At 38.7% G+C, this 72,089-nt stretch overlaps 1 long non-coding RNA gene across 1 annotated transcript; it reads right to left on the bottom strand.

The window, feature by feature from the left end:
• Positions 1–17,201: 17,201 nt before the first annotated feature.
• On the bottom strand, positions 17,202–58,482 carry LOC115836354. The gene is made up of 3 exons (XR_004031373.1): positions 58,382–58,482; positions 18,872–19,002; positions 17,202–17,317 (listed from the first exon to the last, which is right to left on the bottom strand). It is a non-coding gene; the product is annotated as an uncharacterized LOC115836354 (long non-coding RNA).
• Positions 58,483–72,089: the final 13,607 nt, after the last annotated feature.

Raw genomic sequence — 72,089 nt, 5'->3', positions numbered from 1 at the left:
AAGGATAAAAAAAAAGGTGTGTAGTGATTTTGTATTGATGTAGGCATGCCTATTTTTGTTTATCACAAAGAAGAAAAGACTGCTCCCTGTACCGTTCTGTATGTATGTATGTATGTATGTATGTATGTATGTATGTATACAATGGAAGCCATATTTCTCATACATCAGTGTGCCAAGAAAGCTAGTCAACAAGCAAGGGCTAAGAACAGAACTGGGTGGTTATCCCGACACTCTTCCTATACTTGGGAGATTCTTGTTGAGTGGATTGGGAATTGTATAGTTATTCCTGCTTTTGCTGATCCATGCAATTTTAGGCAGGTGTTTCTCTGTGGTCCAGTTATTTCAGCTGTGAAGTGAGTGGTAACAACAGGATTATTGGATAGTTTGTTAATGAAATGGAGTCATTGCTAAGAAGATATATGCAGGAAATACCTGCAAGTAAGCTGAAAAGCTGGAAGTGAAGCAAGTCTGTTTTTTTTCTTTAAGGGGAGGTTCATAAATGGCCATCTTCAGGGAGTGTTTTCAAGAAGGGGCTGCAGGCCATCTGAAGCTCTAGGGCATCTGCAAAGTTTTTCTCTCCCTTTCACAAATTCCTTTGAAGAAGCTTTGTGGCAGTGCCAAGGGCATTTACTTTCCTGCAGAAGACAAGAGCACAATGAACTTTCTCATGTTTTCCAGTGAGAGTCAAGTATTTCCATCCTCTTCCTTGCACTTGAAGTCATCATTTCTCGTGAAAGATTTTATAATACCAAAGGTGAGGCACAAAACCAATAATCACGGTGCGTCAAGAATATGTATTACATGACTACTCCCCTAACTATGAGAATCATTAAGGCTTTTCCAATGAGATAATGTGGATAGTCTCCTGTCAGTGTAATGACTTTGCTGCATCTTCTTTATCTAGCCACGTCCCCACTTTCAGAGTTTAGGGAAACCGACCTTCTATTCTCAGCTCCACTATCCAGAGTGATCACCTGGATAGGTGATCATGTCTAACACCTTCTTACATTCTAACATGGACCATACTCTCATCATCAAATACTTGGCACTCAATCCTGTGCTGATTTGTGTTAAATTTGCTAGTTTTCTTACCATTTTACATTGTATTGAATATGCACTGTACCTTTATGACACTTCTACAGAGATTTATTCTTCTGGTTAAACTGAAAGTCTGATAACTATGGTGATTTAGTCCTCTACTTGACTCTAAACCTTGGACCAGTCACACATACCATGGAAGTTCTTGAGTTGTTTCTTTAGCATCCCCTGACAATCGTTATCATTTATGTTAAAAAGCAAAACATGATTGCTGAAAAGGAGGACCTGGGATGCACTAAGCATACCAGTGCTGAAGATGCATTTACTGGAACCCCATTTGAACATGGGTCATGAATGGACTGCAATATGGCCCCTTGATAGCCATGGTTTGATGACTTGACATAACTACAAACAGCAACATTAAAAAGGAAGCCTGGAGTACACTTTAAAATAACAAAATATAAAACTGTTGAATGCTCAAAATGAACAAAGACATTCTTGTGAAATATCCAATTAGAAACAGTGAAGATATGTCTAAAAACTAGGTCAGTGGGGCATGGTGGCTCATGCCTGTAATCTCAGCACTTCAGGAGGGTGAGGTGGGAGGATTGTATGAAGTCAAGAGTTGGAGATCAGCCTGGGCAACAGTGAGACCCAATCTCTACAAAAATAAAAATAAAAATAAATTAACTGAGCATGGTGGCATGCACTTGCAGTCTCAGCTACTTGGGAGGCTAAAGGAAGAGGATCAGTTGAGCCCAGGAATTCAAGGTTTCAATAAGCTATGATCACCCCACTGCACTTCAGCCTGGGTGACAGAGTGAGACCCTGTCTTTAAAAAAATAAAAGAAATCCAAAAAAATTCCAGAATAAACCACTTCTACTTGTTCAAATTCAATCAAATTTATTTGTGCACAATGTGTAAATAAAAGCCAGTTATACATTATCACTTAATGCCACATATATATGCAAAGTCATTAGTATAATAAAAAAAATTGTGTGCTTATATAGCACCTATTATCCATTGTCCTCTGAGGATAAGTCATTAGTGTAATAAAAAAAAATGTGTGCTTATATAGCACCTATTATCCATTGCCCTCTGAGGATAAAAACTCTGTTTTGGCCTCTATTCATTCTCAATTTGGCATTTGGTTCACTTAAATATCTTCATAAGAGATTTTTATAATATCAAAAACAAGGCAGAAAATGAATATTCATTATGCATCAAGATTGTGTTAGGCACTATGCTATATAATTTCAATTTTCATGTTATCATCACGACAGTGGTCTAAGATTAGATATAATTACCTCCATTTACTTTCAGAAGAGAAAAGCAAAGCTCTGTGGGGTTAAATAAATTGTCTATGGCTACCCTTGGGGAATAATGGAACCAGGGTGCAATACCAGGTGTGTAAACCCCAAGATCCATTAAATCCCATTACACCAACAAAAACACGTTGAGGAAATCACAAGTTCTCATGATGCCATACTTAATAAAGACATTTTTTTGGCCGGGTGCGGTGGCTCACATCTGTAATCCCAGCTCTTTGGAAGGCTAAGGCAGGCAGTAGATCACCTGAGGTCAGGAGTTTGAGGCCAGCCTGGCCAACATGGTGAAACCCCGTCTCTACCAAACATACAAAAGTTAACTGGACGTGGTGGCACGTGCCTGTAATCCCAGCTACTAGGGAGGCTGAGGCAGGAGAATCCCTCAAACCTGGGAGGCAGAGGTTGCAGTGAGCCAAGATCGAGCCACTGCACTCCACCGTGGGTGATAGAGCAAGACCCTATCTCAAAAAAAAAGGCTTTAAAAAAATTTTTTTTAATACTTTAAGTTCTAGGGTACATGTGCACAACGTTCAGGTTTGTTACATAGGTATACATGTGCCATGTTGATTTGCTGCACCCATTAACTCGTCATTCACATTAGGTATTTTTCTTAATGCTATCCCTCCCCACTCCCCCCACTCCATGACAGGCCCCGGTGTGTGATGTTCCCTGCCCTGTGTCCAAGTGTTCTCATTGGTCAGTTCCCACCTATGCATGAGAACATGCGGTGTTTGGTTTTCTGTCATTGTGATAGTTTGCTCAGAATGATGATTTCCAGCTTCATCCATGTCCCTACAAAGGACATGAGCTCATCATTTTTTATGGCTTCATAGTATTCCATGGTGTATATGTGCCACATTTTCTTAATCCAGTCTATCATTGATGGACATTTGGGTTGGTTCCAAGTCTTTGCTATTGTGAATAGTGCTGCAATAAACATACATGTGCATGTGTCTTTATAGTAGCATGATTTATAATCCTTTGGGTATATACCCAGTAATGGGATGGCTGGGTCAAATGGTATTTCTAGTTTTGGATCCTTAAGGAATCACCACACTGTCTTCCACAATGGTTGAACTAGTTTACACTGCCACCAACAGTGTAAAAGCATTCCTGTTTGTCCACATCCTGTCCAGCATCTGTTGTTCCCTCATTTTTTAATGATCACCATTCTAACTGGTGTGAGATGGTATCTCATTGTGGTTTTGATTTGCATTTCTCTGATGACCAGTGATGATGAGCATTTTTTCATGTGTCTGTTGGCTGCATAAATGTCTTCTTTTGAGAGGTGTCTGTTCATATCCTTTGCCTACTTTTTGATGGGGTTGTTTTTTTCTTGTAAATTTGTTTAAATTCTTTGTAGATTCTGGATATTAGCCCTTTGTCAGATGAGTAGATTGCAAAAATTTTCTCCCATTCTGTAGGTTGCCTGTTCACTCTGATGGTAGTTTCTTTTGCTGTGCAGAAGCTCTTTAGTTTAATTAGATCCCATTTGTCTATTTTGGCTTTTGTTGCCATTGCTTTTGGTGTTTTAGTCATGAAGTCCTTGCCCATGCCTATGTCCTGAATGGTATTGCCTAGGTTTTCTTCTAAGGTTTTTATGGTTTTAGGTCTAACATTTAAGTCTTTAATCCATCTTGAATTAATTTTTATATAAGGTGTGAGGAAGGGATCCAGTTTCAGCTTTCTACATATGGCTAGCCAGTTTTCCCAGCACCATTTATTAAATAGGGAATCCTTTCCCCATTGCTTGTTTTTCTCAGGTTTGTCAAAGATCAGATGGTTGTAGATGTGTGGTGTTATTTCTGAGGGCTCTGTTCTGTTCCATTGGTCTATCTCTCTGTTTTGGTAGCAGTACCATGCCATTTTGGTTACTGTAGACTTGTAGTATAGTTTGAAGTCAGGTAGCGTGATGCCTCCAGCTTCGTTCTTTTGGCTTAGGATTGTCTTGGCAATGCGGGCTCTTTTTTGGTTCCATATGAACTTTAAAGTAGTTTTTTCCAATTCTGTGAAGAAAGTCATTGGTAGCTTGATGAGGATGGCATTGAATCTGTAAATTACCTTGGGCAGTATGGCCATTTTCATGATACTGATACTTCTTATCCATGAGCATGGAATGTTCTTCCGTTTGTTTGTGTCCTCTTTTATTTTGTTGAGCAGTTGTTTATAGTTCTCCTTGAAGAGGTCCTTCACATCCCTTGTAAGTTGGATTCCTAGGTATTTTATTCTCTTTGAAGCAATTGTGAATGGGAGTTCACTCATAATTTGGCTCTCTGTCTGTTATTGGTGTCTAGGAATGCTTCTGATTTTTGTACATTGATTTTGTATCCTGAGACTTTGCTGAAGTTGCTTATCAGCTTAAGGAGATTTTGGGCTGAGACAATGGGGTTTTCTAGATATACAATCATGTCATCTGCAAACAGGGACAGTTTGACTTCCTCTTTTCCTAATTGAATACCCTTTATTTCTTTCTCTTGCCTGATTGCCCTGGCCAGAACTTCCAACACTATGTTGAATAGGAGTGGTGAGAGAGGGCATTCCTGTCTTGTGCCCGTTTTCAAAGGGAATGCTTCCAGTTTTTGCCCATTCAGTATGATATTGGCTGTGGGTTTGTCATAAATAGCTCTTATTATTTTGAGATATGTTCCATCAATACGTAATTTATTCAGCGTTTTTAGCATGAAAGGTTGAATTTTGTCAGAGGCCTAAAAAAGGCATTTTTAATGTGCAACATGTTCTTTAATAGAAACAATAAACTTCAGTTAAAGAAATTAATGTGTCAATAACAGATTAATTTTTCATGCCCAGATTGACACTGGTCTGATATTTCATACCCTGCCTACCCACTTTTCTTTGCCCTGCCCAGGCTCCAGGGACCTACCTGACTTCCTATTCATGCTGATCCCACTGAGACCCTTATCAACCTTGACCTGTTCCCCATGTGCCTCTTGGATCTGCCTTATGTTCCAGGTATAGTTCCTTTTTTTTTTTTTTTTTGAGATGGAGCCTCACACTGTCACCTGGGCTGGAGTGCAATGGTGCGATCTCGGCTCACATCAACCTCCGCCTCCCAGGTTCAAGCGATTATCCTGCCTTAGCCTCCCGAGTAGCTGGGATTACAAGTGCACACCACCTTACCCGGCTAATTTTTTTGTATTTTTAATAGAGACAGGGTTTCACTATGTTGGCCAGACTGGTCTCGAACTTCTGACCTCGTGTGCCTGCCTCAGCCTCCCAAAGTGCTAGGATTACAGATGTGAGTCACCGTGCCAAGCCTCAAGGTATAGTTCTTTAACACAGAATAGATGCATTCTCTGTAGCCAGACGTGGTGGCCAGCACCTGTAGTCTCAGCTATTCAGGAGGCTGAAACATGAGAATCCCTTGAACCCAGGAGGTGGAGGTTGTAGTGAGCTGAGATCGCACCACTGCACTCCAACCTGGGGGACAGCGAGACTCCGTCTCAAATAAATAAAAATAAAAAATGAAAAAAAAGAGAGATTTATTCTCTGAAGAAACTGAACAGGAGAGGAGGTTACAGACTCAGAAACCAGGCGCCACTGTAGGTGAGGGTGAGGCGGTTGTGTTGAAAAGGGACTTGAATGAAAGTCTGCATAATGATGAATAGGAAACAAGGCACAGGGCACAGTACTCAGATCGGCTCTGTGCTTGAGTTAATGCTCTCCTCTGCCATCTTGAAATTCTGAATAATTTTATCTTTGAACTTGTGTTTTATAAGTGAAGTTTGATGGGATGATGAAGCATGAATGTGAGCAGAGGAAATATGCATAATATGTGTGTCCACTGTTCCTTGCTGCCATATTTAAATATAGTGTTTCTGATGTCCCATGAGCACAGAACTTCAGTGGACCCAAGGTGTATGGTAGGTTAGCAAGCCTCAAAGTGAGTGCAAAGCAAGATGTTGAGTCTCTGAGTATGCTGCTGCTGACAGGCCTGAGAAGCCACACTGCCTGTTCCAATAATGACTTTCGAAGGCAGGAACAAGGCAATGCATTCTAAGAACGATGACCACCGAGGAACCCCATCATGTCTTTTCTACTCCTGTTACTTTCTTGTATTAGCCAAACTACCTACAATAAAAATCATGACATAGAAGGAATGGGACAGGTAGTAAAACTCAGAGTTTCTTTTCTGTCCTAATTTATTCTTCAGTAAGGAATCTAGAGTGTTAGTAGAATATGTGTCTATTAAGAAGCAAGATAGCTTGGCTTCCCAGCCTGGCCACGTGGCTCACTCCTGTAATCCCAGCATTTTGGGAGGCCAAGGTGGGTGGATCACATGAGGCTGGGAGTTCAAGACTAGCCTGGTCAACATGGCGAAACCCTGTCTACTAAAAATTACAAAAATTAGCCAGGCATGATGGCACACACCTGTGATCCCAGCTAGTTGGGAGGCTGAGGCATGAGAATCGCTTGAACCCAGGAGGTGAAGGTTGCAGTGAGCCGAGATCGTTACATTTCACTCCAGCCTGAGCCACAGAGTGAGATTCTATCTTTTAAAAAAGGAAAAGAAAGTAAGATAAAAATGATTGAGTCTTTACTTATTTATTTTTTGTGCAGCATTTCCATTTTTCTGGTAAGAATGAAACTTATATTCAAGTACACACTATGAAATACAAATTGTGTAATTTCAGTCATCCTGTTTAAGCATTAAATGTGCTTATATTTGCATTTAAAGCTGACATTACACAACATAAAGATGAACACTGAAAAATTCATGCTAATTATTTAAATTTTTAATCTTTTTAAACTTAGAATAACTTTAAATAGCAAAAACAAAACACTATGACAATTCAAGAAAGAGACTGCAGAAGAAAAGAAAAAGTTTCATATTTTAGTAACATTGGTGCCATTTCCCCTGCTTTTGGAACAAGGGGTCCACATTTCCGTTTTGTACTGGGCCTTGCAATTTACGTAGCTGACCCTGGTAGGATGCCTTGCTTCTCTCTCCTGAGAAGGTCAGGGGCTAGGCTTACACCCCAATGAGAAAGAGTGGTGGATTCTATTCTGGAGACATTAAACAGTCCCAGAAAACAAAAACAAAAACAAAACAAAAAAAAACTTCCATGAACTTAGGAGTTCACCAAGAAGCAGTAGACTTTCCCCATTCACTCTAGAGAGAATCCAGGGCATGTGCCCGCCCATATGCATGGGATTTCCCATTGGTTTTAGGACATCACTATGGATGTCTTATAGTTCTCAGATGACAAATGACTTGCAAATATCAGAGAAAATCTTTCAAATGGAAAGAGAGCCACCAGATAAACATCACATCCCCAAGGAAAAAAGGGGGCATGAAGAGATTATCTGATGTGATAGAGCATCTGGAAAAAGACACAGAAATTATTGTACAATCAAACATTTGGGAAAATATCAACGACTGGTATACAGAAAACTACCTGCAACTCTAAAAAGGTGAGACAAAAATTGATGGCACAAAAGATAATCAGAATGCACTACATGCCTTTATATAAACCTTATAATGTGGACACAATATGTTGGTTTAAATAAAGTGGTTATGTAACTGTATTTGGAGGATTGGGTGAAGGAAAGTAGAGAAGGGATAGAGAGGCTAAATCCTCATCTAACCTTTAGAGGAAGTCAATTATTAATGTCTAATATTGGTGAATCAAAGACTAGTAGTGTAAGCATGTTATTTTGGAACATGGAGATAAATTCCAGGAGAAATAGATAAAGAAGTTAAAAGTGCCTAGGGAGCATGGTTGGAGGATGAGAGGAACTAACAGCAGAAGCAGGGGATAGTTGCTTTTCCTCCTAACTCTTTTACTTCTACTTGATTTTTCAACTCCATACATGTGTTGTACTGATAAACATTTATAGTAAAAGAAAATAAAAAGAAAAACTACTGATTATCTCACAGAATTTCCAGGAAGTCTGGATAACCATGCTTGGTAGTTGGGCAGGAGCAAATGAAGTGTCCTGATGAGGACAATACTGCTACCCTAGCTGGCACTGCCTTTACCACTGCAGTGGTCACTGGATGTTAATGGTGGCACACGTTTTCCACCATCTCTGTGTCTTTTCATCATGGACACCAGGTTAAATGTCTTGGGTGGTAGCATCTGATTGGCTGAGGTTAGGTCATATGTCCATGAACGAACCTTGGCCAGTTTGGCAGAAGTCACAGAAAAATGGTCTTTTAGGCTTCTAAAGGGGAGATGAGCTCTGCCTTCTGTAAAGATTCATATAATAGAAGCTGCCTTGATTTTAGGAAGGGGATTCAGACACTGGGCAGCTGAAAATAACATCAAATGCACACTAGGGTCACTTTCTGGTGAAAGTGCACATCACTTGCAAAAATTTGATTTTTTTTCTCTTCTGTCAGGCACTTTTTGGGGGAATTTAAAGCTTTTGAGGACTGGAATATAGCAGAGGGTACATGATTATCTCTCTCTCTCTCTCTCTCTCTCTCTCCATCTATCACCTTTCTATCCAACAATCTATTAACATTAAGTCCAAGGAGTGTAATTAATAAAACAATGATATGATACAGCAGATACTCTGGAAAAGTGTGTGTGTGTGTCCAATGTAGTGATTAGAAACACAACTTCCCAAGGAAACCAGAAACTCTCTACAAAGCAAAAATTCACCAGCAAGCAAGCAAGCAGATCACAATACCCACAGGAGAAAAAGATGTAATTCTCCCCTCCCAGAAAAATGCCCTGTTCTGTTTTCCCCTTCATTAAGACTCTGATGAGTGAACAGCACCTTTCTGAATAATTTCAGGAACTAATGTTCACTACAGAGAACTTCAGGTTGCATCAAGGAACATATATACACAGAAGTCAACTCAAGAAGATCTGTCATTTCTTCAACCAGCACACAGTTGGGGGTTTCATGAAAAAGGACAATTTTAACTTTTATATGCTTTTCATTGATTTGGTGTATTAAACATAATTTCCTATTAACTTTTATTCTGGTGATTTGGGGCTTTCAATTAGAAACTAGGCAAGCTGACAGACACATTTGTTGCATATTTTATGTATTCCCAAAAGGTTTGCCATTGTGAAGAGCCAGGTTTTGGGGAGCAAAGATGTAAATTTGCTAGCGAAGTCAGCTTTCCACAAAAACAACCTGAGGGACGTGCTTCGGGGGCTAGCCCTGACTGTTCGAGACAATGAATGTGTATTACATATTCCTATGTATTTACAGAATATATGTATATATGCAAATGCACACAGGCAATATTTTGAATTTGAGCAGGTAAAAAATTTTCATCTCTCTAGCTCTTACTGATTTTCTAAGCTGCTACATTTGTTTTGCTGTAGAATTTTCAATAAACACATCCGAGAATACTCTTCCACCTGGATTCAAAGTAATTTGCATTTCCTCTAGTGTGAAACCAATTCACTGCAGGTATAGGCCTAAGAAATTACAAATATCAGATATAATTTTTGTAATTGCATTTCTTGTCTGAAAGTGGTATTCACAGAAAATGTAACTTTAGGTGAGCATAGCAAGAGTGTGTGTTTGCCAGCAAAAGAAACTATCATCAGAGTGAACAGGCAACCTACAGAATAGGAGAAAATTTCTGCAATCTATCCATCTGACAAAGGGCTAATATCCAGAATCGACAAAGAACTTAAACAAATTTACAAGAAGAAAACAACCCCATCAAAAAGTGGGCAAAGATATGAACTTTTCAAAAGAAAACATTTATGCGGCCAATAAACATATAAAAAAAGCTCATCATCACTGGTCATTAGAGAAATGCAAATCAAAACCACAATGAGATACCATCTCATGCCAGTTAGAATGACGATCATTGAAAAGTCAGGAAACCACAGATACTGGAGAGGAAGTGTAGAAATAGGAATGCCTTTACACTGTTGGTGGGAGTGTAAATTAGTTCAACCATTGTGGAAGACAGTGTGGCGATTCCTCAAGGATCTAGAACTAGAAATACCATTTGATTCAGTAATCCCATTACTGAGTATATACCCAAAGGATTATAAATCATTCTACTATAAAGACACATGCACACGTATGTTTATTGCAGCGCTATTCACAATAGCAAAGACTTGGAACCAACCGAAATGCCCATCAATGTTTTAGACTGGATAAAGAAAATATGGCACATATACACCATGGAATACTATGCAGCCATAAAAAAGAATGAGTTCATGTCCTTTGCAGGGACATGGATGAAGCTGGAAACCATCATTCTCAGCAAACTAACCAGGAACAGAAAACCAAACGCCGCATGTTCTCACTCGTAAGTGGGAGTTGAACAATGAGAACATATGGGCACAGGGAGGGGAACAGCACACCCTGGGGCCTGTCATGGGTTGGGGGCAAGGGGAGGGATAGCATTAGGAGAAATACCTAATGTAGATGATGAGTTGATGGGTGCAGCAAAACATGATGGCACATGAATACCTATGTAACAAACCTGCACATTCTGCACATGTATCCCAGAACTTAAAGTATAATAATAATAATAATAAAAAAGTGTGTGTTTGCATGAGGAGCAACACCCTTGCAGTATTTGTAGATGGTGAACTCTGATCAGGTTAAAAAATCAGCCTAATCTCTACATTTAATGAAGTTGATGAAGAGAAAAAGTCATTAATTCAATTTTATGAAGAAATATTTTCATGCTGGTCAGAGAGGAAAAGAAGACATAAACAGGTGGCCATGATATTTGGGAAGAAGAAGGACTGATTTTAAACTGCAATTTGGAATGAAGAGCAGAATGTTGATACTAGCAGTGTCTGGCAGGCAGCTTAGTGGCATATTTAGCCTTTCTAGAATCAGGCTTCATACCAACCTGCTGAGGTTTATTTCCATAATTGAAATTCTGATGGAGATGTGGGAAGTAGTATGTACACAGTTATAACTCTAAGCTGGCCCCAGACAGTTCTTGACCATCCACTGTATTAGAGTCCTGTACTGTCTTCGGGTGGTTTGGGGCTGAAGTAGAGGTTCATGTATGGGAAGAAAGACAGGAAGATGCATTATTAATTTGAAAGAAGTAAGAGGTACCTCTTACCTATAAACAATTTAAATAGAAGCTTACTGGGAAGGAAAGCTCCTAATAAATCAAGTAATCCTATTGGCTCTACTGCTACTCGAATCTTAATCTGCTTACGTTATGTACTTTGGTCTAAATTCTATTCCATGGGTCTATACAGAAAAATCTAATCTTTCCTTCCCATGACAGACCTATACACTTTTTTTTTTTTTTTTTTTTTTTAGAGACAGGGTCTTGCTCTGTCCCTCAAGCTGGAGTGCAGCCCATACACTTTTGAAGGCAGACAACTATGGTGTGTTCTGCAATCATTTGTTTTGAAGAGTAGGCTGGGCACGGTGGTTGACACCTGTAATCCCAGCACTTTGGGAGACCAAGGCCAGTGGATCACCTGAGGTCAGGAGTTCGAGACCAGCCTGGCCAACATGGCTAAACCCCATCTCTACTAAAAATACAAAAATTAGCTGGGCATGGTAGCGGGTGCCTGTAATCCCAGCTACTCAGGAGGCTGAGGCAGGAGAATCACTTGAACCCAGGAGGCAGAGGTTGCAGTGAGCCAAGATCGCACCATTGCACTCCAGCCTGGGCAGCAAGAGTGAAACTGTGTCTTAAAAATTAAAAAAAAAAAAAAAAAAAAAAAGAGTAGATATCCTCATTTCCTTCCTCATCATGAAATTTTCATGTTTCATCAGCCTGTTAGTCTTCTCTGAATGTATTCATTTATCAAATATTTATTATATATTAACTGTATCCCAGGCATGCCTAGAGCTACAGTACAGAAATAAGTAAGATATATTCCCTTCTATAAAAGAATTTTGGAGCTAGTAAGTGAGAAAAATAAAAAAAGTATATACCCCGATGAAGTGCTATAATAGAGCTATGCCTAGAGTATTATGAGAGGGTCACTTGTCTTTGTTGGGCAGAAATAAGCAAAAGTTTCAGGTAGGGTTTGACTGGCACAGAGCACAGAGGATCTCCTATACTGTAGAATTTAAAAAATCTCATCTGTAACTATACCTATGTGCCCCTTTTTATACCTGATGTTATTTATTTATGACTTTGATGACTTTTTTATATCATACTTCTCAAAAACTGCCTATTTTATTGCTTTTTAATTAATATCCATTTTTATTATAGTTTCCTTCTCCTTTTAAAAAATTACTCTTTTTTTCTAGATTTTTGAGTTTATTAATCTTCATTCTTTTTGATCTCTAGTAGATTCTTTTGAGTCTATATATTTCCTCTGGGTACTGCTGTGGCCACACTCCAGAGGATTGGGTGTATGACGTTGCGTGGCTGCTTAATTATAAGGAATTTGTAAAGTTAGGTTTGAGTAGCTCCAAGATTCTCCGAATGACTCTCCTTGGATCCTGTGATGCAATATGCCCTTCACCAGATCCCAATGTTCCTGCTAAGAGGACACATGGGGTAATCACCACTGCAGAGGGTTTTCCTTTCAGCATCCCCTGGACCTCAACAGCCATTTTCAAAGGAGCAGCACAACCCTCTTTAATTAGGGCCGGCAATGAGGGGAGCTGGCAAATGGGTATGTTTTTCTTAGCTATGTTGCCAACATGAGAAATTTCAGTTCTGGAGAAAGACCCCCTTGCCAGCACAACTAGTTAAGACAAGAGTATGATTGCATCTAGATTTCATCAGAATACGATGAGGTTCATCATTAAGCCAGGCAGAGGAAGGCGGACTTGCGTAAATCTATTCTCCTACTCATTCAAAGCAGTAAATTGCAGAGTGTGCACAGGTGATCCCCATAAAGCTGTGTTTCAGGCGGATGCCTGCTGGGCTGGCACTTAAGCAAATGCCATTAGCCATTTGTTACTCTGTCTCTGTTCCCTTTCCTTCTTAAAAGCACTTTTCTTTTATCAACCTTCCTTCAGGAGATAGTGGTTTCAGGCTCTCCTTATCCTCTCCACTGTGAAAATTTACCCTTAAGAAAAGATCTAGAGACTTCAACATATATAAATGACTGATACTTAACATAGTGCCTCACCCAGGCCAACACTCATTTTAAAGGGAACACAAAGCCTGCATTGAAGGAAATCAGTGTGTATGTCTACAATTTTCATCAGTAGTAGTATGAAGGGCTATTTGGGGGCAGTAGGAGATGCGGACTCCAGTACTGATTGATGTGGGCTTGGCTAGTACCTGAAATGATTGACGAGGGCTGCATGTATGCAGAGCTGGAGTTCTCGACCCGGGGAAATTTGTCTCCAACTCCCAAAAAGCGAACATTTGGCAATGCCTGGAGATATTTTGGAACAACTAGAGGTGGGGGGTGCTACTGGTATCTAGTGGGCAGAGACCAGGAATGCTGCTTAACATCCTGCAATGTACAGGACAGTCCCCCACAGCAAAGAATAGGCCGGCCCCAAATGCCAACAGTGCTGAGGCTGAGAGACCCTGGTGTAGAATGATAGATATTTGACAGACAACACTGACCCCCATGTTGGAAAGACAGCAGGGAGAGCTTTTGTGGGCCAGCTGGAGACCACCTTCCCTGATTCGAGGCACTCCCACTGCCCAGGACATAGAGGGATTATCCCACGGTGTAGTACAGCCAGATCTTCTGACTTCTTTGGAGAATTCAAAAATCCAGATTTTTATGTGACATCTCTAGATGTTAAAACACCAGCAGTGAATCCAAATGAACAAAGTTGAGAGAGCCACAGACACTTGGCCAAGGGCTGGACTTAGCTTGCTGGCGGCTGACATGACAAGTTGTGACCAGATCGTCCTGGCCCATCAAGGTGACTGTGGGTTATAAATCCAGGGCTACAAGCTACCAGGGCAAGGTTCTGGCGGTCAGTCTTTCTGTCTGCAAAGACCAGGACTGTCCCACTGAGGCACAAGCCAAGGAGAAGTCTGTTTTAGCTGCGTGGAAAATAAAAAGTATAGATTGCTCTGAAAACTGTTCCAGCACTATTTAACAGAGTTTACCAAAGCAATTTTAGCTTTTCCTCTTGTAAAAATTTCTTTCTTGGGCTCAATAGGCACATTTCAGATTCTGGAGTTTTCTCTTACTAATTCCAGTATCTACCAGACAGGGTTGGTTGTTGAACAGATCAAATAAGATAATTTATGTGAAAGTTCATAGTGTAGAGTTGTCTGCTGTGAAAAGAAGTGTTAGTTGACTCTAAATACAAAGATAAAACTCTACTCTCTGAATGGGACCGTAGGCATTTTTGTGAACTGGATAGACTCGGTGGCCGGCTCCTGGGATAATGAGCTGAGTTCACTTGCTTGAATTTGGAGGGTAAACACATGTTCTTTGTGTCTGGGAGGTATGCTTGGGATTTCCTTTGTCTCTCTCTGCTTTGGGGAAAAGCAAATTTGGCATGGCCTTTGAACGCTTGCCTCCCCCACACTTCTTTTTTTTTTCAGTATGGAAGCTTTGTAAATTTTCCTTGTTAAAAACAAGCACCATCTTCATACCTGCTGAAACCTAATTCTCATCCAGAGGGATGTGAGGAATAAAGGGGGTAGTGATACCAACAGCGAGCGTAGACAGCCCATCCATCCCACGCAGGTACCCTGGCGTGGCTACATCAACCCGGGAGGGAGGCCGTTTGTAAAGAACCCTTTTTATTGGGACTCTCACCTCCCTCAGCTCATCCTGAGCCATGAGAAGAGCGTTGTCAATGAGACAGGCCAATTTTACCCATCTTACACAATAGCGCATTACAGACTTTCCAAGAAGACACCATTCAGGGTGAATCACCAAATTCAGGATGAAAAGGTTTTGATTTGCAAAAGCGCTCAAGCATTTCTCTTTAGAGCTGGAGATGGCAGGGAAGGAACCGACGTGCATGCAGCTGCATCACCTTTGGGCCAGGTGTGCTGGCAAGCTCTCCACGCTAGAGCAGGGCAAAGGCACCTAGCATTCACAGGCGCCTTTGTCCCATCGTGGGTGCTGGGACTCGTGAATGCCCTATTTAAGGCAGAAAAGAATAAGAAGGTGCCAGTGATGGTGGGGTATTGAAGTGAGAGGAATCTAGTCAAAGCATGAACTGCATGCAGGTTAACAGCAACTGAAATTAATGTTAAAATTTTTAGGTCCTTAAATAGATTCATCAACACAGGTAAGAGATGATGAGAGAAAATACTAGATTGAGAGTTGTGTCATTTAGGATGATTTCAGCTACTAGTCACTGAATATCTATCTAAAGTGAATTAAACTCTTCTTACTCAGAGTTCGGGCTCAGAACTGGCAGTGTCACCTTCACCTGGGAGCTTGTCAGAACTGCAGAATCCCCAGACCCAGCCCAGGGCCTCCTATAATACATCAGAATCTGCATTTTAATCAGACACACAGGTTATTTGAAGTCACATTACAGTTTGAGAAACAACCATGAAAAAGGACTATTTTAAATCTCAGATAACAAGTAGACAAGTTAACTAATCAGAGTCAGTTAACTCAGCAACTCAATAATGTCAAGAAGGGCCTGGGTGTTTTCCAGTTTTCTGCTTTGCTGTGTTTGATGTCTTTACTTTCATATTCAGGTTTATGGTCCTGTGATCACAAGATGGCTGCAGAAGCTCTGAGCATCACCTCATGTAGCTCAACAAAGGGGTAGGAAAAAGGAGCTTCCTCTCAAATATGCCTTTTTCACAGCAAACCAATCCTAAACCAGCCATTGGCAAGGGGATTAAAATAATGCTGACTTGCTAAGGCCAACAAACGTTTAACCCCTGGGACCAGGTGGGGCTTGGCCTCCTTTGAAGCTCGTGGCAATTAAATATATGAACAAAATGGGCTTCTGTAACTTGAAAGAAATAGGAATGAGGAGGGAAGATAGCTGGTAGGAAAAGCAGCACTGTATGCTGCAGGAATTTTTTTGAGGCTGGTTTCGTATATTTTGGGACATCAGGAATTTCCTCTAGAATATTTGTTAGAGAGTTAACAAAGAAATCAGCTTTTGATTTAATTCTATGATGACTAACCCAAGGGCTATTATCCTAGGACATACATAGATGGGTAGTTTGTGTTACAGGAAATTCTTTTTTTTTTTTTTGTAGACGGAGTTTCACTCTTGCAGGCTGGAGTGCAGTGGCGTGATCTCGGCTGATTGCAACCTCCGCCTCCCGGGTTCAAGTGATTCTCTTGCCTCAGCTTCCTGAGTAGCTGGGATTATAGGCACCTGCCCCCACACCCAGCTAATTTTTGTCTTTTTAGTAGAGATGGGGTTTCACCATGTTGGCCAGGCTGGTCTCAAACTCCTGACCTCAGGTGATCCACCTGCCTTGGCCTCCCAAAGTGCTGGGGTTACAGGCTGGATGGAGCCACTGCACCCAGCCTGGAAATTCTTAATGATAGAATAATGCAGTTATACAATGTTCGAATGAGAAGGCTAGAAGGGACTTTTTACACTACTTAGAATGGTGCCCTTATTCTATAGATGAGGGAAAAGTCCAGGTGATTTATGCACTGGTTAGCTGTGTTGGGATTGGAATATATTGCCCTTTCACATGCTACCATCTTGATGGGAGGTAGTTCAACCTTTTCAATTTGAAATCTGTATTTCGAAGACCTACATAATGTTACCTCTCTGGGAAACATGAATAATTTTGTAGAGGAAATCACACAACGGTCATTTTAAGGCCATCTAAGAGAAATAGGATTCTGTTAAACAGGTCATAGGATCCCAGATGCCCCTGAATCATGAGACCTAGAAAGCTAGAGAGTAAGGCTATGCTTGATGCAGTCTGTAGGCACTTGGCAAGTGTTTGTACAGTAATTACTGGACTGGATAAATAAGTATAAATACGTCTTTTTCAAAAGAGAATTCTCATGTGACTCACTTTCACTGTTGACATTCCTATATGGTGTATGTTGTTTTTAATTGAATTATTCTGAATAAGTGGGGTAGGACCAATGGATTCCAGAGTATGTATTTTCTCTTTCATACTCTTATTTCTAAGGGTCTGAAAGAAGAAAAACAAATACAATGTTAGACTGCATTAAAGAATGTACAATAGTCCCCCCACCCCTTATCCACAGGGGATATACTTCAAGACCCTCAGTGGATGCCTGAAACTGCAGATGGCACCGAACCCGATTGCCATCAATCGGAACATGTTTCTGTTCACGTCTTCCACCTACACATTTAATGCCTTTTCATCTTAATTAAGCACTTATGCACTGTGGCCATAACTTTTGCAGTTTGAGGTGCAACCACAGAACTAGTATAAAGTTCTTTTTCCTTCTTCACAATTTCATGGATAAACGATTTTCATCATAAACTTTAGCAACATCAGTATATATATTTTTTCTTTCCTTATTAAGTTGAGAACTTTCATCTTTTCACTTAAAGGATGCACTTTACTTTTCTTTGGCGTAGCCAGATTGCTAGCATCACTACTCTCATGCTTTGGGGACATTACTAAGTAAAATGTGGGTTAGTTGAACACAGCACTGTGAAATGGCGACAGCCGATCCTGCTCATCGAGATGCTCTCTATGTGATTCATGGGCAAGGAGTGCATACAGTGTGGATATGCTGGACAAAGAGATGATTCACGTCCCAGGCAGGATGGAGCGGGATGGTGTAAGATTTCATCACACTACTCAGAATGGTGTGCAATTTAAAACTTATGAATTGTTTATTTCTGGAATTTTCCATTTAATATTTCCAGATGACAGTTGGGCCAGGGTAACTGAAACTGCAGAAGGCAAAACCATGGATGGTGCAGGGGGCTGTGGGGCTGGTGGGGGACTGTGGGGGGAGTGGCAGGACTACTGTATCATGTTTAGGGTCAAGGGAGACAGTCTTCACGCTACCCTTTGGGCTGATTCTGACTACTTTGGAATTGTTTTTATCAGTTGCCAGCAATATAATTTAAGGAGGACATTGATTAAGTGTTCATTGGTGACAATGGACGATAAAAATATTAGAGCCAAATATCAGCCACTGTAAATTTTTTTCATTAAATCTTACAAAACCCTTGTGAGATAGACATCTCAAAGATAAAAAAAAAAAAGAAGCTCAGATAAATTTATTAATCTAAGGACAGCTACTAAACAGTGGAGCTGGGATTTGAACTCAGGGCTGTCTGACACCTAAACACCATCAAAACAGCTAATGTAGTTAAGCATTAGTTAAATTCTAGGCATTGTTCTAAGTGCATTATTTCATTAACCCTAACAAAAAATCCTTTTTCTGAGGATTGGAAATACCTATTATTTCCTTTTACAGGTAATGAAGCTGACACTTAGAGAGATTGAGTAATCTACCCATGTCTCTCTGACCCAGGTCTGACCACCATACTATTGCCTGCAGATGAAGAGGAGCAACATATTGTATCCTGTGTTGCTCTAGAGAGCAGAATTAGGACTTAGAAGAGCATTCTAAGAATTGCTCTGTGCCACCAAATGGGTGGCAGACTTCTAGACAAGTCTTCTGGACTTGTCAGCATCAACTACAAGTGAGCTGGTGAGAGAAAACAAACATCACTATCCAGGGGCTTTTGCTGGACTTACTGAATGTAATAGAGATGGGATTGGATTGTCTCTAATGTCTGTTTCACGAATAGAGTTCTGTAAATAGTCTGTCTTTTCTGAGGCCATTGTATTTTCAGTATTAGGTCATTTAGTTGACTAAACTGTGTATTCTGTAAAGAGAGAAAGGGATAGGGAGAGAAAGGAGACTGTTACTTTTATCTTCATGTCCTTTGCTCTCCCACATGCATACCCCACCTCTAGCTCTTACACTCAAACATCTACACTTGCAGCTTACTGTAGATGCCACTGTCCTTTTCCACATTTGGATGAGTAGATTTCTCACTCCCAACCCTGATTTTGAAAATAAGGTGTTTCTACATCTTTCATTTTATTTTTAAAAATAAAAGTTGGACCACTGTTTAGATATATTAATCATTTTTCCCAAAACTCATGTTTGGTCATCTAAAAGCCTGTGTCTAGAAGTTGTGAGGAATAGTTGAAGCTTTCATCAATGTAAAGCTTGGGTAATACTCTACTGCCAAAAGTAGTTAATTAATTTCTGCAAAGTTAAGGTAGTAGAAATGGGAGCTCTGATCTGTTTTGAGAAACGCGTACAAAATTAATGTTTTCCCAGAGAAGCATTTTCCAATGTCTCCATCTAATTTGGTTCCATTCTGAAGAGAAGCACAATGATGCTTCAGCAACTTGAAATTTTACTAAGTGAACTAACTAATCCTGCCTTTGAAACAGTGGACTGGGGCTCAAAAGACAAGCTTCTTAGACTAATACTGGGCACTTTCTCTTTTCTCACTCTCTCTTTAGTCCCTTTTCTTTCTCCTTCTCTTATCTTTTCACTTTGGTAACTATTAGGTTTCAAAAATGCATCTGTAGCTGTTTATTTTACATGTGTCTGATTTTATGAGTTTATGGGCTCCTGAAAATTAAATTAATTTTAAATGAGCTTTAATTACTAATGCTTTGGGCCATTGCCTTTAACAAAGTCAACATAACAGTCAGGGTTACCTTAGTTTGTCTCTTTGAAGAATGTAGTCATTCATTTGGGCTCTTATTTAACAGAGCAGCTTTCTAACTGGAAAAACAAATAAATAAAACCACTGCTATATTTGAATGCCTGAATTTATTTCTTTTCCAGAAATAGCCACCTTTGATTTAAGAAACAGGATTTTAAGTGTGCATTAAAGGATTCTTTTTGTTAATAATATCTTGTTATTTTTCAGAAGAGGAGAGGATCCTATTCATAATATTATGCTATGTAAATGCAGAGGCCGAGGTTGAATCATGACCTGAAGGTCTGAATTCTGTTCCTAGCTTGGTGCAGAGTGCTTTGTATGTAACATTAGCAAAATCGGCTTACTTCTTATTACAGTGCCCCCTTGCAAATTAAGGGTAATCAACTCCTAGTTCAAAAGTGAAGGGATAATGAGATAATGTTCAAAATGGCTTTTAAGTTTCTACCTATAGAGGTTGAAGGTGAAAAAAAGAACATTGCAATGTCTGTGGATATCCCCCCTCCCAGGAGGGAAGGCTACTCATGTTGTTCCCCATGGAATGTTCTCTTCAATCAGGGGCCATCACTTGAGTGGTTTGATAATAATAAGCTTAGATTGACTGCAGATAAAAATGGGAAAGGTTGATTAAGTCATTTAGTCCCTTGACAATTTTGCAAACCAAGCGATTCTTATAAGCATCAGTTTTAAACTGTGCAATACAGGGACCCGACAAATAACCAACATCCTTGATTCCACATATTGCAGGATTTCAGCTATTTCTCCCCAAAATTAATATCAAATTTCCATTATCTAAATATACCCTATTATTATCCGTGATTCCCAAGTGGTTTCTACCTCTTTTATCTCTCTCAGTTGAAAATGTGCTAAAATACACAAGTAATGAAAACACCCATGGTTGCCAGTAGGTTAATTCTTTAATCAGTTAAACTGATGGTATAGTATCACAGAAATACAATTCTTTCTAAGCAGAATATTACATCTACACTCCCGTCTTCACTTCATGTCCAGGCATATGAGACTAGAAGATAATTAGAATAGAAGACATATTAGTATAGAAAAGAAACACAGTGATTTAAAATAAAAAAACTTCAACTATAAACATTCTAAGACAAGTTCAGAAAGAAAAAAATAATTCTTCTAGATTCTCTCTCAAATTTACTTCACACTTATATTTAAAGCGGCTCCCAGGCCGGGCACGGTGGCTCAAGCCTGTAATCCCAGCACTTTGGGAGGCCGAGGCGGGCGGATCACGAGGTCAGGAGATCGAGACCATCCTGGCTAACAGGGTGAAACCCCGTCTCTACTAAAAATACAAAAAATTAGCCGGGCGTGTTGGCGGGCGCCTGTAGTCCCAGCTACTCGGGAGGCTGAGGCAGGAGAATGGCGTGAACCCGGGAGGCGGAGCTTGCAGTGAGCCGAGATAGCGCCACTGCACTCCAGCCTGGGGGACAGAGCAAGACTCCGTCTCAAAAAAATAAATAAAGCGGCTCCCAATAATAATGTTTCAGTCACACAGTATATCTAAATGTGCAAAGCCAAGTAATGTACAAGTCATTATTTATTAATAAGAGTAACATATTGCATGTGTCTAATACCTTACAGTTTCCAAAATGCTTAAACTTACTCTTTATAATATCTGCTTATTTTTTCTCAAAACATTTTTAAAATAAGTTATCTATGTAATTGCCTCACCTATAGTGGAAGTCATCTTTATTTATTCATTACTTGTTGGGTTCATGACTATTTGAAAATTTTAAAAGTAGGCGATGTCTAAGAATACCTCAGAAGCCGATTCCATGTTATGTATAAATACTGTCATAAGCAGACACATGTATACATGCACACACACTTACATACACTCAGCTTCTTCTTTGTCGTGGCTGGTATTCCTAGAAAGAAATTACTTTTCTTTCAAATCCCCCTTGATAACTCACATTATATGTGATTTCTTTCAGCAGTTACTCACCATTGAGGACTTTTCTATAAAGGCAAAGAACCTGGATAGAAGAAAATTGAGTCATAGGAAGGAAAAAAATACTGTGAAGAAGAAAATTTAGTTGGGTACAAGAGGGAAAAGCTAACGACATCTTTTTTTTTTTTTTTCTTGAGATGCAGTCTTGCTTTGTCACCAGGCTGGAGTGCTGTGGTGTGATCTCAGCTCACTGCAACCTCCGCTTCCTGGGTTCAAGCGATTCTCCTGGCTCAGCCTCCAGAGTATCTGGGATTACAGGTGCCTGCCACCACAACTGGCTAATTTTTGTATTTTTATAGTGGAGGTGGGGTTTCACTATGTTGGCCAGGCTGGTCTCGAACTCCTGACCTCAGGTGATCCACCCGCCTCGGCCTCCCTAAGTGCTGGGGGATTACAGGCTTGAGCCACTGTGCCCGGCCCATCTTTTTAAAGTTATATGGCCACTTCCAAAAACTGTGCTTTCCTCTGTTATATATAATTTAAGTTCCATGTGGATTCTTAACACTTTAAAATAAAACTGTATTTTCTTGTTCTGAATAATGTTATATAGAGATCACCATTTTAAAAAATAAACAATGCCTGATAATTGGTTTTGTGAAGTAAGCAGGAGCAGTGAAATTGACCATAGGGGAACCTCAGAAAGGATGCAATGGTTGGGGCGGGGGGGGCACTTTACACAGTAAAATAAAGGTGTTTGGGACACAGACATGAGCACCATTTAGACAGTATGCTTGTGATACTAAATCACAGAACTTTATTGATGAAGGGGCATCAAGTTCATCTTTAATTTTTTGCCCACACATCTTAGATAATTGTATACACATAAGGGGTGTCCAGTAAAGATTTCTTCACCAGCATATTTTATCATTGTTGCACCCCTCACTCCTCATCCCAGCCACACTGGACTTTCACCACTTCCCTAAACGTTCAAGGCTTCTTCCTGCATCAACGCCTTTGCAAATGTTGAAACAGTCACCAGCAACAGCACTGACCTAGACGTGGTAGGTCTGCCACAAGGATGAATAATACAGTTGGTTCTGCAGATGAGAGGTGTGACGTACTGAATTTTGTGCTATTGGGGCCACAGAAGTGGGACACTAAAACATGCTGTCAAAGAGAGCACAGAGCAATGGGATGGCATAGCATCAAGGGGGGAATCTTGGAAGTAGCCAGGCAGTAAGAGGAAGAAGAGGAGGCATCAAAGGAGACAGAGAAGTGGTCACGGAAATAGGAGTATCAGCTTGGAGCAGCATCTTGGGAGACAAAGAGTTGTAAGAAAGCATATACTACCAGTACTGGAAAGATACTGTGCTAACTAAGCACAGTGCCTGCTACTAGAAAGCACTTCATAGGCCCCGTTTCCCTTCATTTATTCACTTATCCTTTTATTCATTCAACAAATATGCCTGTGTAGCTACTGAGTACTAGGTACTAATAAGATGGAAGTGAACAAGACAGAAATTGTTCCTATTCTATCATAATGCTTACAATCTGGAGGAAAGGGAATGGGGCGAGAAGAGACAATGAAAAAATTAAAATTAACGTAAATAATATTGGGTGTCAAAAAATGCTATAAAGAGAAACAAGAGGATAGAAAGATCAGATGGTGTTACATTGGGTAGGGTAGCCAGGAGAAACCTCTCTGATAGGGGGATTTATTTATTTATTTACTTACGTATGTATTTATGGTTTTGTTATTTTTTTAAATATATTTCCATAAGTTATTGGGGTACAGGTGCAATTTGGTTAGAGTTCTTCAGTGGTGATTTGTGAGATTTTGGTGCACCCATCACCTGAGCAGTACACATTGCACCCACCATATGTATAGTCTTTTATCTCTCCCCCCTCCCACTTTCCCCCCAAGTCCCCAAAGTCCATTGTGTCATTTGTATGCCTCTGTGTCCTCATAGCTTAGCTCTCACATATCAGTGAGAACATACGATGTTTGGTTTTCCATTCCTGGGTTACCTCACTTAGAATAATAGTCTCCAGTCTCATCCAGGTCACTGCAAATGCTGTTAATTCAATCCTTTTTATGGCTGTGTAGTACTCCATTGTACATATACACCACAGTTTCTTTATCCACTCATTGATTGATGGGCATTTGGGTTGGTTCCAGGATTTTGCAACTGTGACTTGTGCTGCTATAAACATGCATGTGCAAGTGTCTTCCTCAAATAATGACTTATTTCCCTCTGGGTAGATACCCAGTAATGGGATTGCTGGATCAAATGGTAGTTCTATTTTTAGTTCTTTAAGGAACCTCCACACTGTTTTCCATAGTGGCTGTACTAGTTTACATTCCCATCAGCAGTGTAGAAGTGCTCCTGATAGGGGGATTTAAATGGAGAACAGAATGAAGTGACGCATGTGATGTTAGGAGTTGTGATGATGGACTGATGATGATGATGATTATGACGACAAGGATGAAGACTTGAAGAGGATTGTGTCAAGGTGCAAAGAGAAAGAGACAAGAGTATTATAAGAAGGAGAAAAAGACCAACAGTTTGAATGCAATAGAGATGTCAAAATAAGATAAGGATGGGAAAAATGTTTATTGGATTGTTTGATTTGACAATTAAGGAGGTTGGTGACCCTAAAGAGAGCAGTTGCAGTGACTTGCTTGGAAGGAAAATCAGCTGCAGAAGATTAAGGGCATAATAGAATGTGGATGCAGGGGAGATGTCTTATAAAAGTTTAGCAATGGGCTGGGTGCACTGGCTCACGCCTGTAATCCCAGCACTTTGGGAGGCCGAGGTGGATGGATCATTTGAGCTCAGGAGTTTGAGACCAGCCTGAGCAAAAATGCAAAACTCCATCTCTACAAAAAAAAAAAAAAAAAAAAAGCAAAAAACGGCCGGGCGTGGTGGCTCATGCCTGTAATCCCAGCACTTTGGGAGGCTGAGGCAGGCAGATCACGAGGTCAGGAGATCAAGACCATCCTGGCTAACACGGTGAAACCCCATCTTTACTAAAAATACAAAAAATTAGCCGGGCGTGGTGGTGGGTGCCTGTAGTCCCAGCTACTCGGGAGGCTGAGGCAGGAGAATGGCGTGAACCTGGGAGGCGGAATTTGCATTGAGCCGAGATCAATGCAAACTGCACTCGAGCCTGGGCGACAGAGCGAGACTTCGTCTCAAAAAAAAAGCAAAAAAAGGAGAAAAGTTTAGCAATGAAATAAAGGATGTGTAGGGAGTAGCTAGATGCAAAAATTATATAAAACTAGTTTTTAAAAACATTTGTTTTCCCCTCTAGACGAGGGCTTCTCCACTTTGAAACAATTCATATTTTGAGCCGGATGATTCTTTGTTGTGGGGGCAGGCAATGGGGCTACCCTGTGCATTGTAGGAAATTCTGCAACAGCTCTGACCTCTATCCACCAGATGCCAGTATCACCCCTCCACCCAACTTGACAACCAAAATGATTCCAGACATTGCTAAATGTCCCCTATAGGTAAAATTGTCCCCAGTTTAGAACAACTGCTCTAGACTGAGGATATCTATGTATGTTTGAAACGATGAAGAAGGAGCCCATGGAGAAGAAGAGAAAAAAGATATTGAAAAGGGAAAATCTTAAATGTGAAGATCTACAGTCAGTTAGTTCAACGTGTTTCCCTGCGAGTGACAAAAAGCAGAATTATAGGGACTGTTAATAAATACTTTGTTTTATGAGTTAAGGAACAAATGTTGTCATTCTAAATTAAGAAGGGGCATTCAAGCTGAAAATTAAAAGAAAAAAATATATTTGTTGTAACAATTTGGAAATCAGCATGCAAACTCTCAAGGAAATGCAGTATTATTAAGAAATGGAAACCATTAGCTATTTTTTATATATTCATAGAATTAAGACAAATAAGCAAATAGTTCAAGTTGGAGAGCAGATCATGTGATCCACAAGTTGTCCCTTATTCTGGGAAGTCCTTAATTTGGGATTGAAGACAGATGTTTCTAATGTGACTCATGTATTTTTACCACTTTCTCATGGGCATGGACTGAGATTCTTCCTCTGTCTCCTGGTGATGTCAGCATCATGTTTACATAGAATGGGCCTGCCTAAGTCAAAGCTAGCCCTAAGTCACATGTCACATGGTAAAAATACATAAGCAGGCTTCTCTTTAGATGGATGATAGTTGTGACCTCTAGGAGAATAAACTTATTTTCTGGGTTGAGTATATAAAGTTTAGAAATTGGGGAATGTTCTAGAATAACAGCATTTCAAAGTTGGGAGGAATCATTGTGATTACTTCACAATCATAAGTTCTCAGGTTGTCAAGTATGGTGCATTAAAGATAAAAAATTATGTCTCCTGTAAGAGAACGAATGTGAACATGCTACTTGGCAATTAAGTTCTTTTCTTCCTAAATTAAAATCAAATGTTAATCTGCATCTGAAAAGGCAACTGGCACTTATTGTGAACCTACTATATACGGGAAATTATTGGAGTTATTTTATACATATAATGTTTTTGAAGCTTAATGACAACTCGCTGAGCCAAGTATTATTCCCATGCAAGGGAGGAAAACTAGCAATCACACAGGCATACTGCAAAACCCGGCAATATAGAAACAGCTGTTTTATGTCCACAGTTTATCTTTGGACATTCTCTCCCCAGTGATTTTTACTAGTCTCTGATGAGATCTCAGCTTCTTTTTAAGGGTGAACACATGAACTGAACTACTTTGGGACTGATAATCAGGTGGTTTATTTTGTTCAGCCAGTCCCTATCCAGTACAGTTAATTCTACAGATCTGACTTCTTCCGCTCACTTTGTGCCTGTCAGAGCACCCTTCTACATCTCCTGGCACACCTTTCCAGCAACACACTATGGCAATGATCCATTGAGAGTCAAACGAAGTGTCACAAAGAAGCAATTTTCTTTGAGATTTGAAATAAGGACTTGAGTTTGCCCATTGGCCTTCCTGTAGATAGTCATGATATTTTAATTTGGTACAGGTTTTGTAAGCAAGTTCATTGGGTGAAAGATTTGTTGGAATTTGTTAAATCCAAAAGAATAAAAAACCTTTAGGCCATCATTAATTTCTTATAAGTGACCGATTTCCATTACAAGGACCCTTTCATTGGATGAGTAGTTCTGGTCTAATGTATACATTTTCTTAACTTTCATAGGAAGCATGACTATGTGCTATAGCTATATATTTACATTTTTATCTATATCTGCTGCTCCAAATATTTTCTTGGTTTTCTTCCTTGCTTGCTTTTCACTTGGCTCTTAGGAGCCCAAACAACCCACAATAACTTGCTGACTATATTTAACCCAGAAAAAAAGAATGTCTGGGATAAGCTTCACTTCTCATAAAAAAGTAAAAAGTGACATACCGAACTGATTTTAAAAATATATGTATCTGTGGATGTAAGCGTCAGGACATTCAGTGTAAAAGCATCCCATGAGTCTCTAATCCAACATCTCACTCAATGGAGCAAGGGATCCATCCCCAGTGGGCTTGCAGATGAAGTAATTTCCAAGGCATAGTTGGGTGGGCAAGTGGAGAAAGATAGAAGAATGGCCGCCGTGGCTATGAGGTGGTCAGTGAGAGAGACAAATCCCTTCCCCCACTCCCATGGCCGGGTGTGCCACTCTTCCTCTATACAAAGACAATTTGCTTTTCATGTAGTAATGAAGAACAATGTTTAACAGACAAAGGAGCTTCTAGTTTATTATTGTGCTGTCTTTGACTAGAGCTAGATGCTGGGAAAAATGGTAATTCACAGTGTGAATGCTTCTTTTCCAGCCGTACGGGTTATGGCTGAGCATGTACATTGTATATTGCAGATGGTACAATAGTGAACACTGTGAGAACGAGGAAAGAATGAATTACGACCTTTTTTTTCTTGCTAGCCAAGAAACCAGGAATTTCTTCACAGTGATTTTTATTTATATCTGTGTGTGTGTGTGTCTGTGTCTGTGTGTGCGCGCGCAGTCAATCATGGGTTATTCCTTAGCAATATGCGCTGCTGGATTCTGATAAATGATTTTAGGTTTCAGAATTTTTAAATTAATGTATAAAATCTACCATGATGCTCTTAGAACACCTGTGTTCTCCTGCTTTTTTTCCCCCTAGTTGACTGATACAAGGCACAGGTGGTGCCTAATTAACTTATTTCATGCAAATAAAAACATACTGCATGATTTCTTCTCCTTAACTATATAACCACTGACACACGATGGTGCTGATTAAAGCAACAAACTTTGGGAGGGGAGAATTTAGCATCTTTAGTCAGTTCTCCTATGCTGAAGGGATTTATGATCCATGTAAATCTGATTTAAATGGAAAAGTGATGGGAATGTGTATTTCCTATGCAAGAAAATGATTTTCCTCTATTTAGTCTTTTCTCTATGTCATAGGACACTCAGTGATACAGAATTGAAAAAGAGAAAGACCAGATTTCCCATGGAGATGGAGAAATTGGAAGCTCAGATGAGGAACCATCTCATATAAGCAAGCTTATGTGTTTTGATTTCATGTTCAGATATTCTTATCAATGATTTCCAGAAAGTGACATTGATTTGCTTTGGAAACAATGATAGAAAAACAGCGAATGTGTACCGGAATGCTTTTAGAGTTCTAAAATCATACTGGAAAATGTCCGAGCATTCCAACACAGCTATAAACAGTACCATGCTGTATTTATGGGGGGTGGCAAGTCTGTTTTTAAAAGTCTTTGCGATATTATTTCTATGTTTTTAATTTATTGAATTAAAGCCAGATTTATTCAATTAAGATAATACACTTCAAGGTTAACTGCCATTTGCTGTTCATTTAGGCAAGCTATTGTACAGTTATGTAAATTTCATGAACAGAGACACTACTTGAGCGTCTTAATTACAAGCAAAAAGTGTCATTTAAATATGAATTAAGTGAATAGTTGCCTGTATTTCCTGTTTCTGTATTTTCTGTCTTCTACCCAATGATCCATACTGTGTTATAAGATTTTTCTTTTTCCTGTGAAAGAAAAACACCTTCACTATGAAATATTAAAAAAAAGAAGTAGGGAAACATGTAAAAACGCCATTGTTATTGCATTGATTAGTACTCAGAGCCATTTCTGAATAATAGGGTACCCGGTTTTTTCAGTTGGCCACTGATAGTCATTCTCATATTGTTACTGAGATCTAAAAATTATTTCAGCTTATGCTGGGGGAAATAATTTGCTACATGTGTCATTTGCTCCAATTCATTATATATGTGAGTTCATTTTTTTAAAAAAATCCTCTTTTAAAAGTACTAATTTATAACACATCCAAACATTTAGTCTTCCTTACTCCAATGCCGGGCTGTGCATATTTTTATCATTCTTTTATCTTTGTCAAAAGCAACATTTATTTTCAATTTAGAACTGTCACACCCATATTTGTGTTTAGCAAATGTGACCCATGACCTGATACTTTGCTGATTTCTGTGAAACAATTCCCATGCATCTTGGACTTACTGACCAACATTGTTTTTGTTTGTTTCTGTGTTTTGGATGATTCTTGTGTATATATAAAAATGACCTAGAGACAAATCTGGCATTAATCATGAAGAAAGGCAAGGATTCACAATTAGTTAATGAAAACCACACCTCTGTTCTGTGGAGTCAGTTCCCAGCTCCTGTCTCCAGCCTGGGACGTAGATGCAGCCTGGGAAGATATTCCCAGCACCCCCCAAGGTAGATCCTGCATGCTCCCCCAGGAGTGAGAAGTTCACTATTCACTCAGTGCTTGCATCATCTTTTCCAACATGTTCCCACTGATACATTAAAGGAATTAATTGCTCATAATGATCTCACCATCTGTTAACAGAGGTTCATACCTACAGGCTGGTGGCATGCGGTGGTTCTATTCAGGGATCAATAGGCAATGCCGGGCGAACGCTTTCCCACATTGCCTGCCTTTGCACGCTGAAAGGGGGAGGAGGGCTCGGTGCCGGCCATCTGCTCCTTGTCTTTCTGTGCGAGACCTTGATGCGGTCCAGCACAGCTCTGATCTGACTCCAGTCCGATTGGAATGTGGCTGATCTGAGAGCCTCTCAAAGCTCTGAAAGTGAGTCAAAAGGAGATGCCCATTGTCCGGCATGGCTGAAAGAAAATGATCACTTTAAAATTCATAACTCCCAGGTGCCTGCCATCTATTCATGGGAAAAACCCTCTGAACTTCTCTTCATTAAAGAGAGGGGAGTCTTGCTAAAAAGAGAGAAAAGGAAGTAGTTTGTGGGAATGTGCAGGGGATTTTCAAGCTAAACAAATGAGGAATTTGGAATTTTTCACTTGTATTAAAAGAACTGTGTAGGAAGGAGAAGCCCTTATTTAAAAAAAAAAAAAAGGCGGGGAGAGAGGAGGCTTTCCTCGGACACTATAGCAACTAATAAAGAACATTTTAGTTTTTCTCCAGAGGAATTCAAAGATCACCCTGTCTTTTTACTTTTATTACCTGGAGCTGTGGAAACTTTCCCATTTGATTCTAAATAACATTCTTAGTCAATTTTCACTTCTATTCCACAGGGGTGCAGTTTGGGTGGGAATTTGGGGAAGAATGAGAGTCTGGGAAATTCCTAAATATGGTGTAGGACATCTATGGACACAGGGAAACTCAAATCCATCAGCTGTTGCATAGGAGAAGTTTATGCAGCAGGGCTACTTGCACCCAGTGGAAGCATCTGTCAGGAGAATTCTTTCTGTCCCTTGAAAACCAAAAGAGCCATTAGGAAATAGTAAAGAAATAATAAGAGAATCTCCGTGCCTTGGCAACTTAAGATTCAGAGCTGAGTCTCAGAGCTGTGGGAATCACAGGCCTGGTAGATCTTGGCTATTGGTCATTGTAGACAATCAATGTTGCATCAGAGTCACACAGGAGCTCAAAGAGGATTTATGGATTAATGGATTGAGAGCCAAACAAAAGTAGAAATAGAGAGACCTATGTTCTGTCTCTTGAAAATTTTTTAACATACAGATGATGACACTTAAGGCCCAAAGAGGTTAAGTGACACATGCTCAAAGTCACCCAGAGTTCGTTACAGGACCTGGGTTATAACCTCCACTTACAAGCAATTTAATTTCTAACACTTCATGCTGCCTCCGTTAATGGTGTGGGGTTTAAAAAATTATTTTTCCCCAGCTTTCCATCATTAAAACATAGATCAGTATCGCCAACCTAAATATTTAATAGTTCCCTTTAAAATAAATTATGAGCTTTAAAGAAGATTAAAAACACTAATATTCATTACTAACACAAAATAGAAAATCCGTCAAGTCAGGTACTAATATCTGACAGGAAATATTGAAATAAATGATAGAATCTATTGGCAAAACAGGATGGCAAAGTTTAGCTCTCTTGGACAACAATGGCCAAATAAAACAAGAAAGAAGAAAAGTAAAAATTGGCAATGATCAACGCAAAGCCAGAAAAGCACTCATTTGATAAGCAGGGAACCAAAAGGAGTAGGTGATGAGAAAGAGGTAGAAGAATCTAGAAATAATTCAAACTTCTGGAAGTGAGAGAAGGTATGTCTGACAGAATCAGTGTTACTGGCCCTTCTTAACGGATAAGAAGTTACCATCTGAACCATATTTTTTCTTTTCTTTTCTTTTTTTTTTTTTTGAGACAGAGTCTCGCTCTATTGCCCAGGCTGGAGTGCAGTGGTGCAATCTCGGCTCACTGCAAGCTCTGCCTCCCAGGTTCACGCCATTCTCCTGCCTCAGCCTCTCTGAGTAGCTGGGACTACAGGCGCCCGCCACCACGCCCGGCAAATTTTTTGTATTTTTTTTAGTAGAGACGGGGTTTCACCATGGTCTCGATCTCCTGCCCTCGTGATCTGCCCGCCTCGGCCTCCCAAAGTGCTGGGATTACAAGCGTGAGCCACCGTGCCCGGCCACCTGAACCATATTTTTTCTAGAAATTTCCATTCAGTCTGTTGAGAGTCTTTGTTTTGCATGGCTTTTCCTCTGTGAGAGCCTATCTCTAATTTTCAGTGCAGTGGACAGGAACATAAAATTCTTTGGACAGAATTGTGACATATTTATAGGAGGTTTAGGTAGAAAAAAAGAAATCCAAGTTAATTGTAGATTTGTTTCCTAATCCAATGTGATTTTTTTTTCTTTTTTTTCTTTATTTTTTGAGACAGAGTCTTGCTCTGTTGCCTAGGCTGGAGTGCAGGGTTGCGATCTCGGCTCACTGCAAGCTCCGCCTCCAGGGTTCACGCCATTCTCCTGCCTCAGCCGCTCAAGTAGCTGGGACTACAGTCGCCCGCCACCACGCCCGGCTAATTTTTTGTATTTTTTTAGTAGAGACGGGGTTTCACCGTGTTAGCCAGGATGGTCTCGATCTCCTGACCTTGTGATCCGTCTACCTCGGCCTCCCAAAGTGCTGGGATTACAGGCGTGAGCCACCGCGCCTGGCCCCAGTGTGATTTTTAAGTTATCAGATTGTTTGACTCATTGTAGTGTCAAACCCTGCAGGTTATGTATTAATAGTTGGAATTGCTGAAATATGGGTAGGGAAAAAACTCAACAACCCTGAAGAGTACAAGTAGGCTGAGAACAGAGATGAAGATTGACAGCAGCCACAAGGAAATGACTAATATTTTCTCAAATGTTTTAGCTAGCTTCGGACTGGAGCTTGAGGGTAAACCCAGAGATTTATTCCTGAAGAAGTAAAAAATATAGGTAAGCCAAAAGAGGAAATGAATTAAAAGTGACCCATAATCCCATCCCAAGGATAACTGCTGCTATTTTCAGAGTATATATTAAAAAACAACAAAATCAGATCATAATATTCATATTGTCTTGCATAATATTTAAGTTAAAATAGGAAATTGCAAATATTTGAACATTTTTGACCCACCAAACAATGACAACTTTCAAGTGGGTCCGTTTAAAAGCTTTTTCCTCAGTGATGGATTGTGAATCTCTTTCCTTTTCAATAAATACACATCCAAATTTATTTTTTAGGGACTTATATATGGTTTAGGAACTATTTCAATAAGTGTTGAAGGTTCTGGGCACCGCAGCTCTTTTCATGATTGGATTTAGACCTATATATAGATTTCACAGTAGAATTAAAACTATTTGAACCAGCACCATGGTTCACACCTGTTATCCCAGAACTTTAGGAGGCTGAGGTGGGCATATCACTTGAGGTCAGGAGTTCGAGACCAGCCTGGCCAACATGGTGAAACCCCATCTCTCGCTACTAAAAATACAAAAATTAGCCGAGTGTGGTAGGAGGTGCCTGTAATCCAAGCTACTTGGGAGGCTAAGGCAGGAGAACTGCTGTACCCGGGAGGCGGAGGTTGCAGTGAGTAGATTGTGCCACTGCATTCCAGCCTGGGCTACAGAGCGAGATTCTGTCTCAAAAATAAATAAATAAATAAAATAAAATAAAATAAAAACAATTTTTTGCTCTGGGAATAGAGCTTATTAAACAATTACTTAAAAATTTACTTTTTTCTCTTGCAATGAAATGATAGCCTCTTCCTACTGATCAATACTCCCTCCTCATAGTAAAAAGCTGAGACTATCTTCTCAATTATTAGACAAGCAGGAAAATAGTTAATGAGAATGTATCTTAAGAATGAGACATACAAAAGTACCTAGCTCAAACAATGACAATAATACAAGCAATACACTTAAAAACAACAACAACAAATCCCCAAACCGACAAAGAAACAAAAAAATAACCAATGAAGCACAGTACAGAATTCAAAGGCAGTTTGTTTCTTTAGGGGATTTCGGTGAAGAATGCAGTTGGTGGGACTACAGGGAACAGTTGATAACTGGCTGTGTTATGACTTGTGGGTCTCAAAGTTTTGACTTCAAGACTCACACCCTTAGGGTGTTCTGACTCCCAGAGCAATATGTAATCGTGACTGTGTTTATATCAAATGTCATCTGACACATAATCCTGTCCTTGTTTTTCAGGGTATTCCCCCCCACACACACACTGTTATTAGGGCTGGAGTTGCCCATCTTTTCTATTGATGAATGCATTTTTTTTTTCCTTTGAAGGATTCTGTAGGGAAATTGCCTCTTCTTTTAATTACTCAGGTTTTGAAAATACAATTTTCTTTTAAACTTTCCATTGCCATTGTAATCACTTTACATTTGCACAATCATCTGACTCAGTTTTGTTCCCAATTCTTGTGTTCAAGATTAATACATAGGAAAGATTTTAAAAGCACACAGCGAAAGCAAACACACTTTAATGCTACCCCCATCCTTCAATTCCCACAAACACAGGGCTTGTAGGGTTAGCTGATCTCTGGGTTTTATTATTTTCCCCTCTCCTTTCTTTCTTTTTTAAAAAACTGTGCATGGAAAGCAAAAGTTTATTGGGGGCAAGGGTTCAATGACTATTTTTCCCTCGAACAAATTAATCTTGTATAACCTGCATTATAAAGGCTATTTTTAAAAAGAGGAGGAAATAATCATTGGGGCCTTATTTGGAACTCTTGTGGGTTTGAGCTCACATTTGCACCAGCCAGAGATTTTCAATTAGCAGTGCCTTAGAAAACAGGGACCCCTGCCTTTGTCAGTGTCCTGTGGAAGAAGAAGAGCAAATAGATTGGAAATGGTCTTATGGCTCAAGCTCCTGGGAAAATGTAACAGGTGTTACAGCTCAGCTGGGTGTGAGATTTATGAAAAAAGCCCACTCAGACTTTGCCCATAGAATTCTGCTTTCTAGCCAGGGCTTCAAGTAGGAAGAAACTAATGACTTCATTACCATCTCAATTCTGGGAAATGCCTGGTCCAGACCTGACTCATTAAAGGAAAGGTATAGCACTCTGGGTGACCTTACAAGATCAAAATGTTATTTAGAGCAATTCCATTAGTCAGGGCCATAAACCTGAAAGAACACACCCTTTAGGAATAACACTTTGGCCATAAAATGAGAAAACAAAAACAAAAACAAAAACAAAGCTCATACAAAAAAGGAGGGAGAAAGAAGGAAAAGAAAAAACATATTCTGTAATCATCATGCTTCACTATTTCCTCCACTCTTTGAAAAGCCTCCACTTCCAGCACTTCTTCCCCTCACTCTGTGTTGTGACACATTAAATGGCTCTTGTCGCTGTCCCATTTCCAATGGATTATAATTGGGGGGGCGGGGTGAGGTGAAAGCCAGGGATGATGTCAAATTTCCAAACAGCAGAAGATGAAATAAATCTCTTCTGTACTAATAGTACTTAATAGTACTAACAGTAGTAGTACTTAACTGATATCAATTAACAGTACATTTTTATTAGATAATTGGTTTTTAAATTAATCTGCAATGGGAAAAACATAGCACATGAGAGTCTGTCTCCAGTCCTATTTATCCTTACAAACAATCCTTCGGAGCCATTGTATTGCGTTTTATTTCACATTGCTACTCCAGTGAAAGAGAACTTAGCCAGTCAAATGCAATTTCAGTAACCTTCTCACAATCTATTTATCTCCAAATGCCAGGCCCCTAGTGGGGGGTCCTCCACCCCCATATGACTCATGTTTATTATGTTCCCACATTCTCTGCTTTCCAGAACACCTTTGAGAAAAAAAAAAAGTCAAAAGATAGATTGTTCATAAGACTGAAGCTATAGGGCTTGTGAACTTGCTTTGGAAAACCTAGCTATCCTGTACTACAACCCCATTCCTGAGAAAATAAACTTGACATTAAAGCCTCTAGTCATCATTCTCTTATTCCTAGTAGAGTATGTGATGATGTCTTTCTGGTAGATCTGAGACTTCCTATGTCCTAGGGGACATGCTGCCTCTTGAACTAGAGCTAGTCACCAAGAAAGCATTAGGCTGGGTTGGTCTGACGCCATAGGAGTTAAAGCCAAATGGGGTGACCCTTGTTTGAGCAAAGTAATTTGGATAACAAAAGCTGCTGAGTATGGCAAAATTACCTAATAAGGATTTGTAACTCTTGGTCATTACATATCAAATTAGTGCCTGCCCATCATCATGAGTATTAATTAGGGTTATAATATGATTTTTGGCTTATTGTAGGAACAACGAAGTGGCCTATTTAGTGGTCAAAACAAATTGGTTATGATATTTGGGATTTATTTCAGGATGAGAGCTTTAGGGTAGAGATTAGAGAGTCCCTTAAAGAAATGTTTGTTTGACAGTAGACCATATTGCTACAGAAGGATGTCAAAGGAAATCTTGCAGAGAATTATTGGTACATCTATGACATTTCTCTCCTTCCCTTTTATTTTACTTCTACTCATTTCTCTCTTTTCCCAAGGTAAATATGTATGAATGAAAAGGTATAAAAAGCTTACGTGAGTAAATTTTACCACTTATCAATTAATTTCACCTGCAGCTCTTCACAACAGTTCCTGGAGGTAGATAGATGAGGAAACTAGGCTTAGATAATTTGTTATTTAGGCTTAAAACTCACATTTCCTGGTGATTCATCCAATGCTCTTGCATTGTCCTGAACTTCTGAGGACAGTGGGGTATTAGGTCATGTTAACCATCTGTGGTTTTGATATAATTTAAAAAATACTTCTAAGCACAGTTCCATACAGCAGTCCTTTTTTGTTTGTTTTTTGACAAAGAATCTTACTCTGTTGCCCAGGCTGTAGTGCAGTGGCGTGATCATGGCTCACTGTATATATATATTATATATATATATTTATATATATATTATATAAATATATAAATATATTATATATATATTTACATATATATATAAATATTATATATATAATATATATATTAAATATATATATATTTAATATAATATAAAATATATATATATTATATAAATATAATATATATAAATATTATATTTATATATATTATATATATATTATATATATATATTATATATAAATATTATATTTATATATATATAAATATATATAATATATTTATATATTTATATAATATATATATAATATATATATTATATATATAAATATATATAATATATATATAAAATATATATTATATATATAAAATATATATATTATATATATAATATGTTATATATATCATACATATATAATATATATTATATATTATATATATAATATATATATTTTATATATATAATATATATATAAAAAATAGAGGGATCTCACTATGTTGTCCAGGCTGGTCTCCAACGTCTGGACTAAATTGATCCTCCTGCCTCAGCTTCCCAAAGTGCTGGAATTACAGGCATGAGCCATCACGCCTGGTCAGCATTTAATAAATTCTTGATGATGACAGTAGATAAACTCTTTAAAAAATTGTTTTACTTACTGTTTCTTCCTTAGGCTGTGTAGCAGGGTTTTGAGCTGAAAAAGAGTGATTTTAAGGGCATCTGAGGGTTAATGATTCATAAAATCCTTAAACGTCCAGTGGAACACATGAAGAGTAGGATCTCTGGCTTCAAAGGATAAGCAAGTAAGGGATGGAGTGCTTAGGTGGAGGAAAATGCTTTGATTATAATGGGAACATCCTGAAGATGTCTTACTGGGAAATGCGTCCTTTAAATGAGTGGCCCCCAACCTTTTTGGCACCAGGGATTGGTTTTGTGGAAGACAGTTTTTCCACAGATCAGTGGAGGGGGGATTGTTTCAGGATGATTCAAGAGCATTACATTTATTGTGCACTTTATTTCTATTATTAATACATTGTAATATATAACGAAATAATTGTACAACTCACCATAATGTAGAATGAGTAGGAGACCTAAGCTTGTTTTCCTGAAACTAGCTGGTCCCATCTGGAGGTGATGGGAGACAGTGACAGCTTATCAGGCATTAGATTCTTCTAAGAAGCATGCAACCTAGATCCCTTGCATGTGTAGTTCACAATAGGGTTCACGCTCCTCTGAGAATTTAATGCCACCACTGATCTGACAGGGGGCAGTGCTCAGGCGGTAATGCAAGCAATGGGGAGCGGCTGTAAATACAGATGAAGCTTCATATGTGAGTTGCTTGCCTGCCACTCACCTCCTGCTGTGTGGCCCAGTTCCCAGTTCCTGACAGGCCACAGACTGGTACCATCTGTGGCCTGGGGATTGGGGACCCCTAGGGTAAATAACCATTAACACTCAGCTTTCCCTACTTCTGACTGTGAAAATTAAAAAAAAAAAAAAGCAAAAACAAAAAAACCCATCCTGGGTGGTGAGTGAGTGATCAGGAGCACTGGCAATATAACTAAGGTCTTTGCCGAGCAAGCAGAAAGCAGACACAGGGCTCAGCATCCTGGCTTGGGTTGTCACTTTCCCAGTGGAGAAAAAAGCCACAGGGCTTTGGACAACTTTTGAAGCTGATAAGAGAGTGATAGAAGTATGGATAAGCTAGAGCTGGAATAAAAGCCCAAGGGAGGTGGGAGAGAGAGAGAGAGAGAGAGAGACAAAATAAAAAGAAAATAAATGACAAATAGAGCTAGAAAAGTTGTTTGTTATTCAAACCTGAGGCAAACCTGGTTTATTAATAAATTAAGGACCTGATTAAGGACCTATTGTTATTAACTAAATAATAACACTCACCGTGTTTTGAAAGTTTGCACCAGCCCAAAGAAAATAGAGATAAGTAAGATACTCCTTTGGCTTAGAGGAGGCAAATGAGAGTTTGTAAAGCATTAACCATTGCACAGTGCTATACCTGAAGGGTTAGCTTATTGTTGTGTATTGGGATGAGCTTCAGATTGGATTTTGCAGATTGGCTCACAAAAGCTCAGATACATGGGCTAAGAGACTTAAGGCTTGTTCAAAATAAGTGTGCAAAAAATGAAACATTAAGTGGAGGGTAGTAATATGTGGGCCCCATTCTCCTTCTGCTCAGTGTTTTGTACTGGCCACAGAACCTTTCTGGTTCTTTGTAAAAACTGTGCCTCTGAGTCATAGAGTAAGCTATGCCTGCATAAGAATCACTTGACCATTTCCCAACAATGGAAACAATATCAATATGAGCTTCTTGGCATTTTTACTCTTGCTAATGATGTGCAATTAAGTAGCTCAAAATGATGCTATTGGTCAATTATCAGAATGGTATTATGATTTTTAGAAGCAGGTTAGAGAATTTTTAAAAATGTATTATTTTAATTTCCACTGATATACTGAAGCTGAGTTGGTTTTTATTTTAGAAGTTGGCAGAAACAGAAACTGTGCTGTTATTTTAGATATTATTTCTACATTGGAATTTTGGTGACATGATCTAATCAAAGTGTTTGCTATATTTCCTTCATGCTTTTTTTTATCCTCACTTGTCAATGTAAATGGTAAAACAACACATTGAAACTGCAGTTTTATTCTAGTGTCCATTTAATGTTATTTGACCTAACTTTTCTACAGTTATCATTAGCTCAGATAATGAGGCACAAAGACAACAATATTTACATAGTGCCTTTTTCTCTGTGGTTTACAAAGCAGAGATTTGAAAGGCTTATTGCATTTATATTCCTCTGTAAGTTTAGGACAACATTGTCAATCCTATTTTATAGATAAATAAACAGATACAGAAGTCAGACAGTTACATCCAATATTTTGATTCTTCTTGATTACTTTTAGTTCGTTTCTTAAAATAATCAAAAAGACTTAAAAAACTATTTTCCATGAATTAAAGCATAAAGTAACCTATTTATATACATTTGGTTTTAGATTTTCCATTTATTTCATAATAACAAGATGGCAATGAGAATGTCAAATCACAAACTCTTAGAGTAAATGATTCAGATTATGAATGATTAAAAGCTGTGAAATGTTGAGGGGGGTGTTGAACAACCCAATAAATTCATATTATATTTTGTATTTCCTAGATACTAGATATCTCATCAAAGCTCACTTTTGTGGAAAGCACTGATGAACTGTATTCAGGGGGAATTATGTCTATACCCCATTTTCCATGAAACATCATTGCATCCCAGTCATGCTCCCTCTCAAACTGGGTTTTGTGTTGTTTGCTACATGCCAGGTTGTATGTAGGTGAAGAGATTACCCAGTCCCTGAATCTTAGGAAGTGCTGAATGTGGTGTTCAAATCTTATTATTATAATCTAAGGTTCTCGCTCCACTGTGGATCTGCGAAGGCCCAGGGTTAGATAGCTGGGAGCAAGATTCTAGCAGCACTTACAAAAAGAATCCTGACGCAAAAGGAAGAGGGACTAAAATGATTAGGTTTTTGGTGGGTTGGTTTTTTTTTTTTTTTCTTTGAGACGGAGTCTTGCTCTGTTGCCCAGGCTGGAGTGCAGTGGCACGATCTCAGCTCACTGCAAACTCTACCTCCCGGGTTCAAGCAATTCTCTGCCTCAGCCTCCCGAGTAGCTAAGATTACAGGTGCCCGCCACCATGCCTGGCTAATTTTTTTTTTGTATTTTTTGTAGAGATGAGGTTTCACCATGTTGGCCAGGTTGGTCTTGAACTCCTGACCTCGTGATCCGCCCACCTCGGCCTCCCAAAGTGCTGGGATTACAGGTGTGAGCCACCGCGCCCAGCCAGTTATTTTCTTTTTTTTCAATTTGGTCTTTCGTTTCTGCAGCTTTGCATAAACTGCCATTTTGACTGCCTCTCTAGACTATCTCCAATTGATAAGGTTATGACTTGGTAACACATTATTAAACCCAACACATATCATCAGGTTAAGTGAAGTGTGCATACCCAATATCTTGAAAATATATTATAAATGTTTTCCCAAAATGTAATGGGGCAAGAGTGAGGTGGAGTGGAAATGACTCTTTGTAAACTGTCCATGCTCACAGCATCAATGTGTTCACATGGAAAAATGTCTATGTTTTTAATAATATTAAATCTTCATAATTATTTTTCATTGTATAATTTTCATGTTCCTGAAATATGGTCAGTGGTTTTGTTGTATTTGAGTTCTGTAAATAAGAAAATAAAAAATTTAAAAACTGATTATATAAAGAACATTTTTTAAAACTGAGATTTTCTGTATCCAGTTGTCATTATTTGCAGCAGCAAATGTATATACACAGGTTCTTTACCTGCCTATTTGCTTCTCCTGGGAACTGTGGAGATGCCGATTATTTCAGATGCCTGTTTGGAAAACTTATTGTTTAATTTGTGTTTTACTCAAATGAACTAAGCTTTACTTAAATGATTTTTTTTGGATCAGCTTTGTAACTAAGCTTATTACTGAAATCATAACCCATTCCTGTGTCTAGATGTGCGTGGAATTGTTCCATTCATTTGTGTCATTTCCTACATATGGTTATCTAGGGTAGACAGAGCGAAAAAGATTTAAAGTCTTCTGCAATGCTAGAAAGTAACACGAAGCTATATTAGAATTTCAGCAATATAGATGTAGCTTTGTGTAAAGTACGGGGCTTTCATCCTGAACGTAAAAATGCTGAGATATATGTGAATTAATGTGACTTTTGCTTAGGGGAAGGTTGGTAAAAGCAATCTCTTTCTTTCTTTTTTCTTTTTTTTTTTTTTTTTTGAGATGGAGTTTCGCTCTTGTTGCCCAGGCTGGAGTGCAATGGCGCGATCTCGGTTTACTGCAACCTCCGCCTCCCAGGTTCAAGCGATTCTCCTACCTCAGCTTCCCGAGTAGCTGGGATTACAGGCATGCACCACCACGTCCAGCTGATTTTGTATTTTTAATAGAGACAGGGTTTCTCCATGTTTGTCAGGCTGGTCTTGAACTCCCGACCTCAGGTGATCCGCCAGCCTCAGCCTCCCAAAGTGCTGGGATTACAGGTGTGAGCCACCACACCTGGCCAAGCAATCACTTTCTTGAAGTGTCACCGTTGATGATGAAGAGTAGAGAGTAAATTCCATATGTATTGTGAGACCACATCATGTCTAGAAAGGAGCATCCTGGATGATCTGGGCCACAGGTCTAGCTTTGCACTTACTGGCTCTGTAATCCTAGAAAGACACTTTTCCTGAACCTTGGAATCATAAGCTCTTTGAACTATTTTTCTCATCTCTAATATGGGGAGATGAATTCCTTTTATCTCAGAGGAATTGTGGGGAACAAATGTACTCTATTGTACTGTGATGTACTATATAAAATGTGTTTTTATTACTGTATTATTTTGAGCTCAGACATGAGAAATGGAGTACAAGAAATGTAAAGTAATTCAAGTTTGCTACCAAATGTGGAAAAAGGGATTTCATTTCATTATATTCTTATAGTTTGCCTATTTTTTTTCACAGATCCAGCAGATAAGCCAGTACTTAATGCCAATAATTGCTCCAACTGGGTTGGAAAATGGATATTTATACTTCAAATTTGGGGATATCAGTTTTCCAGAAGGGGAAGACAGGATTGGCTCCTACTCCAGAAAATGATCTAGGGGTGAAGAGGTCCTTACTGGCCTTTTCCCCACTGAGTCCCAGCTGGTCTCCTGACAGGGAATTTTGGGGACCGATTCACTGATGTGTGACAGTATCCATGCATAAAGATGTGAACTATCTTATCCCCAAACTTTTAATCTATGTAAATGCAACACTACATTCCAATGTATTTCTAAGACAGTTTTGCTTTATGCCAATCAGCAGATGAGCTGGGGCGCAGTTTTTGTGGGATCTGGTTCTTACCTGTTTCCTCTGAAATCCTATAACATTTTATTTTTTCTTCTCTTGGACACATCACATATTTCCTTGATTTCTACTTATTGCAGTAACTGTCTTTTCATTCACATTAAGATAACTTTATACTGTGGAGTCAGACAGTTCTCTCTGTGCTACTTACTGTCGGATCTTGTTTGAGCAAACTAATTACATTCTTTGAGCCTCAGTTTCTTTATCTATCAAACGGGGATAATTATTTCCAAGCACAAAATGCTGTTGTAAGTATGAATTGGAATAATGAGTATAAAATATAGTACATGCTAGTCATTCATAAGTTTTTTCTTAAAAGTAGACTGTTCAAGAGCAGCCTGGCCAACAAGGCAAAACCCCATCTCTACTAAAAATATAAAAATTAGCCGGGCATGGTGGCAGGTGCCTGTAATCCCAGATACAGGAGAATTGCTTGATCCCAGGAGGTGGATGTTGCAGTGAGCTGAGATCACGCCACTGTACACAGCCTGGGTGACAAAGTGAGACTCCGTCTCAAACAAACAAATAAAAATTAATTCAAAATGGATTAAAGACTTAAATGTTAGACCTAAAACCATTAAAATCCTACAAGAAAACCTATGCAATACCATTCAGGACATAGGCGTGGGCAAGGACTTCATGTCTAAAACACCAAAAGCAATGGCAGCAAAAGCCAAAATTGACAAATGGGATCTAATTAAACTAAAGAGCTTCTGCACAGCAAAAGAAACTACCATCAGAGTGAACAGGCAACCTACAGAATGGGAGAAAATTTTTGCAACCTACTCACCTGACAAAGGGCTAATATCCAGAACCTACAATGAACTCCAACAAATTTACAAGAAAAAAACAAACAACCCCATCAAAAGGTGGGCAAAGGACATGAACAGACACTTCTCAAAAGAAGACATTTATGCAGCCAAAAAACACATGAAGAAATGCTCATCATCACTGGTCATCAGAGAAATGCAAATCAAAACCACAGTGAGATACCATCTCACACCAGTTAGAATGGCCATCATTAAAAAAACAGGAAACAACAGGTGCTAGAGAGGATGTGGAGAAATAGGAACACTTTTACACTGTTGGTGGGACTGTAAACTAGTTCAACCATTGTGGAAGTCAGTGTGGCGATTCCTCAGGGATCTAGAACTAGAAATACCATTTGACCCAGCCATCCCATTACTGGGTATATACCCAAAGGACTATAAATCATGCTGCTATAAAGACACATGCACACGTATGTTTATTGCGGCACTATTCACAATAGCAAAGAGTTGGAACCAACCCAAATGTCCAACAACGATAGACTGGATTAAGAAAATGTGGCACATATACACCATGGAATACTATGCAGCCATAAAAAATGATGAGTTCATGTCCTTTGTAGGGACATGGATTAAACTGGAAAACATCATTCTCAGTAAACTATCGCAAGGACAAAAAACCAAACACCGCATGTTCTCACTCATAGGTGGGAATTGAACAATGAGAACTCATGGACACAGGAAGGGGAACATCACACTCCAGGGACTGTTGTGGGGTGGGGGGAGGGGGGAGGGACAGCATTAGGAGATACACCTAATGCTAAATGACGAGTTAATGGGTGCAGGAAATCAACATGGCACATGGATACATATGTAACAAACCTGCACATTGTGCACATGTACCCTAAAACCTAAAGTATAATAAAAAAAAAATAAAAAAGATAAATGTCTGTTGAATGAAAGAATGATGATGACTTCTGGTAACCCCCATCTATGCAGTGATAGTCTTCCTTTCTTAGTTATGAGTAGATCATTGCTATGGGGATCTGTTTGACTGTACCATGGCTTCCACCCTTTCAGATTCCGTGGACATCAAAATATTGTGCCCTAGTTTTTACTTAAGACTTTGACACACCTGGGGCCAGTGAAATAAGATATGGAAGAAAAATGCTGTGTCCCTTGGGACTAGAAAAAACAGCCACAGCCATCAGAAATTTCTGAAAATGCCAAGTAAATGTTGGTAATGAGGAGAACCTAACACACTCACTCAATGGCAGTGGGTACAGCATTGTCTAAAAAAGAAAGACGTGAGATGTGCTAGGATCAAATTTATTTACGTGGGTCTACCTCTGGACTCATAATTCACCAATCAATACACTCCAAACGCTTTCTGGAGGAACAGTTCTTTAACAGCATTCAAGGAAATTGATAAGCATTTGGAGACTTCATATATTTGCTACGACTGAAATAGTCTCACAGCTGGTGTCATGAAACAGGAAAGCCCCCTTTAGGGGTTAGAGAGGTTCACTCTTCAAACTCATGGGATCCAGTGGAAGTAAATCTGCTAAAGGCTTTTACAGAGTAACCAACATGTTTCCCCAAATTTTCACATGTAGCACAAAGAGACAAGAATGGAGTCACAACACTAGAACTTACTTTGTGATTGAAAAGTGGGGGATAGGGAATGAGGTGGTGAAAGTTACATGCTAGCATGCATGCTAAGCTGTCCACTATTAGTCCACCAATTTCATGAAGGCTTCTCTGACCTTTGACTTCTGTTTTTCTTTCTCCAAACAAAAGAACTGTAAAATCTTGGGAATCCCTTGAATAGAGAGCCACAGTTGTTCTTAATAAAAATTACAGTAGAAGGATCATGGCAACATATAGAGTCTGCTGATACTCATACTGTGGACATGAGTTTGATTTTTAAATGTGTAAGGTAATTCTGAATGATGACGAACAGGAGAACTCCCAACAGATGACACAAAGGCCTACTGGCATTCTCTTCAGGTAAGGAAGGAAAAGTCTGTTTGGCATTGGTAGAGCGTTTGATGCCAAACAGGATGTCTCAGCATTATGATTCAGTAATTACTCTCACCATCTTTAAATAGAACCAAAACTTATTCTCAGTTACTGGTTAAGAATCTTCTAAGAATGAAGTTATATGACTAAAATGGTTGTCTATGCAATTGTTTCCAGACTCATCTAGGAAAGAACAGAACATCTAATATGCGAGTCAGAGAATCTGCATGACAAGGTGCCCCAAATTTGGGGCCAAGACCTAACTGTCTCTACTCAGTCTTTTTTTTTTTTTTTTGAGACAGAGTCTCGCTCTGTTGCCCAGGCTGGAGGGCCGTGGGCTGATCTCAGCTCACTGCTGCCTCTGCCTCCCAGGTTCCAACTATTCTCCTGCCTCAGCCGAATAGCTGGGATTATAGGTGCCCACCACCAAGCCCAGCTAATGTTTTGTATTTTTAGTAGAGACGTGTTTCGGCATGTTGGCCAGGCTGGTCTTGAACTCCTGGCCTCAGGTGATCCACCCACCTTGGCCTCCCCAAAGTGCTAGGATTACAGTTATGAGCCACCGCACCCGGCCTCAGTCACATTTTAAAACTAGCTTAGCTGTGCAACGAATACTCCTATATGTCCATTTTTTTTTTTTTTAAATCAGAGCCTGTGTCTACTGTAGAATCTATTCAACTGAAGGGTCTAACCTCTAATAACATCATCCTTTTTTGCCTCCTCTAAGTTCTATATAAAATTTCCTCCAGTTTCTCTCCCCAACTATGGCCCCATCTCTCAAGGAGAGACCTGCTGAAAGCCTTGGACTCTACGACACTTTCCCATATGTTCAGCATCCTCACTCTACCACCAGCTTGTCCCCTCCAGGTCCATCCACAGTCTTGCTGCAGTCCGTGTTCTTCCTGCTACATTTGGGACCATCTCTCTGTGGAAGTAGAGAAATACACTTCTCGGTTTCAAAAAGCAAAAGCTAGTATTTCTTCTGTCTCAGAAGCCTGTGCTTACTTTGAACCACAGTGATTAAAGATCCTAGGTGACCAGGGATACTTTGGGTCTAGACATGATAAAGGTTCATTGACAAGATTTTCACAGTGGAGCAGAGACAGGAGAAACGATGGGAAATCATTGCAGCCATATGTGACTCCATGAAGTTGTATGGCATCCATAGGCTTATGTCTGGAAGTTATTCATCTTTTTGTTTCCTTTTTTTCGAGATGGAGTTTCGCTCTTGTTGTTCAGGCTGGAGTGTAGTGGCGCAATCTTGGCTCACTGCAACTTCCACCTCCCGGGTTCAAGTGATTCTCCTGCCTCAGGCTCTCAAGTAACTGGGGTTACAGGTGTCCGCCACCACGCCTGGCTAATTTTTTGTCTTTTTAGTAGAGATTGGGTTTCACTATGTTGGCCAGGCTGGTCTCGAACTCCTGACCTCAGGTGATCCACCCGCCTCGGCCTCCCAAAGTGCTAGGATTACAGGCGTGAGCCACCTTGCCCGGCCCGTTGTTTCCTTAGAATGATTATACAAAATATATTCTTTGTGATAGCTGAAATAACACAAAGACTGCTACATATTTTAGCAATAATACTAAAATTTAAGCAAAATATATTTGACCATATAAAGAATAAATAATAACATTTATTCTTAATATTAGTTCTGAATGAACAATAGTGATCATTATTACCAGCAATACATTATTTAAGTCATAAAAATCAACATTTACTACTTCATGCCCTGCGCTGTACCAAGCACATCACACATATTATCTCATTTAATATTCATAATTCCATATGGCTATTATTATTACTACTACTACCCCTCATTTCCAGATGAGGAGGTTAAAGTATACAGAGTTTAAATTAAATGCCAAGGTCTGGCTCCTTTAAAATGCATGAGCCAGGGATCAGACAGAAACCTTATGGTAGCAAAGCCTTTACTCTGAATCTCTGGGCCATTGATAGCCAGGCAGAGCATTTTCAGAGTGATTTCTGTGCTTAAGGATTTTTTGATGCACAAAATACAAAATACAAAAAGACAAATGAAGTCTTTGTCTTTGTGACTTGTCCTCCTGTAACCTTAACTGAATGGCACTAATACAAGACTTTTTAAATTCTGGGCTTGAGATATAAAAAGCCAGTATTATTATTATCATTATTTATTTATTTATTTTTCTTTGAGACAGAGTCTCTCTCTGTCATCCGGGCTGGAGTGCAGTGGCGCAATCTCGGCTCACTGCAAGCTCTGCCGCCCGGGTTCACGCCATTCTCCTGCCTCAGCCTCTCCGAGTAGCTGGGACTACAGGCGCCCGCCACCACGCCTGGCTAATTTTTTGTATTTTTAGTAGAGACGGGGTTTCACCGTGTTAGCCAGGGTTGTCTTGATCTCCTAACCTCATGATCCACCCACCTCGGCCTCCCAAAGTGCTGGGATTACAGGCGTGAGCCACCGTGCCCGGCCAAAGCCAGTATTGTTAAGGGGGTGATGATTCATTACAAATCTGTACCTCATCAAATCAGGATATTTAAGCGTAATGTAACTTGAATGAGTTTCCATGTGACTCCTCTGCTCCACATTTATTGTGTGGCCTCCCCGACATGGGGGTCCTCTACCAAGATGTGGCTTGTAGGGGCTACAGTGCTCTGAGAAACAGTATCATCAATTGCATAAAGGAAGGCAGGGAGTCCAAATCTGGACAGAAATGCGTTGAAATGACCAAGGCAATGGTAACTAGTGGCAAAAGAGAAGAAGCTGGGCAGTCAGGAACTGTTGGAGACATTGGAGATGTTTACGGAATCTTGATTACTTCCCATCTACGAGGATAAAGGAATTGTTCTGAAGGATAGAAAACTGGTTTTCTATCTTGATTCTGCATATACAAAGACACTTCCTGCGGTGTTTGTTTATTCCTTTGGCTTTGTTCTCAAACTACAGACCAAGATGATTTTTTTCCTTGATACATAATTTTGAATTAATACCACCTGTCACCATCCTATAACCCCACCCGTCCCCATCCTACATTGGCTCTTATTTCTCCCTATGATCTCCAAACACCCCCACCAATCTCCAAGTTGCCCTGTGGAATGACACAGTAAAGTTGTTTGGAATAGCATGATTTTTAAAACTATAAACCAATGTACCTGGTTTTATTGTTACCAAATCTCATTCTGCTTTTGTGCTGCATTTACATGTTGGAGGGGAGAACAGCTGCGCCATCAGTGGAAGGGTGGCTGCTGGGCTGGTTCACATGACTGCAGCCCCCGCAAGCTCAAATCAGATACTAAGACTGAAAAGCAGAGATGTTCTGGTTGGAAACAAGACAGGATAGGAAACAAAATAGCCAAAAGGCCCAAGTGGTGGAAATGAGTATTTCCAGTCTATCCCAAGTGCCTTCACATGGCTTCAGTTGTTGAAACCTATGTTCCCATAGGTTGGAAATTCAGGTCAGAAGAGGTCTACACCTCAGTAGAGTAGGCTACTGAAGAGATCATTTAAACAAACTTCTGTCCTTCAAAGTTCCCAGTGTGGGAGACTGCCACTTACTCACTATGCACATAATATTATCTAATATATACATATTGTATATTATGTAGTATATATACCATATTTATAATACACACTAATATATCACCTTTAATATGTCAACTATAATGACACATTTATAATCAATAATTATAATAATTATTAATATAAAATTATAATTAACATATGTATTACTAGTATATAAAATATATTCTATTTATGTATATATTAATATTTATATGTGATATTAATATATACATAATATCTTTGTATATATTGTATTAATATGTATCCATCTATACAGCTATTACATATATATACCATCTATCAACATGTATATACATACGCACATACATAGAGATAGCATAGGAAATATGTCTTTGGACTGAATTTCTGCCCTGTCCCTTGATTTAGTCTCTCTTTCCCTAATCCTGGACTAGTGGAGAATTTTTTTGAAAATGTAAAATAAACTCTTTGTACTTCCTTTAAATTCCAGCAAGAGTTTATTATGAAGCAGAAAAGTCATTTAATTTTTTATTTGAATTTGATACTATGGCTATCATGAAACAACTGTTTAGCAAAGGCAAAAATCGCAACTACATAGATTTTGTATATTTGTTTATGGTTTTGGATGTAAATCAAAGTTAATTTTTGGGTAGAATTTGAGCACTGGCTAAATGTCGTGCTATGTATCATCTTGCTTATCTGTTTGTGCACACGAGTAGGAAGCTTGTCACTTTTCACAATACATAGGGTACTGATATTTTGTTATGTGGATTATACTTACAGAAGCTGTTTGGAAACCTTCTTAGCAGTTTGAAAGTATGAGTCCATATTTTTAAAAATTGAATGACTTTTTACCTTAATCACTGATAACTTTTGTATTCTTCTGATATTCAAAAAAAATTCACAAAAAGCATTCAAGTAAAAACAAAACAAAACAAGAAATCATTGCATAAGGAGAAAACATATGCTGAGCACTTTTTACAAAAGTAATAAGCAGGTCTCTCTTAAGAGTTTCATTACAGTAAAATAGATTTTTTTCCCCTATACCTACTGAGACACTAGCAGTTTGAGACTCCTGAATTATATTATGTTTGATAATTTCCTGTTGCATTAGTGAGTTTCCATTTGGTTATACAAATTTCCTGATAAAGCACCATTATTCCTATGGCTATGAGGAAAGTATAATCTGATTATATAGCCACTTTTATTATAACTGTAGCTAATGTGATAATATACACCATGTTATTACAGAAATGTTTTGTGGTGTTTTCACTTTTGAAAAAGGGCTGACAGGCTCAGAGAATGAACAGGAGAGACAAGGAAGATTGGAACAGATCAACAAAGTATGCCCTTGAAAAAGCATGTCGACCCCACAGTTGTGTAATGCAATTTATTCTCCTGGGAAGAATGAAGAAAACGGGGGGCTGTTCCTCTTGTCACAAATCAGGAAGACACACTGTGTCTGAAGGCAGAAATCACCTGTCTCTTGTGTCTGGAAGGAAACCTGTCAACAGGGTAGGCAATGAAGATTAGCTCATTAGACCAGATGGGTTCTCTCACTGAGACAGAGTACACCACTAAGGCATTCAAGTCCAACACATCTTACACCAACCAAGTATGATGCTATACGGTGTAAATACAACAGTGAGAAAAACATGCCCCCTGTTTTTTAAGCAGCTTATGTCATTTAATAATGACAAGACAATGTCGTGAGAGACATGCAAACTAATAATTATAATGCATTGTAATGAATGCTATAAAAGAGGTTTTGACCAGATGTCTGGAAGGTGGAGTATGAGCTCCAGGTCGGGGAGATAGCCAGGGGTGTGTCGGGCAGGGGGAGTGAGCATTGTGGTAGGAGCATGTGCGGAGGCATTGGGGTTGTCAGGCTAAGGCGAGATGTGAGGACATGACGTGCTCTGACAAATATTCTGAACGTTATGCCATGGTGGGGTGGGGAAGGTGGCCCACAAAGGTTTTCAGGAAGAGCGATAATAGTTCAAATTTGTGTTCTGGAGTTTTGGAAAGATGAGCCTGGCAACAATATGCAGGATGGGAAAGGAGGAGCAACTCCCCACTGAACAACTGGAAAGAGGAAAACCAGAGGAAAAGGGTGACCATCTAAACGAACGCCACATACCAGATTTGAGGAAAAGTGTATTTTTACAAATATATACATGTATAAAAACATAAATCTGCAGATTGTTATAAGTACTTAAGGTAAAATCAGCTGAGTGTAGGAGTTGAAGGGAAAGGGGGATTCAAAGGAACTATGAGATTTCTGGCTTGGGTGACTAGGTAACTGGTTGGTTCCAATAATTCATAAGGAAACAGCTTGGTCACTGGGTTTGATTTGAGATGTAGTAATTTTGAGGTAACTTCCAGGACATCCAGGTAGAGATGCCCAGAGGTTACTAAATATATGCACGTGGAGCTCAAGAAACTTCTGGGTTCAGGGTATTGGTGGTAATTAGGGCTTGGGAAATGGATGAAATAACTCACAGAGAGTAGAAGAAGCGGAGGAGAGGCCTGAGGATGAAACTCTGGGAAGACAGATCTTCAGGCAGCACACCAGGAAGAACTAGTGAGGGAGACCAAGAAGTGGGCAGAGGGGAAGGAGGAGAAAAGAAAGGAAAAGGTTCGCCATGTGCAGTGGCTCATGCCTGTAATCCCAGCACTTTGGGAGGCCGAGGAGGGCGGATCACCTGAGGTCGGGAGTTTGAGACTAGCCTGACCAACATGGAGAAACCCCGTCTCTACTAAAAATACAAAATTAGCCAGGCTTGGTGGCACATGCCTGTAATCCCAGCTACTAGGCAGGCTGAGGCAAGAGGATCGCTTGAACCCGGGAGGTGGAAGTTGCAATGAGCTGAGATCGCGCCACTGCACTCCAGCCTGGTGACAGAGCAAGACTGTCTCAAAAAAAAAAAAAAAAAAAAAAAAAAAAAAAAAAAAAAAAAGAGACAGAGAGGAAAGGAAAAGATAAAATGGTGCTTTAGAGAAGAGAGTTAGAGAGTTAGTTTCCAGATGAAAGATTCAACTATGTCAGAGACCCCTGGGAAATTAAGAAAAATAAAGACTGAGAAGGGTCTCTACATGGAAAATTAGAAGGAATCAGAGACAGTGGATGCAAAGTACTTTTTTCCAGAGGTGTGGTAGCAAAAGGAAGATATGAGGTAAGGAAGGGGTGAGGAAAGTTTATAGCTGGTGAGACCTGAGCTAGTGTGTACTGTGAGAAAACAAATAAGGTGTGATATAAGGATCAGCCTTGGACTGGGGAACGTGCTGATGTGGAACTAGAGTGGAAAAAAGGTATGTGGTCACGTTCACATATATCTTTCTTCTGTGATACCAAGTAATTCATCTGAGTCCACTTGTATGTGAAAGCATGCCTCTTTGTGGCCACAGAATGACTCAACTCAGTGTAGTCATCTTGTGAAGATGTATTACTGTTCATAACAATTTCTAAGTGAGGGATGTGGAAAAATCACCACAAACACATCAGCAGTATAACAACAACAAAAACAAAACCGCAAACCCAAACCCCTTAACATATGTTGTATTTTTGATGAGTTAGCAGTATTGTATCATTTTAGTGTTCAAGAGATAGAAAAAAGGTGATAAGACTTGAATTCACAGGTAACCTCCTTATCTGACACTGTATTCTACCTTACCTTTTTGAGATTAAAAAAAGCAAATAAAATAAGTATGGTATTATACTATGAAGTTTATAGAAATAAACAACGTAAAATATCCCTCCCTATATTCACTATATATCTAGCACTTAGGTGCTAGATATATAGTGAGATTTTATTGAACATGATGCTCTGAAAAATATTGAATCATTAAAAATATCAAATTATGTTCAATTTCCTACATGGTAAGGAAAGGAAAACAAGACATTTAAAGATTTTCAATAGGGTTGGGATAAAAAAACATGTTTTTTTGGCCTCAGGATAAGCAGAAAACCAAATTTACTACATCTAACATAGGAATTATCCAGACTATAAGAAAATGGGCAAATGACTTGATGAGACATCTCTCAAAAGAAGACATACAAATGGCCAAAAGGGCCAGGCATGGTGGCTCTCGCCTGTAATCCCAGCATTTTGGGAGGCCAAGGCAGGTGGATCACCTGAGGTCAGGAGTTCAAGACCAGCCTGACTAATATGGTGAAACCCTGTCTCTACTAAAAATACAAAAATTAGCCAGGTGTGGTGGCATGCACCTGTAGTCCCAGCTACTCGGGAGGCTGAACTGCTTGAACTCGGGAGGTGGAGGTTGCAGTGAGCCAAGATTGCGTGACTGTACTCCAGCCTGGGTGACAGAGGGAGACTCTGCCTCAAAAAAACAAAAAACAAAGAAACAAACAAAAAACCAAATGGCCAACAGGTATATGAAAAAGTCCTCAACATTCCTAATCATCAGGAAAATGCAAATCAGAACCACAATGAAATATCATTTCATCCTACTTAGAATGGCTATTACCAAAAAGAAAAAAAAAACAAAGAATGCAGAGAAGGGAAAACTCTCATACACTGTTGGTGGAGATGTAAATTAATACAATCATTATGGAAAACAGTATGAAGTTTCCTCAAAAATTTCAAATAGAACTGTCACATGATCCAGCAATCCAACTACTGGGTATGTATCCAAAGTAAAGGAAATCAATATATCAAAGAGATATATACACTTCCATGCTTATTGTAGCACTATTCATAATAGCCAAGACATGAAATCAACCTGTGTGCATCAATGGATGGATGGATAAAGAAAATGTGGTATGTAAATGTACACAATGGAATACTATTCAGTCATAAATAAGAACAAAATCTTGTCATTCAGTGCAACATGGATGAGCTTGGAGGACATTACGTTAAGTGAAATAAGCCAGGCACAGAACAACAAATACTGCATGTTTTTAATCTTATACAGAAGCTACAAAAGTTTATTTTATAGAAGTAGAGAGTAGAATAGTGCTTACTAGAGGCTGGGAAGTGAGGGATAGCCAGAAGTTGGTTGATAAATACAAAATTACAGCTAGATAAAAGGAATAAGTTCTAGTGTTCTATAGTACTATAGGGTGACAGTAATTAACAATTTATTGTATATTTTCAAATAGCTAGAAAAGCAGATTTTGAATGTTTTCAACACAAAGAAATGATAAATGTTTGAAATGATGTATATGCTAATTACTCTGATTTGATTATTACACATTGTATACTTATATTGAAATAACACTCTGTATCCCATAATTGTATACAATTATTATTTATCAATTAAAAATAATTGACACATAAGTCCGGTGACTCATGCCTGTAATCCCAGCACTTTGGGAGGCCAAGGTGGGTGGATTGCTTGAGGCCAGGAGTTGGAGACCAGCCTGGCCAACATAGTGAAACCCTGTCTCTACTAAAAATACAAAAATTAGCTGAGCATGGGGACGTGTGCCTGTAATCCCAGCTACCTGGGAGGCTGAGGCAGGAGAATAACTTCAACCCAGGACGCAGAGGTTGCAGTGAGCCGAGATTGCACCACCGCACTTAATGTTAGCTCTTAATAAACCACTAGAAATCATGGAAATATCCTGCTTTATGAGGCAAAAAGTGTTTGGGTCAAATATATTAGAATTTGAAAATGTTTGTCTCTGCAGAAATGAACTCAATTCAAGTAAGTGTTCATTTGTAGGTGTTGTTTCTGATTCGGTTTCAGCTGTGATGTATGACATTGATCATTCACCTGTATGAACCTCAAAATTCTTAGTTGTAATGCAAAATGTTTGTCGAAGATGATCTTCAAGGGCCTGCTCAGTTTTAAAATGCCGTGTTTCTATATTACATGCAGTTAGCCAAGATTTTCCAGTTCAGGGTTATCTCTCCTGGATCATTTCCTTCAGTTGTCAAATATTCTTACAAAATATCTCCCATTAAATTTTTTTCCTCTGTTTACCTCCAGCAACCACAACATCTCAGAGCAAAACATTTTTGATTGGGTTGTCTATGCTGGTTGTCTCTACGTCTTCACTTTTCATACTGACTTCAAACCCTCTCCAGTAGGGCTCCCATCCACACAATTTCGCTGAAACCACTCTTGTCAAGACTAAGAGTAATCTTCATTTTGGCAAATCCCTTGGTCAGTTCTCCATCTGTATTTCATTCATTCAATCTGGTTAGCTGTTCTCTCCTATATGAAACTATTATTTCTGTAATCTTTTATGCACTACGCTTGCCTCCTGTTTTCTCCTATCTCACTGGACAGAAGCCCCTGCTGGCTATTCTTCCCATTCTCTAAACCAGTGTGTCCAATAGAAATATGACACGAGCCACATATGTGATTTTCAATATCCTAGTATTTAATTTACATGTTAAAAATGTAAAAAGAAATCAATAAAATTGATTTTAATATTATATGTAATTAATTCAATATATACAAATACTGTAATTTCAATAAGTAATTGATATAATTGAGATACTTTGCATTCTTCTTTTAAAAATAAATACTTAAGTTTTCAAAATCCCGTGACTTAACCGTACATCTCAGTTGAGATGAGCATATTTCAAAAGTTCTAAAATAGCCACATATGGCTGCCATATTGGACAGTGAGGTTCTGAATGTTGGATGGCCCAGGGCTGCCATATTGGACAGTGAGGTTCTGAATGTTGGATGGCCCAGGGCTCAATCCTGGAGCCTCTCCTATTTTCTGTCTACAGCCTTTCTCTGTGGTTAACCTGGCTGAGTATCTATTATCTATATGCTGCTTCAGTCATTCAATAAGTGTGTATTGAGTGCCTAATATGTATTAACCTGGCTGAGTATCTATTATCTATATGCTGCTTCAGTCATTCAATAAGTGTGTATTGAGTGCCTAATATGTATTAACCTGGCTGAGTATCTATTATCTATATGCTGCTTCAGTCATTCAATAAGTGTGTATTGAGTGCCTAATATGTATTAACCTGGCTGAGTATCTATTATCTATATGCTGCTTCAGTCATTCAGTAAGTAGAGTGCCTAATATGTATCAGGGTACTGTGTTTTTGGTACTAGAGGATACAATAGTAAGCAAAATAGTCATAAATCCCCACCCTAAGGGAGACTATTTTCTACTAAGAGAGAGATAGACAATAAATAAAATAACTGAGTTAATTATACGGTACAGTAGAAGGTGAAAAGTGCTACGGTAGGAACAGAAAAGTGTGAAGCCATGTCAGAGAGGCAAAGAGGGGGCTTTTTGGGGACTATTGGAAGGACTTTGGGTTTTACTGTGTCAAGATGGGGAGTCATTATATGGCTTTAAGTAGAGGAAATACCTGGTATGATTTTCATGATAAATGAACATCAAGTTGTGAAGATCATTTTGGCTGCTGTTTTGAGAATATACAATAGAAGTGACGAGGGTGGGTGGAGGACACTGTAAACAGTAGGAGACTGTTGCAATACTTTAGACTGGAGATGATAGTGGCTTTGACCTGTTACTAGGGGAAATGGTGAGAAGTTGCCAGATTCTGAAAGAAGTTCAGGCCAAATATATAAATATGGGAATCATCAATACATACCTAATTTGTCAAATAGGATAGCCACCTGCCACATATGGCTATTTAAATTTAAGCCAATTAAAATAAAATAAAATCAAAATTCAGTTCCTCAGCCACACCAGCCTAACCTGATTTGAGGTGCTCAATATGCACACGTGGCTGGTGGCTGCTGTACTGGACAGTGCAGATTTAGAGTATTTTCATCTTCACAGAAAGTTCTTTTTGGCAATGCTCAGACACATGACATTTAGTGTTCTGGCTTCTTTGCAAATCAACCGCCTGCTGGATTTGTCCACTTACAAATTAGGTTAATGTTATATTAATATATGTCCAATAAGCATCTCATACATAACATGGTCAGTATTTTTGTTCCAGTCTTCAGCTCTGTGATTTCCATTCCCCAGCCTGTATTCCCTTCGTTTTCTCCATCCTGGGAAATGGAATCATCATCTGTACTATCGTCCCAAACTAGGGGGTTCCTGATTCCTCTCTTTGTCTCCCCACCCATCCTCATCACTTTCAATCCATTGGCAGGTTGATTTGCTTCTACCTCTAATACGTATCCTGACTATGACCATCTCTGAGCATCTCCACTTCTATCACTCTGATAAAAGCTACCAGCATCTCTCACTTGGGTAATGGTGACAGCTTCTAAGTTAGTGGTTTTTAACCTGATTGTACATTAGAATAACCTGGGAGTTGAAAACAACACCACGAAAAACAAGCCTGGGTGCTATTCCATGCAAACAGGTGGGACTTGGTTTTGCAAAAGCTTTCCAGGTGATTCAGATGTGCAACCATGCCTGAGGACCCCTTTCATCCTATCCTCCCCTCCACCTTCATTGTCTGCCCTCTACAAAGGAGCTGTTTATCTCCAGCAGCTAGAAAAGAATTTGGCAACAAATAAATATGTTTGGATGCCTTCTTCATTTGCTTCATTTGAGTTATAAAAGATCCTTTTAAAGTCAACAGAGAAAAGACAGTGACCACAATGATGATGAAGATGATTTATGGGGCGCTTACCATGTGCTAGGCACTGAGCTTATTTAATCCTGAAAATAGTCCCCTGAGATGGGCACAAAACACCCATTTTACAGATGAAAACACTGAGATTCAGCAAGGCTAAGAAACTGTTTTGGGGCCTCTAAGGTAATGAAGCATGAGAACCCAGGTCTGCCTGAGGCCAAGTTCTGACTCCTAAGAACCAAACAAACAAAACACGTAGCCCTTAATAAATACTTATGAAGTAAATAGAATAAATAGCAACTGGTGCATTTTAGAGACTTGTCAAACACTGATAGTTTATGGCTAAGAAAAACAAAAAACTCTCCTTTTTTTATCCCAACATTTTCTGCGGGGTCACTCCTGCATCTTTTCTGCTCCTGTGGAGGACTCAAATGCTGCCCTGCATTCCTCTTTTTGCCAGTTATTTGTGCAACATGCAGTTTTAGCCTGAAGAATTCCATCTCCTAGCAGCTACCAGGGTTACTTGCAGCCTCAATGATCTTCCTTTGAGGAGAGGGAAAAAAAAATCCCCTAACTTTGTAATACAGTCCAGCGATGCATGAGAAGCCTTTGTCAAATCATGGGGGGGAGAAAAGGAAAATAAAAATGCTGTTCTCCTCTGGAATGTCCCCTAGGACTAGTGAAAAATGCTAATTCTGACAACAGAAAAATCATTTTAAAATCAAAGCACCTTTGAGTTATATTAGAAATGAGATTAAAATGAGAAGTGGTGAAAGAAAATAATTACATTCTTTCAATCTAGCAGCATCTTATCCCCTCCAGCTCTGTTCTGGTTTATGATGCCCTAGATATTCTCCCAGGAATGATTTCCCCATGACTCCCTATAGACATGCTTTGTGTGCAGGTTGCATGAAAAGGTAAAGGGATGCATGGGCTCTCTGGATTCCCCCAGAATAGGCTGATGGGAGGTTGGAACCTTTTTTCTCCTCTCTTTAACAAAACCCCATAGCTCGCTGTTTTTGTTTTTAATTACTCCAAGATTAATGCGCGAAAGTGTGCTGATGCCATTAGCCTTCACTATACCGGCTGCACCTGAGTACTCCACGAGATCAAGTTAAAAGTGCGCCAGAGCGCTTATAAAAGATGGATTTTTCCTTAAGGGCGCGCGCGCGCGTACACACACACACAGACACACACACACACAGACACACACACACACACACACGCCACACACACCGGAGCCCCTCACCCTGCAGCCTGGAACGCCCCTCTCCACCGCGAATGGGGCTCGTGGAGCCTGCAAAGGAGTCGGCCTTTGGTATGCGCTCTGGGAAAAGGGAGAGCCCTCGGGACGCGCTGTCACCAGGGACGCCTCGCTCCTGGCGCGCCTCTCCCACGTTCCCTGGCCTCCCCCGCCCTAAGTGTGGAAGTGGCGCTCATTCAGCCTTAGGGGGGCATTTCTGCATTCTTTTCCAACAAGATGACGGCCCTTCGCGGCGCCCCTTCCTCCGGCGCCTCTGCCAAGGAGCTGGGGGCGGGAGCCGCGCGCCCAGCCCGCGGCCCAGATGGCGGAGCAGCCTCGAGCGGGGACATTTTCTCAGGCTTTCAAAAAGAGCACTTTCTTTCCTGCCTAATATTTAGCTCCTTCAAATGCAAATGGAGAGGTTGCGCTCCAAGGTTAGCATAACAATTATGGGAAAGCTTTAAATCTGATGCGTTTGTTTACATGATGAAAGGCGGGCAGGATCCGAAAGCTCCAAGGCCCCAGCTTTTCAGCAACTATTTTCTAACTAGTGAACTGCGAGTCAATTTTAGATCACAAAGAAAACCAATTTATATCACGGTGTAGGCTAATTTTGGAGGGAGTTCCACATTATTATCAATGTGTGTGTGTGTGTGTGTGTGTGTGTTTTCTTAAATGACCGCTGCTGGAAGAGTGATTTTTCCTTTTCCTTGGCGTCCTGAAGTTTGGTGTAAGCTAATTGGTGTTAGTGATAGGCAAGGAGGTCTTCATTACTGAGAACGATGCGAACCAGGGGATGGGGCGAACGCAGGTAGAGAGTTTTACAGACTTAGTAGGGTTTTAGCAAAAAATGCATGAAAAGCATCTTAGTTTGCCTGTTAACGTTTTTATTTTTTATTCGGCTTAGCTATTCTGGTATTTCAAAAAGGGTTGTGTGGTTTTAAATACTGCGGATGGGTATCAGACCTAGACTTCAGAGGAATGGCATTATCCCACTATAAAACGATTAATTTCTAGCCATCGACAGTGAGAACTGGGCCAAGCACATGAGATGTCTAAGATCTGCCAGGAAAAAGACCATGAAGGACCTGCCTGTGGTCCAGAAAGACATCTCACGTCTTTTCTCCCCACTTCCTCTTTCCCTCTCTCCCTCCCTCCCTCCCTTCCTCTCTTCCACTTCCAGTCCAGGAGACTTTTTCCAGACTTTCTTCCTGGGGCCATCCTCTCGCCTGTCATACATAGAAAAGTGAATTCTTGTTACCGGAAAGGGGCCCAATCCAGACCCCAAGAGAAGGCTCTTGGATCTCACACAAGAAAGTATTCCAGGCAAGTTTATTAAGAAAGCAAGTTTATTGAAAGCAAATCTATTAAGAAAGCAAAGGAATAAAGAATGGCAACTCCACAGACAGAGCAGCAACTTGGGCTGCTCCACGGATAATACTTAACAGTTATTTCTTGGTTATATATTAAGCAAGGGGTGTATTCTTCATGAGTCTTCTGGGAAAGGGGTGGACAATTCCTGGAACTGAGGTTTCTTCCCTCTTTTAGACCATATAGGGTAGCTTCCTGATGTTGCCATGGCATCTGTAAACTGTCATGATGCTGTTGGGTGTGTCTTTTAGCATGCTAATGCATTATAATTAGCATATAATGAGCAGTGAGGACAATCAGAGGTCACTTTCTTTGCCATCTTGGCTTTGGTGGGATTTGGTAGCTTCCTTACTGCATGCTGTTTTATCAGCAAGGTCTTTATGACCTGTACCTTGTGCTGACCTCCCATCTCATCTTGTTAGTAATACCACCTGGGAATACAGCCCGGTGGGATCTCAGTCTTATTTTACCCAAACCCTATTCAAGATGGAGTTGCTTTGGTTCAAATACCTCTGACACTATTGAAATTCTGTGAGATCCCACCCTATTAGGGTCCTCATCACTGGGAGACCCAGGGGACGAAGACCCTTGGGGGCTTATTGTCTATTGTCTTCATTGGCAATGTATTGGAAAATAGTTTATAAAACACCACTATTTACAATGCTGACTACTCTGAAAGTTTACAGATGCATAGTATTTAACAATGTTTTCCCATTTGAGAGAGTATTTATGACCAACAGAAATACGCCATTTTCAATGTTAATATTCAGCTACAAAACCGTTTTTTTTTTCTTGCAGTATTTGTACAGTTGAACCGAAATGCCTGTTCTAACAAAGAGAGCCTGGGTAAGTTTGCATGCTCCACTGCCTGACAGGTATAAAGCAGTTGTTTTCAACTTCAGTGTGCAGCAGAATCACTTGAAGAACTTCTAGCCTAAAAGAATCAAAGAACTATGTAATTTCGAGAGAACACAAGATACCAAAATTTTCCTAGTGTAGATGGCTCAATCAGTGTTGACTGAACCATCCACACTAGAAATTAAGTGAAATTGAGGGACTATTCTTAAATGTAAATATTTTTCTAATATAGGTTTTTAGAGATTGCTGACTTGACCTACTTAAGAACTCAAAACAAATAGTCTTCTGGAGTAACAGATAAGCATTAGAACACACTAGGTCTACCTGGCCGAATGAATGGATTCACAAAGGGGGGTGGTATATAAATGAAATATATTTAACTGATCTTGAACTACATTGAGAGCCACTGCACTGAAGATTCCCCTTGGCTCTCTTAGTAATCATGCCCCTTTTATCAGTTACTCTATGCTTTGGTCTCTTCTGGAGTGTTCCTTTTCTCTGAAACCCTTGACAAGCTCCTTCTGATTAATGATTAAGGCAACTCTTCAAACCCAACTCCTCAAATAAGCCTTCAGGACAGAGAGGTTGCTATTTTCTTTTTTTCTTTTTTTTTTTTTTTTTGAGACGGAGTCTTGCTCTGTCGCCCAGGCTGGAGTGCATTGGCGCGATCTCGGCTCACTGCAAGCTCTGCCTCCCAGGTTCTTGCCATTCTTCTGCCTCAGCCTCCCAAGTAGCTGGGACTACAGGCGCCCACCACCACGCTCAGCTAATTTTTTGTATTTTTTTAGTAGAGATGGGGTTTCACCATGTTAGCCAGGATGGTCTCGAGCTCCCGACCTCAGGAACCACCCGCCTCGGCCTCCCAAAGTGCTGGGATTACAGGCGTGAGCCACTGCGCCCGGCCTGAGAAGTTGACATTTTCATGTGAGACCCTAACCATCCTGAAGTGAAATCTTATAACTCCTTTTCATTCATCTAACCATTTAATATAATAAAACATACTAATCCTCTGCTTCTGCTTAGTGTCTATGTGAGTATGCTGATTTTTCCCATTTTGTTTTAAAATGTATATCCTGAAAGGGCTAGACATTTTCATTCTGACTTTTCATAATGCCTAGTATAGAGCCACACAGAAATAGATACATGAAAACAATAATTTTGATGATGATGCCACATGAAGTAGCTTGGCAGTAAGTTACTGTCTGTTTACATGCTACTAAGCTAAATGGATGAAATGTATCTTCTGTATAAAGCCTACTTTACGGCCGGCCCGGTGGCTCATGCCTGTAATCCCAGCACTTTGGGAGGCCCAGGTGGGCAGATCACCTGAGGTCAGGAGTTCAAGACCAGCCTGACCAAGATGGAGAAACACTGTCTATACTAAAAACACAAAAAATTAGCCGGGCGTGGTGGCGCATGCCTGTAATCCCAGCTACTCAGGAGGCTGAGGCAGAAGAGTCGCTTGAACCTAGGAAGCGGAGGTTGCAGTGAGCCTAGATCGTGTCACTGCACTCCAGCCTGGGCAACAAGAGCAAAACTCCATCTCAAAAACAAAAAAACCCCAAAACAACAACAACAACAAAACAAAACAAACAAAAAACCTACTTTAGGCTAGCCACTTGGGCATACACACGTTAGGCTAGTTGAGAGGCAAGTAGTAAAACTGTAGGAGACGTTTCACTCAAGTCATATTTTTATGTGCACTAAGGAAATATACAGCATGAGAAGTCATATGTAAATCATTGTAAAATAAACAAGCACCTATAATTTATCTTTCATTTAATGGGTATCATAACATGCTGGAGAATAGTGATCCAGAAGACAAGGGATCCTCACCAATGACTGCCTTTGTGATTTTTGTGTTGAAGATGAGAGGCAATGCTGTTGAAATACAATGTTCAGTAAGTCATTTATTTCACCCTTTTCTCATTGACAGCAAGAGGAGTAGACGACCCTTCCAGTTCTTTCTGAATTATATGTATTGCATCTGCTTCGGTTTACTTAAACCACATTATACATACACATACAGTAGGGTCAGCATTGGTTTAAACAGGCGACTCTATTATGATAATATACAGTAGGGTCAGCATTGGTTTAAACAGGTGACTCTATTATGATAATATTGTCAACACCCATTAAAATTATTGTGATCTCCTCTCTATGTGTTACCGTCTCCTTGGATTTGTGGGAAATGCTCTGTTGATTGTTTTTCGTGTAAAGGAGTCATTTTCTTTGAGCAACTGCTATTTCTACTTGAACATTCGAGTCATTGAGTAGACATTTAATTTAGGGACGGAGCAGATCTTCTTTACCCTTGCCGTTATCCTGTGTCACAGCTGACTGCTTTAGTGCCAATAAAATGCTAAGGGCTCTGGTTTTACTGGGCAAAGCAGTGAGTGTCAAAGTCATTCCTATTAAATATTAACATCATTTACTAAGAATATAATTAGAAATAAAATAAACTAGCATATAAAATTTGTATCTTAATCATCCTCTGCTCTTGTTCAGGTATTGAAAAATTGTTTTCTTGTTCCTAAAGGTAGAGCTAGGAGTGAGGATTTTAAGGGCATTAAACCACCACTGCAGAGAGACAGTAATAGTATTTTTTCCACAGGTATTTTGAAAGACCTGAGGTTTTTGGAGGTAAAATTACGAGTATGTCAAGAAATGTGTGTGTGTGAGTATGTGTGTGTATTTTGAGGTGAGGGAGGAAATGGAAGAGGGAAATTAGATGGAAGAAACGGGAAAGTGATAGAATAAATAAGGATCTTGGGTATTTTCTAGTTCTGAAATAAAACCACGGATTGAATTCAATAGGTCAATTTTATGTAAATACAGTGTAGAGGGCAGATATCCAGAAATAAGAGATTTTTATTCTCCAGAGGAAAAGGGAGAATTAACAAGAGCAGAAACTTCTGGAACAGGGTATTCCATATCCTTACTGATAAGAACAGTAAGGCTTGAATTTATTTATTTTGTATAACTGTTTACCAATTTTCCTGCTGGTGGACATTTGGGTTGTTTCCATTTATTTTGCTATTATAAAAAAATGCTGCTACAATCATCATTATATTTGTTTCTTGGCACACAGGTGCCACATCATCCCTGGGGCATCTTGCCTTTGTGATGCATTATTAATTTCTATTCTGTCTAATCTATAATTTTTATTAACAAAATAGTAACCCCTAAACTGATTTCATGTGTTTGCACAGTAGAATTAAATTGGCATGTACTTCTTCAGCTTTGCACGATAATGGCAAAATTATTTTCTAAAAAGAAAACACTCCTACAACAGTGTATACGAGTTTCAGTTACTCTATATTCTTCCTAACACATTGTGTTGTCAGAATTTTAAGTTTTGTCAACCTGAGGGTGGTAAAATTTTACCTCATTTTGGTTTTTATTTTCCTCTCCTGGATTATTAATGAGGTTGATCATTTTTCATGTTTATTGGTCATTGATGTTTTGGCATTTCCATATAGTTTGCTACCCTTCTACTGAGCTATTTTTTTTTAACTGATTATTAGGAATAATCTCACACTGATCCTCAGATGATTCTATACATTACAAATAATCTTTATTACTCTGTGGCTGGGATTTTCATTCTTCTTAAGATATCTTTTGATAAACTGAAGTTCTTACCTTTCAATGGCATCAACCACTTTTTTATGATTTTACTTTTTTTTGGTCTTATTTAAGAAATCCTTCTATCAAAAAGACATCACATTCTTTTTTAAAAAGTGTTAAGCCCTCAATCAGTCTGAAACTGTTTTTTTGCCTCTGATGTGAGGAAGAGGTCCAATTGCACTTTTTCTAAAGGGGTAACTGGTCATCCATGTTTTATTAAGCATTATTTATTAAGTGGCCCCTGCTTTCCTGTTGGTGTATGATGTTACTTCTATCATACGTTAGATTTGCATATATACCTGGGTCTACCTCATGGCCCTCAGTTGTGTTCTGTTAGTGTATTTCACTATATATGTCCTAATTCTACACCATCTTAATTAAGAATGGCTTGTTTGTGTTCACATCAGGGAGAGGATGAACACTTACTTGACTCTTCTTCATGAGCGTCTTGACTATTCTTGATCCTTTGCTCTTTCATGTACATTTTAGAATCAGCTTCATAGATTCCATATAAAGTCCTTTCTGAGTTTTGGTTGAAACTGCCATGAACCTGAAGTTCAGTTGGAGGAGTTGACATATTCTTTGATATCACAATATTGGATTTTCTAATCCACGAATATGTTAAATCTCTCCACTTATTTATACCTTCTTTAAACAAAAGTTGATAATTTTCTCTTTAAAGATCTCACATGGGTTTTGTTCTGGATACATAATATTTTGATGGCGTTAGAAATGTGATATTTTAAATCCATTAAATGCTCCATGTATTGCTCTTCTATGGTAATGCGATTGACTTTTATGTATCAACCGTATCTAGCAACTTTATTGAACTGTCTTACTAAATTTGATAGTTTATCTATAGATTGACGGGTTACTTTTTGAAGACCATCTTGTAAGAAAAATAATATCATGTAAGAAAAATAATAACTTTATTATTTCCTTTCCTTATGACTTTAACTTTTCTTTTCTTTTTCTTTTTTTTCTGCTTCCCTCCTTCCCTGCCTCTCTTTTCTTCCTTATTTCCTTCTTTTCTTCTTCCCCTCTGCTGCTTCCTGTTTGTCTCCTACATCCACCATATCTTTTTTTTTTTTTTTTTGGTATTAGTTAGGACCTTCAGAATAGAGTTGATATAAAAGTGGTAATACCATATGTCTTTCCAAGATTTTAAAAGGAGTTCTTTGGGCCGGGCGCGGTGGCTCACACCTGTAATCCCAGCACTTTGGGAGGCCGAGGCAGGCGGATCACTGGAGGTCAGGGGTTCGAGACCAACCTGGCCAACATGGCGAAACCCCGTCTCTACTAAAAATACAAAAATTAACCGAGCGTGGTGGTGGGTGCCTGTAATCCCACCTACTCGGGAGGCTGAGGCAGGAGAATCCCTTGAACCTGGAAGGCAGAGGTTGCAGTGAGCCGAGATTGCGCCACTGCACTCCAGTCTGGGCAGCGAGCAAGACTCCTTCTCAAAAAACAACAAAAAGGAGTTCTTTTAATGTTTTACCATGAAGTATGATGTTTGTTGTAAAGTACGTATGTATGTGTAACTATATGAAGACAAGTTTTGACAAAGAGCTTAGGCTGTTTTTTTTTTTTTTTTTTTTGAGACAGAATCTTGCTCTCTTGCCCAGGCTGGAGTGCAGTGGCATGATCTTGGCTCACTGAAACTTCCGCCTCCCAGGTTCAAGCGATTCTTGCCTCAGTCTCTCAAGTAGCTGGGATTACAGGCGCCTGCCACCATGCTGGCTCATATTTGTATTATTAGTAGAGACAGGGTTTCACCATGTTGGCCAGGCTGGTCTCAAACTCAAGCTTAGGCTGTTTAAAACTCAAGAATGAACATTGATTTTTATCAACGCTTTTTTTCCCTATCTCTTTAATCATATTTTTCCTATAATTTTAATGTGGTAAATTATATTAATAAATTTTCTAAAGTTGAAGGAAATTTACATTTTTCAAGAAATTAAAATTGGAATTTTAAATTTTGTATTATAGCAGCAAAAAAGCACATACAAAAATTTACCATCTTAACCATGTCTAAGTGTACAGTCAGTAGTGTTAAATATGTCCACTTTGTTGTGCAACCAATCTCCAGAACTTTTTCATCTTGCAAAACTGAAATTCTATACCTATTAAACAACTCCCCATTTCACCTGTTTCTCCAGTGCCTGGCAACCACCATTCTACTTTCTTCTGTTTCTTCCTAAAATTAAAATAGGACTATCATATGATCTGCAATCCCACTGCAGGATATATTCCAAAGGAAATAAAATCAGTACGTTGAAGATATTTGCACTCCCATGTTCACTGCAGCATTATTCACAATAGCCAAGAGATAGAATCGATCTAAGGGTCCTTCAATGGGAGAATAAAGAAAATGTGGTATATACACACAATAGTACACTATTCAGCCTTACAAAAAAAAACCCAAATTCTATCATTTGCGACAACATGGGTGAAACTGGAGGATGTTATGTTATGTGAAATAAGCTAGGCAAAGAAAGGCAAAATATCATGTGATCTCGCTTACATGTGAAATCTAAAAAAGTTAAACTCACAGAATTCGAGAGCAGAATGCGGGTTGTCACGGGCTGGGTGGGCTGGGTAAATGTTAGTCAAAGGGTGTCAAGTTTCAGTAAACAGGCGGAATAAGTTCAAAAGATCTATCGTGAAACATGGTGACTATAGTTAATAACAATGCATTCTCGAAAACCGTATTCTTGAAAATTGCTGAGAGTAGAGTTTAAGTGTTCTCACCACACAAAAAAATTAGTATATGAGGTAATGCGTTTGTTAATTAGCTTGATTTAATCATTCCATAATGTATACAGATTTCAAAGCATAATGTTGTACACGATAAATATATACAATTTTCAGTTGTCAAAAAACATAAAAAGAGTTGTCAAAAAAAGAGAAAGGAAAAAATAAAAAGAATGAGATACAATTATAATACTCTACCCCATCTAATTCTACTAAAGGCTGAAGAGACCAACATCTATCCAAAAGATCAGTAGTCCCTTAGGTTCCTCCTATGCCCAATCCATCCCAAAGGCCTTAGATGTATTAAAAATTGCCTCTAATTTTACTTGTGTCTGAATTTGTGGAGAGAAGTGAGGGGAGAATCATGCTTGTTACTTAATATACCCCAGCCCAACGCAGAGGTCACGTTGCTACTAATGCTCATATAACTATAACTAGTACTACCAGTAACATTTCACAAAGTACTTTCTCCATAAATTATCTACATTTGAGCTGAAATGTACTTGGGAGTTACTTAATACCATCCCTGTTTACATATAAAAGTTTATAACTAAACCAACATCACAGCTGCCTAATAAAATCAGGCTTCAAACCTTGAAAAGATTTTTTCTTTAATAGTTTTAAAACTATTCATGTGGTCTATTTCTTCTTGAGTCCATGTTGTAAAGTAAGTAAAATATATTTTTAAAGACTTTATCTATAACTTCATTGGTAGAATAAACTTGATAATATTCTTTTACTATTTTTTTAATTCTTGGAGCACCTGTAGTTATATACCGCTTTCATTACAATATTGTTTATTTGTATGATGTCTCTATTAATCAAACTTGGCAGAGGTGTGTGAATTTAATAGTCTTTTTTAAAGGGCCAACTTTGCATTTTTGATCCCCTATTGTATGTTTTAATTCTTTTTTATTTTCCACTTACTTTATTTGGGGCCATTCTATTTTTTTAATTTCTAAGTTTTGCCTTAGTTCAGTATTTTTCAGTCTTTTCCTACTCATGATATAGGCATTGAATGCATTAATTTTTTCTCTAAATATTTTCTTACCAACATTACTGAGTTACTTACAAGCATATTTTTATTTTTCAAGTGTATGAGCATTTAATAAGTTTTCTGTGACTGTCAATTTTTGTAATTGTTATATTTTCATAAAAGAACATTTTATAATTTGCAAATGATCTACATGTGGTTTAAGAAAATCTGTATTTTCCAATTACTAGAAATAATTTAATATAGTTTATAATATTGAGGATACAAATTGTGTTCTATGTTCCTATTTATTTCTTTTTCTTTTCTTTTTTCTTTCTTTTTTTTCTTTTTCTTTTTTTTTTTTTTTTTTTTGAGTCAGAGTCTTGCTCTGTCACCCAGACTGGAGCACAGTGGCATGATCTCAGTTCTCTGCAACCTCTGCCTCCTGGGTTAAAGCAATTCTTATGCCTCAGCCTCCCAAGTAGCTGGGACCACAGGTGCATGCCACCATGCCTGGCTAATTTTTGTATTTTCAGTAGAGACAAGGTTTCACCATGTTGGCCAGGCTGGTCTCGAACTGCTGGCCTCAAGTGATTCTCCCACCTTGGACTACCAAAGTGCTGGGACTAGGGGCATGAGCCACCGTGCCTGGCTATCTTTGCTTATTTCTTAATGAGAAAGGTGTTTTAAAATCTTACTATGAAAACAGATTTGTAACTTTACCTTTATAGTTCTCTCAAATTTCATCAAATTTCATGAATTTCATGAAATTCAATTTTCATATTGAAATTATATTTTGAGCATATACAAACTTAAATTATCATATCTTTCTGGTAAATTTAACCTTTTACACTATTGTGTTCTCTTTATCTCTAGAATTATTTTTTGTCTTAAATTATATCATTTCTGACATTGGTTTTATATTTTATGTTGTCTAATGTAAACTGAATCAGAATATGTATCTGAATTTTAATATATCTGAATATATGTTATATGTGATATATATTTTAATATATCTGAATATACATATATTCAGATATACTAAAATTAAAATACATGTATTAAAATACATATATTCAGATATATTAAAATATATTTGATATATTTAGTATATCTGAATTTTTTTAAATCTAGCCTGAAACACCTTGACTTTTAACATGTGTAGTCCATTTAAGTTTACTGTGATTAATCATACTTTTGGATTTATTTCAAATGTGTTACTGTAAATCCTCTATTCTATTTTTACTCTAGTATTTGTTTTGACTTTAATGCTTACTCTGAATTTTTAATTTTATAATCTTAAACTAATTCTTCACTTGCCCAACAATGTAGTGATTTTAGAATAGTTGAATTCCCATTACTTTTCTGCTTTCTTATTTGACAAACATGGCTCACTGTAGCCTCGACCTCCTGGCCTCAAGCAATCCTCCCACCTCAGCAGTCCGCCTGAGTAGCTGGGACTACAGGTGTGCACCACCACACTTGGCTAAAGATACTGTTTTATGTATTCAGGGTTGTTTATTAAAGATTAACCCATGTTAACTAGTTTCTTTTCTTGAGTTTCTCACCATTCTTTCTTGTCTCTTAGGCTTTACTTTTTTCCTCGTTTTCATTTTTACTAAATTAAATCACATATGCATGTCTTTATTTAGCCCTGTTAATAGTACAGACTTAAAGTCTTGTTTGTTGCCTTTATTGTGCCCATATTCCTACACTGTAATTTTACTGTCTATAAAATTGACATTTTTCAGTAGCACTTTTTGATATAATTTTGCTCTTTTCTGGCTTCTGTTATTACTGTTGAAAAGTCAGCTGCCCAATTTTTTTTTAAAAATTTGTTTTTAACCTCTGATTTCTTTTAAGGTCTTTTTTTTGTTTTTGTTGCTCTGCAGGTTTTTCGGTGTGTCCAGAGATAGATTTCTATTTATTTATTCTACTTAGGGTATATTGGGAATCTGAAAACTTGCATTTTTTTCTTAATTCTAAAACAAACCTTGGCAAATTTCTTTGAATATTCTCTCCCCCATTCTTCTGTTATTTCTTTTATGCATGTCAGTTGATGAATATTAGATAACCTCTATTTATGGCCCACCTTTTTTTTTTTAACCCTTCATTTCATATATTTTTTCTCTTTATCCTTCTGGACTTCATATTGTGTAATTTCCCCAGATCTACTTTCCAGTGCATTGATTTTGTCTTCAGCTTTGTCTTTCCAGATATTTAACTAGTTTATTAAAGTTTTGATTTCAGTTATTATATATTTCATTTCTATATAATCTATGTGGTTATATTTCAAATATACCTCATTTAGTCTCCCCTTCTTCTGAAAGAATTTAAGTACCTTCTTATTTAAAAATATTCAATATAATTAATTTACTTTTTATTATTTATCTGATTATTCCAGTATCTGTAGGTTTGGGGATCTGATTTGTTATTTGTTATCCCTCCCAGCTCAAGCTAATAACAAATACACTGTTTTCTTTTTAGCTGTGAGAATTTAACTCTTGATTGTAGGATTCTTCTAGGCCTGAGTTGAAAGTGTTTCCGTTAAATTGAGATTCACATTTGGTTTTACTCAGTTCTAGGAACCACTACCAATGAAGGACCATTTAAAAATAATTATCAGCTTAGAGTTTTAGGGTTAAATAGTATGAATTGTAGTCCCAATGTTACGTGATTGAAATCTTAATGGAGACTTTCCCCCTCTATCCCAAGTCAAGGAAGAGACAGGCAAAGTTCTATATCTATATCACATATACCTTGTGTGTGTATGTGAGTGTGTTTCCTTAATTCACTGTACTTGTTCACAGGGGATGACTGTAGGCTTGGTCTTCTGACCTCCGTGAAAAAACAGGCCATTAAAACTGAAGTTACCTGACATCATGGTTTCGCAGAAGATCCTAAGGCCACTACTAATTCCAATGCTTGGTTAATTCTAGACTCAAGATTTCTGGATGTTTTCAGCCTTTGAGAATATCTACCACACGCACATACACACACACACACACATACACACACACACAGAGTTCAGTTATATATTTAAATATTTAAAATATGTTAGTTCTATACCTGAAATATTTTCTTACTGTATTTTGTTCTACCATACACTCACACAAAGTTTTTTCTTTTTTTTTTAAGAAAATAATTACACAGTAAAAAGCTAATACTAAGGCTTAATTCGGTTATGTTATATGGGTTAGAAAAAATAATGACCTCTCAGGTACTGGTTTATATAATCACAGTTATAAAAACAAAAACATTTTCTAATAATATGAAGATCATTTTTTAAGCACATTACCATTGTTTTCATTTAGTAGTATAAGAAAGTGCGACAAGTTTGTTTTCAAGTACTATATTAAAGAGACAACCCTTAAGAATGTCAAATGAACCTTTTAAAAAATTAAAGTTCTTCCAATTTGCTGACCACAGGGAGGACAATGCATTTAGCACTGTTACTTGAATAGAGAAAGCCAAGTCTATGTTCTAATTCCAAGAATCAAATTTTTATCTTGAGTGTTTTTTGACCTCGCTTCACTTACAATGGCTTGGGTTATATTTAATGTGTGGAACAGAGAGAAGGGATGAGAATGACTTTACCTGGTAAACTTGAATGTCTTGTTTCTTTAAAATTGACATTATTTTTTATGAAGACAGGGTATCATTGCATTTGTAAGGATTTCTGAATGTTTGTGTTTATTTATTCATTGTGGGAAAGAAACATTTCTTTAAAAAAGAAAGCACTTTGACAATAAAGGAAAAGAAATCAGCTTTCATCCTGGGGAAATGGTGTGTATATCTGATTTCCTTTTAAGCAATTTCAGATTACTGGATATATTTATAATGGGTGGCGATTTTTAATCATTGAGGATAATAACCTCATGTTTTTTATTAGTTATTTGGCCTTAATAGGCCATTCAAGTAATGCTTTAGCTAATAGTATTTTTGTTTTTAGAGGGAAGGAAACAACATTTTGTTATTATTCAAGAAAACCATATTGCTTCTTAATGATCTGTTATCACTGAGTTTCTTGTGTTATCTTATTCTGCATAGTGTCTGCCATTTGTTATTCAGAAGATTAATTATTATTTTTATAGACTTAATCATAAAGTTCTAGTTCAGATATACAGCAAT

The sequence above is a fragment of the Nomascus leucogenys genome, chromosome 8, assembly GCF_006542625.1.
Source record: "Nomascus leucogenys isolate Asia chromosome 8, Asia_NLE_v1, whole genome shotgun sequence".
Taxonomy (NCBI): Eukaryota; Metazoa; Chordata; class Mammalia; order Primates; family Hylobatidae; genus Nomascus; species Nomascus leucogenys.
The sequence above is the reverse complement of the archived record's forward strand: the minus strand, read 5'-3'. Positions and strand labels throughout refer to the sequence as shown.